Source organism: Pistacia vera, unplaced genomic scaffold, assembly GCF_008641045.1.
Source record: "Pistacia vera cultivar Batoury unplaced genomic scaffold, PisVer_v2 Contig443, whole genome shotgun sequence".
Taxonomy (NCBI): domain Eukaryota; kingdom Viridiplantae; phylum Streptophyta; class Magnoliopsida; order Sapindales; family Anacardiaceae; genus Pistacia; species Pistacia vera.
The window spans coordinates 1,340-72,824 of NW_022196272.1; the positions used below are offsets into that span (position 1 = coordinate 1,340).

Below are 71,485 nucleotides of genomic sequence, written 5' to 3' on the forward strand. Positions count from 1 at the left end.
TTACGGTGGGTGGGAGCATTGGAAATCTCATGTTGGACCTGAAACTAGAATCTCCGGCGCACGTGTACTGCCTTCTGCATCTTATAATTTTCTATGCTTAATCACTTAATTTGTTCCATCATTTGATGTCTTTGATGCAAACTTTGATATTCATATTCCATATGGGCGTCACTTGGGGTGGAAGGTGAGCAGGAAAGAAAACCACTGAAAATGGGAAGTCTTTCTGATTTAGAATTATATAGTATTGAGTAAACGACATATTCCCACCCTAAGGTTTGACGAAATTCTAGTTGGTATCCCAAGTTACATTTATTTCAAATTCTAACCCTTAAAATACATTGTTAGCAATTTTTAGGGTTTAGAAGATGTAATTACCATAATACCCTTAACCCTAAATTAATATATTATGTTTTAACCCCTAAATTAGTAGAATTATAACTTACCATTTTATTTTCAAATTATGTCAAAAACACTCTCAGTCACTACACACCCTCGTTAGAAACATCGAACCCCGTGGTCACCTTCGTCGTCTTCCTCGTAGTCCGTTGTCCAAAACTCTCTGGTTCTCGACTCATTGGCCCCTCCAATCGTCGGCATCGTTAGGCTTACGATTTCGGTATTCTTCGCTGGATTCCGATCGATTTCGGCGTCGAAAATCCAATTGGACATCACCACTGCAACCACCGTCTCCAAATCTATAAAACTCTTATGTCCCTAACAACCGTTACGTTGTTGTTCGTCGGTTGAGAGTTCGTGTTCATCGGCCATTTTTTGGTGAAGTGGTGGACGACAAACGGTGAGCTGCCGTGGTTGGGAAGGTTAGGGGTTTTGTAGGGGAGGATGCGATGAGTCAAGTGATGGTGGTGGTTGGGGTTTTCACAGTTCAAAACGGCCAGAAATCGGTAAAAACCAGTCACATGTCGCGATTGTCGTGGTCGGCGATCAGCTAGTAATGAGGGGTTGTGAATGGTATGGTTTTGTAGAGGGGAGGATGAGAGTTCAAATAGTAGTGATAAGGGTGATTTTAGGTGGAAGAATAGCCGAAAAAAGGGCAAAAAACATCAGGGATGTCGTCTGCTAACGTGTGCTAAATGACTGTTAGAGGTGATAGTCTGCTGACGTGTACTATCTATATAAAATGATCAATTTACCTCTTCATCCTTATATCAAATATTTTTTCTATCACTTTTAAGGGTAAGAATTGGAATAAATATAATTTAGGGTAACAATTTGAGATTTGGTCAACGGTTAGGTGGGAATATGTCGTTTACTCTATAAGTCTATAGTATTAAGCAATTTGCAGGGTTCATTTAAAGATATGGATATTGTGAAAGATTTGCAAGGACCGTAGGTTATGGTTATGATGATGGGGATGTCATTTCATTTCTGCAGCATCACTTCAATTTAATTTACACTTCCTTTTTATGCGCCTCCTACTCCTAACTACCGCCACCGCCACCGCCACCCCCCCACCCCTATATGGTATTTCCAAATTTATAATTCCATATTTAATGTAATTATAATTCCATATTTAATGTAAATACTTACTAATTTATTAATTTTCGTCTTTTCAGATCAGTCACCTCTATAAATACCAATTCATATTTAGTCAGCAAATCAATGCTGCAGTATTTCAACTGTACAAGAGCAACCTCTTTTTTTTCAATAATAAAACAATTAAATAGACCTAATCATCTTGTTCGCAAAGGAGTTAAGAGTTGTTCCATGAAAATTATTGGTGTATTTTTTAAAAAGTTTTGAGTTGTTGATAAGAGTATCCACTAGTTCATTAAAATTTTTTTTCTCTTAGTAATTTTAGAGTTTCAAAGAATCAATTGAGATATGTATAAATTAATTTGAATATTTTCAATCATAACAAAAATAATTATGGTAGAATTTGTTTTTATTGGGTGGTAAGAATTTAGTGGGTTTTCATTCTTAAAAAGAGCAATACAATGATTAATGAATTAATAAATTATGAGTAATATTATATTAACAATTCGTTATAAATTGATTAACTACGAGTTATCACAGTAAAATTACGAGAAAAAGTTTTATGACATAATATTACTCATTAATTATAAATATTTAGGACTAAAAGTACAACAAAGAGCATGCATTCCATCATTAATTACTGAATAAATACACTATGAACGTTGGCCTAACTTGAACTTCTAAGACTTACTGTCATCGACTCATCCGATCGCCCATCACTGACATTAATTAATATAAGGTACGAAAAAAAAGGAGAAAATTTAAGTTCCTTTTCATGGTAAATCTTTTATTAAACTTCATCATCCCCCATCAAAACCTTTTTGGCATAAGCTGATTAATTAATTCCTGACTAAAAAAAAAATCCCCCACTGCCATTGATGCTCCATTCCTGCCTTTTAAAGTTATTATTATTATTATTATTATTATATATTTACCATTTAACAAATAATTCANCTTTGTTAGCATTTTAAATTTTAATAGATGAGGATTTTTAAAAAATTGAAAAAATAATTTTTTAAGTAAAATTAAGTAATGTTTATTAAAATTTTAATAGATACTGTTAACAAATTTATAAATAAAAAATCAAATATACTTAAATCATATAAACATATGGATTATATCATTAATAATATAAATACAATCTATTATTAACATGTATTTTGAGATTTGTATACTTCAAAATTATATTAAATTAAAGAGTAATACTACACCAATAATTTTTTTATACAAACTTTTTTCACAAACTTATGTGACAAAAGATGATTGGGGAAGAGTTTATTTTAAATTTAAAACCATCCAATTATCTTTTGTTATGTAAATTTGTGAGAAAAAGTTTGTATTAAAAAATTGTAGATATAATATTGATAATGTTGTTAAATTAAATAGTGAACGGCGTTTTCCCACCCAAGGTTTGGCGAATTTATAAGTTCTCACCCCTAGTTTCATAAATTGCATATTTTTTACCCTTAAATTAGCATATAACTATTTAATTTAACAGTTAAAAAGGTAAAATTATCATTTCAAAATAACCATTCACTTCTCAAATTCACCCCACCAATGATTTCAGGCCATTCCGGCTTGTTTTCGACACAATCAACCCCTCCTGACAACACAATTACAATCTTGTCAACCCCCACATCAAAACCCCTAACCTCCCCGCTTGATTGAACCCCCTAATCGCCTGTTGTTGTTTTTAGTGTCAATCAACGTTTCATCCAAATTCTAGCAAGTCCTAGCACTAAAACCACCCCCAAGACCACCAATAGTATTGCCGGCTTCCCCCCACCAAAACCCCCAACATCGCCGACTGCAGTTGCCCGCCAATAGCCATCGCCTCTCCCTTAGGTTTTCACATTTTTTGCTACTTTCCAACCAAATTTTGGCACTTCGCCGAGATGCAATCAAGTGGAAAAGTTAGGGGTTTTGGTGATGAGGATAAGGGGATGCTGATGGTGCTGTTGGGGAGATCCAATGGTGCCGGAATCATGCCAGATTCTTGGCTTGGCCGGGATCCTCTAGGGGTTATTTGAGAGAAATTTGAGATGTAGGGGTTACTTTTAGAAAAAATAACAGCATTGATGTAAGGGTGGGAATTTGCAATTTATGAAACTAGGGGTGGGAATTAGATATTTAGGTTCGCCAAACCTTGGGTGGGAAAATGTTGTTTACTCTAAATTAAATAACAAAAATTTACTTAAAATTTTCTAAAATAATAAAAATCTTTCTTTATTTTTAATAAACTTACATCTTTTAGGATCTCCAAAATAGAATTAATACTATCATAAGTTCTATAATACTTTAAAATTTTACATCAGATTATTTTTTTAAAATCATAATACAATTTTTATTATTGTAGGGAAATTAAATTAAATAGTACAGTATCACACTAGAAATAAAACAAAATAAAAATTGGAGGGTACAGCCCACAGCAGGAGAGGCGCAGATAAATCAGAGCGTTAAGTACTCCCTTTGCAGTCTCATCTGTTTTACTTGAGAGTTGTGGTGGTAGTGCTGTTCCGATTTTTTACTTCAGTTGAATTCAAGTTCCCCTATGAAAGTTCAGACTTTACCCAGTAAAGCCGCATTTGCAGCTATGAAAAAAGTGTTCCATTCGTCTCCGGGCCAGCTTTTTAACAGCTCTCAGGTTCCTTCTCTCGCTTTCTGTCCCATATGCACACACGCAAATACACACACAAGTTGAAAAGTGAGTGTTAAAATGATATCTATTTAGCTTATAGCAGTAGATACTACTTTTGGAGAAAAACCTTGCCTTTTGAATTCTGTAGTTGGCTTATAAGTGATATACCATTTGTAAGATTATAAGTTTACCCTTGGTTTGCAGCCAATTTTATAAATGTGTAGAAATGTTTCATTTTATCGAGTTGGATAATTTGAAAAAGGATATGGCATACTTTATCTCTTTAGTGGTCGAATAAAGCCTAAACTATTCTATCTAGATTATGTACACGCTCAACATTTAAGGTACTATTACTGCAATTTTTCCTCGATTTGTTCTGTGTTTCTCTTATTGTTAGTACATGAGTTCACATGATTTTTAGTAAAATTGATCATTGTCTGTCAGGGTGTTTGCAACGTTGGAATGACGGGTGAAGAGTTGATGTTGAAATTGCTGGACAGAAAATGGACATTGAAAAGCCCTGATTCTAAAATTCACCAAATTGTGCTTTCTGCTATACCAGGAAAGCATGGAGATGGGCTATTTGGTAACATTTCCTTTTTAAACAATTCTAGTCCATGTCTTGGTGATCACATGATCAAGAAAGATAAGGATCAATGCTTCTATGTCATTAGAGATGATTTGTTGCATCCTCTGGTAAATGGTAATAAAGCACGAAAATTGGATGGATTGCTTCCTATCCTTGAAGATCATTCTGTGACTGACGTGGTGAGAATTGTGTTTGTTTTGGATGTTAGCTGAAAAAGGCATGTTAGAAATGTCTGTTTTTTTGCTGGTATCTTAGGTTCTATTTATAATTAAGTTGTTAATCACATATGTGGAATCGTCATTCCTCTCAGTGTCCTTACAATTTTAGGGACTTTGAAGACCAAATAACTTTCAACTGAACTGAGACCTTTTCTAGGTTACCTGCGGAGGTTGTCAAAGCGCTCATGCAACAGCTGTGGGTATGCAACTTCTTACACTAGTTACGTTGGGATGTTTCTCTTAATGTTTATTTTGCTAGAAATTCTTTGTTTGGTGAAGTTTCCAAGGTGGGTCTTGCTTCAAATTTCTGATTTGTGTATTTGCAGCTGTTTCATGTGCGGAGAGAGGATTGAAATGTCATTTGCTGCTGCGAGGGGAGCAGCCCGAGGTTCTGACTGGCTATAACCTGATTTCTACAATCTATGGAAATGTCACATATGTGCCAAGATCCCTCTATGCCCAAAGGACCGAAATGCTAAAGTCTCATGCTCATTTGATTGCAGGCAATAATGGTCATGTTGTCTGGTGTAATGACATGTTTGAGGCGTCTTTAACAGGGCAGACACCCTGGGCTTCAGACTTTGTGCAAACTGGTGCTCATAGAGATGCTGACAACTGCTCAAGAAAGGTTGTAATTGTCAATGAAGGAGCAGGAGATTGTGTAGCATTACTAGGTAAGTCAAGCATCACCTTTTTGGTGTTGTCATTACTGCATATCTTATTAGGGCCTCTTTCTGACTTCTGCTAGTGAGCTAGCATATAATCAGATCTTGAACATAGGCTATCATGGACACTTTTACCACCTAAGGCTGATATGACATCTTCCTGTCAGCATTTCTTTCTGAGAACTTGGTGTTACTCTCAGGTCTCATTTCCTAGATTTATCATGCTTGAGGAGGTCTTTTCAATGAGTCACATAAGGTCTGGTCTTAAGCAATTTGGAAATAACCATAAATTGCCTTAATTGTTAATTTTCTACATTGATTTTATTGATTGTTGTCGTTTTTTTATGGAAAGGAAGAGGGATCCTCTGTAAAATGTTGTTTTAAGATGTTAAAGATTTATTTTACATTTTTTTGGCTGTTTTTAAGTTTTGAGTTTTTCTATTGCTGATTACTAATTGGTTGATTGCTAAAATGGGTTGATTCATATGGTTTCTTTCTTTTCTTGTAGGTGTCTTCCGCCTAGTTCAGTACTTATCCCAGGATCATTTACTTGGAAAGAAGAGGGCTGTCAAATTTATTGTGGATGCCGGTACTGGTACAACAGCTGTTGGTTTAGGACTTGGAGCCATATTTTTAGGGTGTGTTCCAGTCTTTGTTATACACTTCTAGTTGAAATAAACCGCCTCAGAGTTTCTGATGATAACATTATTATATTCTGGGACTAAGTTTTTGTCAAGGCATACTCTGCTAGCACATTGAGCAAAGCTATTGTTTTCTCTCAGGCTTCCGTGGGAGGTAACTGCAGTAATGCTTGCTGATACAATTGATGGGTACAGGCAACATGAGGAACGTCTGATTTCTGAGTTTCAGAAGATATTTGGTTTTCTACTCGACGACAACAGTTTAAATAAGGTAGATGGTGGAATCGTGCATTGGGCAGAACGTTGTCAGCCAAGAAAGTGCGTGATTTCTTCTCCTTCTGGTGTATTTAATGGTCTTCTTTGGACCTTACATGTATATTTTTCCTGTGCTCCCTATTTGTGATAGATAACTATTTTTTCAGTTACATGGTCATTTTATAAAACATGAATTTTTTTTTTGTGTGTTTGATTAGCGGTGATTCACCTGACGTGTATAATATAGTTTATTCTGAATCTTGATCAATATCCATATATCCCGTGACTGAGCTTTTCTAACATATGAAGATCATATCAATCTTTGTTTTGTGAACATCAAGTCAGGCTAATCTTCGAGATTGTGGCAATGTGTTGGAAGGAGAAGTAGACGGCATGCAAACAATTTGCACAGTCACTGTATTTTCAGGTTAGATCTGTATACACTTTAGCGGCTCTTGGAGATGCAAAACACTCCTTAGTGAAAAAAGAAGAAGGAGGATACAAATGTTGTGAGCTTCATCTCGGTGGCACGCTTGCATGTTTGGATTCAGCCCGAGGTATAAAATCTACTTCAATGTCTTAAGATGGATGTTCCATTAAAGTAAACAATGATTTTGTTTATTATATATATAAGGCGTTATTTGGTGCAAATCACTGGAAGTTGTGTGTTTTATATGCTTCTCCTTTTTGACAGGGAGTTTCCTGCTTCTCGTGTGATGAAATGGAATAGGATAGGCCGAATGCTGATGCTAGTCACAATTTCGTTGCATGGATTTAAGCATATGTTTTTAGAAGCCCGGACGGAGGACAACCGTTTTGTGACTGGGTCATGGGTCACGGTTGGGATCAGATGACAGCAACGATAATTTTTTTCTAAAAATTATAGTAATCCTCAAATTAATATATTAAAAAAATTGCTCTAAAAAAGTTTAAATAGCACTATAAGTTTTTATTTATGTTCAAATACCCCCAAGGAAATTACCAAAATAATCCCTAAACTTTTTGATTATCTCCAAAACACACCTATAAAATTACCTATGAACCCTTATAAGTTTGAAATTCAAAAAAATCCCCTAAGACGGAAAGGGACCTGAGGAAGCTCTGGGTCTCGGTGGACCAGTTTGACGGTCGGTCCGGTCCGGTTTTTTATAAAAGAGTATTTAGAGGTTGGCGGCTATGTTCTAAATTCTCTTTGGAGGGGACACTAGGACAATGTGATATTTATGTATTGTATTGGACTAGTCTGTGTCATAATAGTTATCCGGATGGCGTTGAGTCGAGAGGACCTATTAAGTATGCACATTCAGTATGTCTTATGTTTTTCAATATAAATTACAATCATTAACTAGGTGATGGCAAGGGGCTGGGCCTCGGGAACCGAGGTAACCCTTGGCCAAGGCTACGCCGATCATGACACAGGCCAAGCCCAGCCGAGCCGCCTAGGGTTGATAGGCAAAGCCCAAGAGCGCTCGGTGCCGACGGGCTTTTCATAACCGCCGGCCCGGCCAAGCCCGCCTTTTTAATAATGATATTTTTAAATATAATAAATTTTAATTTTTTTAAATTTTAATTTTAGAGAAATGGTTTTTAAATATTATTGAAGCTAGTTCACAAATAATTTAAGCAAAAGTGAGCAATTAAAACTCAATAATAGTTGATTAGATACTAACTTTTCATATGTGCATAATTGTTATGGTGAAAATCCACTTTATATATGTGTGTGAACCAAACCCATCTAAGCTCAGGTAAGACAATTTTAACGATGTTAAACCTTTAATATGGGATGAAAATTGAGGTTAGTGGTTTGGGACAACGGAATTATAATATATAGATATATAGTAAATTTGGTAATTAAAGATATAGTATAGGGTAAATTAGTTAAAATTAATACTAATTTTACTGGCAGGGCGAGGGCTGGGCTAAAGATTACGATACCCATGTAAGTCGTGTCCCCGAGGCTAAGGTCGCGGCCTTAAATAAAGCCCAGGCCCAAAGCCAAAGCCGCCAACCTCGGTAAAGCCGGACCCTTTCGAGGACCGGCAGGGGGGCCGGTATCCGAAAAGTCGAGATGCCCATTGCCTCTCTACTTGATTTACCCTGAAATGGAGCATGACGCGAAATAAGTAGGTGTTTCCCAAGTTATAAGATCAAAAGACACACCAACTATTGATGAATGGTAGTTTAATCATTCACAGTTGGTTGAAGCCAAAGTATTCTCAACCTCAAAGCAATTAACAATGGTCCTGCAAAGGGTGAGCCAGAAATCCCCCCACTTTTAACATGGCCGTAGTAACTAAACTCCACGTGGATACTTCATGGATGACACATTGCATCTCATGTGTTGTAGTGATCGTCTTCATGCGACAGAGCAGTATTTGACAGACAGACCCATTGGCTTTGAGTTGGTCGCTGCACCTTAACAATTGCTGTCCATTTTTATGGAAACCTTCTTGTTTTGTTGTTTCAGTTTTGGTGCTGACGTTGAAAGGGAACTCTGCTCACCTTTGCCCTTTACGTGAAATTCATGGTGGCAGTGCTTTACATGGATCACTGCCTTCAACAAAAGGAAAGTTTCCAGATGCTGCATAAATTGGCGTAGAATTTATCCACCACTAGAGACTTATAATTTTGACGCCACGTTCATATGAAAAACTTCGACATCAACCCAGAGTCTACCCCTTGTATTAGTAGGATAGACAGCGATTTTCTGATACTGCGAATAAAGAGGATCTTACTACCGTCATGAGATGGTTCTCGCCATCTGTCGGAGATCGAGGGACGTCAGCTTTTAATAAAAAGACCAAACGATGGGGTTGCTAACCATCTGCGATTGCTTAAAGGTTTGGTGTTGAGGTCCAATGTGGTCAGGAGAAGTGAAACTGCTCAGGAGGAATCGTAATCTGGAAGAGCGATAATATTATTAAAACTATCGGTTTCTAGAGATTGGGGTGCTTGTGTTTCGTATATATGTTAAGAGTTGAACATTCTTGATCAAAGGTGTTAATAAATATATTTCGGATAGGTTAAGCAAAATATAATGCCCCCTTAAAGCTACCTAGAATCTAAAGACAGAAATAAGCAAAATAACAACAGCTAACCCCGTCATGCAGAAAACGGTTCACATGTATCTATGGGTGGAGATTCGCACGTGACAAAGAAACGAACAAGAACAAGCTCCGATCCTGCGCACCGCTGCCGTAGTTAAAAATTAGCTTACTTCTCAGTTAGCACAATATAGTATTAATAACGCAATATTGCCTCCCAGCAGCTAAACTTAATTAGGTGGCGCTATCACCCTTTTAGGCCACAGCCAGCTATTCCTACGGTAACAAGGGGGAGCATAAGAAGGATGGCCCAGGGACCCACTTTCTCCGAAGCCAAATGTTGACTTATCTTAGAGCAGCAACAGATACCGCATATTGTGTAGATGTAACCCTGTATTTCCAGTTAATATAAAGAGGACGCGATGCTGTCCTTAATAATCCAGTGCGTATCCATTGAAAATAGGAGATTATGAAAAGTTGTAGCCCAACAAATGGAGAGTCTTTGAAGTTTGCTTGGGAGTAGTTTATTTGAAATAGTAAAGGGTTGGTGCGGGGATGGAAAGGAGGGATACATCTCTAATCACTTACTTGTTGTTTGTCATCTGTACCTAAAAAGGAAAAGAGGTGTAGCTAGGGGGTGGGGGTTGTGCATAAACAAGAGGAGAAAGAGTAGTCCAGTGGCCCTGCATGAATTTATGGTGGAAGAATGGGGAAACCAACAGGCTAGTAGTAGCCTTGACTGGATAAAATCTTTAGCATCATTTCAAGTTGTCTCAGTATAATATATATCAAAACATTTGCTCTTAAGTTACAAGTATTAATGATGTGGTAACTGTGGCACAGAACGCTTAATATACCAAACATTTGCATGTATTGAGATGATATGAAGCTAAAGCGCAGAGAAGAAGACTTTCTCGCCTTTTCTACTTGTGAATCGAACTTCACAAGGGAACCTGGATCCGCTATAAAAAACGAACTGTTGATTCTGATACAATATTAATGAAGGATAATAAACTAAATTGAACCCACTTGGGCATCTACCTCTTGTTACGGCATTTCCATTTCCTCATCGTAGTAAATAAAAATTTCAACCCAGACTAGAGTGTGTTAATGCAAAATGTCCATCACCACGAAAGCAGGAACCACTGATTAAATAAGAAGAGAAGAGACAGAAAAGTGAGGTGGATGGGGAGACAATGTATGCAAAGTACCGAAATGTCAAAAACTTCAAAAAAAAACGATTACGGTTGGGGTGGGAGGCATTGCAATAGCTCAAGTCGGACCTGAGAATAGAATCTCCGGGCCCCGTGTACTAGCTTTCGGCATTTAGAATTTGTCTCTTGCTTAATCACTTAATGGTTCCAATCATTTGATGGTCTTGTTGATGCAAACGTGTTCTTCAATCTTCCATATGGGCGTCACTTGGGAGGTGGGAAACAGGTGAGGACAGGACAAGAAAACCATGAAAATGGGAAGGTCTTCGATTTCGAAATTTACGATTAGTATTGAGTAAACGAGAATATCCCACCTGAAGGTTTGACGAATAATTCTAGTTGGTATCCCAAGTACATTATTTCAAATTCTACCCTTAAAAAATAACATTGCGTAGAAGATTGTTAGGGTTAGAAGATGTATTACAGTAATAACCCTTAACCCCTAAATTAATTATATTATTCGTTGTGTAACACCTAAATTCAGTAGAATTATAACTACATTTGTTAATTTTCAATTATGTCAACAGACACTATCAGTCAGCTACACACCGTCGGGTAGCACAAAACATCGAACACCGGTGGTCACCGTGTGTTTCTCGTGAAGTCAGTCTTGTCCCAAAACTCTTGGTTCGAAGACCTGCATTGATGGCCCCTCGCAATCGTCGGCACTCGATTAGGCTTACGATTTCGGTTTCTTCGCTGGAATGTCCGACGATGTTGCACGGCGTTCGAAAATCAACTTGGACAGTACCGACATGCAATACCTGACGCATGTATCTCAAAGCTAGTAAAACAATTTAGTACCGTAAAACAACCGTTACCGTTGTTTTGTTCGTTTTCGTTTGAAGATCGTCGTGATCAGTCGGCCATTTTGGTTTGAAGTGTGTTGGACGACACACACCGGTAGAGCGTTTGCCGTGAGTTGGGAGGTTAGTGGGTTGTTGTAGGGAACGAGGATGCAGAAGCTGAGCAAGTGATGGGTGGTGGTTGGGCGGTCCCGCAAAGTCAAAGCAAATGGTGCGGAAAGGGTTAAAAACAGGTAGCACATGTCGCGATGTCTAGTGGTCGAGCGTCAGCTAGTAAGAGGGGTTTGGAATGGTATGGTTTTGATCTGAGGGGAGATGTGAGAGTTTCAAACTTGAGATGATAAGGGTGTTTTAGGTGAGAATAGGCCGGAACAAAGGCAAAAGACTCAGGGATGTGTTGAAACGCGTAGTTGTTGTTGCTAAATGACGTTGTTGGTGAAGTATGCGTGACTGTACTACTGTATAGAAAATGAATCAATTTACACTGTACAAGCTTATATCAAATATTTTTCTATCACGTTTAAGGGTAAGACTTGGCGGAATAAATATAATTAGGGTAACAATTTGGATTTGAGGTCAACAGGTGAGGTGGGAATATGGCGTTACTTAAGTCTATAGTATTAGCAATTGCAGGGTCATTTTAAAGATATGGAATTGTGGAAAGATTCGGATAGACCGTGAGTTACGGATGAGTTATGATGATCGGGTGATGTCAATTCATGTCTGCAGCAGCAATACTTCAATGTAATTTACACTTCCTTGTAGCGCTCTCCAACTCTAACTACCGCCATCCGCCACCGCACCACCCACCACGATATGGTTTTCAAATCATATTCTATTAATGTAATTATAATCCTAGATAGATGTAAATAACTTACGTAATTTATTGAATGTTTCGGTCTTTAGATCAGTTCACTCTACTGAATACCAATTCCTATTTATGTCAGCAAATCAGGCTGCAGATATTTCAACTGACAAGAGCAAACTCTTTTTTCTAATAAAAAAAGTTAATAGACACAATATCTTGTGTCGCAAAGGAGGTAAGAGATTGTTCATGAAAATTCATTGGTGTATTTTTTAAAAAGTTTTTTGAGTTGTGATCAAGAGTACCAGTTATAAAAATTTTTTTCTATAGTAATTTAGAGTTTGCAAAGAACTGCAATTAGAGAATGTATATAATTAATTTGAAATCTTTCAATACATAACAAAAATTAATCGGATGGTGAATTTGTTTTTATTGGCGAGTGTAAGGTAAGATTATAGTGGGTTTTCATTCTTGTTAAAACTAAGAGCATGACACAATGTTATACTGAATAAAAATTATGGTATATGTATCATTAACAATTCGTGTTATAAATGCAATTAAACTAGCGGTTATCACAGTAAAATTACGAGAGGAAAAAAGTTTAGTATGAATAATATACTCATTAATTATAAAAAAAAAGATATTTAGACTAAAGTACAAAAAAGAGCAGTGGTATTCCTTCAAGTGAATTTACTGAATCAATACCAACTATGACGCGTGGCATAACTTGAATACTAAGACGTACTGTCATCGAGGGGGAAAAACTCATCGATGCCCCACAGACATTAATTAATATAAGGTCACGCCTAGAAAAAAAGGCGAAATATATGCCTTTTCAGGGTAAGCATTTTATGTAACTTCATCATCCCGCATCAACAAACCTTGTTTGGCATAAGCTGATATTAATTACCTGACTAACAAAAAACATCCCCGTACGCCATTGATGCTCCATTCCTGCCTTTTAAGTGTTTACGTTTATTATATTATTATTATATATTCACATTTAACAAAATAATTCAACTCTGCCATGCATATTTGTCTCACAGTCATTACCTGAATTTCGACATATATGGATATCATATTATATATTTAATATGCCCACCAGGCCACCACCAAAGTACATTAAATTGGGATGAAATAATTTCTTGGAATCCAGCTAGTGTCTAAGTTAATAACGTGAGGTTGGTAATCTTTATATGAGAATTCCCAATCCACCATACTCTGCTTCTACTTTAGAGAGGGTTATGATTTTTTCTGAAAAGATTTTACCAATTGAAGAAAGAGAAAAAGAAGAAGTAATTATTGAGGTAGAACACGTTAGCAGCGCAGAAGACAGAAGGAAAATACAACTCTTCTACTACTGCTAGAAGCCAAGGCTAGCTTGCCGTAGCCACGTTTGCATGCAGCAGAACTGAGCGAAAATTGAAGGAAAAAAGAAAAAAAAAAAAGATTTGTGGTTTTTAATAACATAATAATAGAGTACAGATACAAAAAAATAAAATAAAAGAATACGATACAATACGAGTAGCAATTACAACATGAAAATTGAAAGTACCGGCACCAGGCAATTTATTACTGTACTTTCGATATCGATGCCATAACACTTGAACATTCACCTAGTCTTGTCCCATCTCACTCCTTTCCCTTTAATCAAATCACACAGTGTACGCTCACATCAATCTCTCCCCCCATAATCCCAGAGGGTGTATCATGTAATCTCGACAAAAAAAATTAGATGGCAAGGCATTTTTGAGTAACTTTGGCTTGCAAAGTAGTAGAGAAAAGGGAAGAAGACATTTGTGCTTTTATACATGACGTGGAGGGAAAGGACAGTAGAGAGGAGAGGAGAGAGGAGAGAGAGAGAGTAGGACGTAGTAGATAGACTTGCTATTTACTTGGGAAGATAAAGAGTATCCTATCAGGCAAAGAAAGGGCATATTTTAACCTTATAAACTGGCTGTTAATTCACCGGAAAAACTGGTTTCTGACTGCGGAAAACTCTACAAAACCTCATGGGAGAAACCGGTATCGTCCGGTTTCCAGCGGAACTCTGACCACGAGCTGCAAGAGTTCAGCGAGAAACCTCACGACCAACCAAACCCATTTCCGGTTTTAGACCACCCACGGTAATAACATACACTACATCTTTTCCGTATTCTTCACACGAGTCAAGTTTGTGCCGTTACTGTGATGCTTCTGGTGCGTGGTGTAGGTGGTTTAGGGTACCTCAGTGTCTACACACAGGCGGATACGTTTGGTTCCCCCTCGTTCCTGCACTTCTCCTCCGTCTGCGGCGCCACGCGACGTGGTGTTGAGTTCGGTGGTGGGAGTGATGGTGAGTGGAGTCGAGTGTGTGAGAGGATGGCAAGTTTTGGAGTAAAAGGTGTTCAGATGGAGCAGAGTGGTGAAGGGATCGTGACCGTTATTTTTTTGATCTGAGACATCGCAGAGATGGCTTTGAGGGAGAATACGAGAACAACACATGCAACTACAAAGCATGTTGGGGACCAATTGTGGGTTTGGTGTTCGCAGAATAATGAAGGTGAGAGTCTGAGTTCTTGTTTGTGTCTTCCAACCGCGCGGGCCTCATTGCTGGCGACCCGTTTGGGCGCAGTTCAGCGCTTCATCTGTCCTGTTATGCCGTTCCTGAGGGAATATAAGGGACTATCGTGGTGTTTTTAATTTAGATTCGGTGTTCTTCTCGTCTAAGAGAAGTTTTTACGGCTTTTGGTAAGTCTTGAATCTTTGGGTTTTCCATTTGGTTGCGAGGGTTTTAGAGAGGTTTTAGTTTTTTTATTTATTTTTTTTTAAAAGAACTTTTGAGTTTCTTCGAGTTTGAAGTGAAAGAAAGTTTTCATAAGATCGGAAGCGTTGATTTGTTTACTGTTTTTGAAGTGTTTTGTTTTGATGGGACTTTTGCGGTGAACCGTTTGTTTAAGAACCCGATGGGTCGTTGTTCTCATTTCATTTGCCCTTTTCAATGAACTATTTGACCGTAATTAAACTAACCAGTGACCTTTTCTTAATTTACATGTTTCTCAGGCCCCGTGAAGGAGTTAAGAGAGACACCGTTAAGAAACACCAGAACGATTTATAGAGTTTGATGATAAGAGATGCACGAAGGGCTCCAAAGAAAGAATGGGAAGGAAATTTCGGTAAGCTTGTAGTTATTGAATTCGTCGGCCGGGGTGGCATAACAAGAAGTTCGTGTCAAATGCCTACAAACAAGCGTCATCACCAACGACTAGCACCCAGCAACAAAACATTACTGTCACACTAACCCCAACACTTGTATGGCAAGAATAAATCGATTAACTTTTCAACTCACTCATCTTTCTCCTTTCCTCATTCTCTGTTCTCAAAGCTCAACCTTGAGAAAGAAATCCCATCAAGTTCAGTAAAAGGAAAACCTCATGTGAACAGGGTTAGTAGTAGTACTACTCATTGAGGCCTCGGGGCTTTTGTCTTTGGCGGGTGCAGTAGCCAAGCAATTGATGTGGAATCAGGAGAGTAAGGAATGCTAGAAAAGCCAAAGCAGTCATTCAATGGCCATCATTAAACAGCAACAGTTTATAAGTAGGAGTCGTTAAGCCATGGAGGGAACGACAGGGAGTTGGATTCTCGTTTCCTTATAAAAGAAGATGCCATGGTAGAATCGAATTGTCAAGTTCCCGAACCACTGTTATGATAAAGAACAACCACAAGTACAGGTGGCTCCACACTTCTATGCAATTATATGCATTTTTTGTAAACTGATTTCCGGTCTGTTTTTTTTATTTTATTTCCCAAGTTTTGATCTATTGATTTCGTATAATTTTTTTTTTTTTTTTGACATGTGGCAGTCAGAAGCTGTTATGAATGTTGGAAACCACTGCATTCACTGCAAGAACAGATGTGTGAAGGGGGATGACCAGCCTTTGTCTCCTATGACTTCGTCTATCTCCCATTGATTTCAAGTAATTCTCTACCTTGCCCTACCTTCTTTCTCTACTTTGTTTGCCTGATAAAGTAATGGAATCTTAAAGAAAGTGATTGTTGAAAACTGATTTTTTTTTTTTTTTTTTCTTTTGGTCATAGGTTTGTTTTTTTAATAAAATTTAGTAACAAAGATGCACATTTTGATTGTTAAATAGTAACAAGTGTAACGTGGGATATGGGGTGTGAACATGACGTCTCTGAAGCAACGTTGAGGCTATATAAAGCCTTCTCTTCAAAATTGGGGGTCTTCAACTCAAGGAAAATTTGTGAAAGTCACTATGCTAGAGTGCAGGTTTTATTCTCTTAGTAACTTCGTCTTTTGAATCATAAATGGTGAGTAGCTATAAGCTAATAGTCAGAAGTAAAAATAATATGTTTTTTTTTTTTTGTGTGTAAAAATGAAAAAACCTTTAATGAAGGGATTGGAAGCTTTGAAAGAACACTTTAAGAACTCGAAGTTCCCGAGCGAGATGGACCATTATCTACCTGTGGTGTTTTCACCACCTCGAGACGGGAGGCAACTGACGGAGCCACTCCCCATTGTTGGCCAAAATAAGCAGCAGCAGTTGATGATGATTGATGATTCACTCACCAATCCAGATGCCACATGTGATGATCATGATCATGATCATGATGATGATGATGATGATGATGATGATAACGACTTAGATGGTGGTGATACACTTGATAATAATACCAATGACTCTACTGATTATGCTGACCAAAACGATCTCCTGATTAGCGGCAGCTGCAGCAGCACAAACGGTGGCGATGATGACAGAGATAATGCCAGTGTTCTTGTGGCATAAAAGAAGGGAGGTTCTGTGTCTATATCTCTCATTATATATAATTTATATAAATATAGATATATCTACATAGCCATTAATTATATATGACTTGTTCACTGCAACCAACGTTTGTGCTGCAATATTTACCCAATGGCCGCTTGTTGAGCTCCGAGCCCCTTCTTTATGTAGCCTGCCATTGTTTACTCTTCAGGTTTAGCTAGCTGACCACTACTATCACCTCTTCCGTTTACTTCTCTCTCAGAAATTAATCAAGTTTTAGCGTAATCCTTTTTTCTTTGTTCCATAAATTGTAGCGTGGTTTACACTTTACTACTGTGGCTAGTTTCCGAAAGAGCAAAAAAGAAAATTGTCAGTGTTGTAATGGTGGCTGAGAATATCAATTTTATTGTACGTTTTTGGGTTATGAGTTAATTATTCATCGGAAACATTGAAGAATCTTTTATTTTTTTTCTCTATGGTTTATATGATATGAGTTATGTTATTATGAATGAGTGATGAGAGTGGCCAACGGATAAAACGAAGTCAAACATGTACCGGCGTTGTATGGTGGGTATATGGCCGATGCCACCCAATTCGCCAACTTGCTAGTCTCTGTACATCTCTGATTTCTTTCCACTATTGTCGATTCCATTGCTGTCATTTTCACTCGAGTCTCTTTGCTCTCTGGCGCACTTTAATTCTATCTTTTACTTTTTGGCTAAAGTGGACTGTTCTTCCTGCAACCACCACGTTACATCTCCAACTTCTTCAAAAGCTAAAGTTGATCCACCTGCTCAAACAAATGGTGGGTTTTGTTTGTATAATCTCAAATCTGAACTTGAAATCACAAAAATGGGGATTTGCAATGTTTTCACCGGAGAATGATTGTATAAATCTTGTATACTTTGGTAGTTATACAGGAAGAAATTGTTTAATTATGGGTGTTCAAGGATGTTGACCAGTATAAGGTTTTATGTATGTACAGCTAGGGTTTCAGACTCACGGTACAGTAAGCATATTGTTTTGGTTTAATTATGGGTTATGCACAGTTTTGGGAGCTTGTTACCTCAGCTTTTACTCTTTATAGCCCAACCTAGCTAGCTATAACTTAACGCCGGATTTCTTCATTGTCAACGAGTCAAATAATTAAAGATTGGAAGAGATCAGTTTAGTTTGATGATGAAGATTGACTAGAACAGTTGCAGTAACATTAGGTCAATGGAGATGAGATCTTCAATGAGAATAAAATATATGAGTAAACGGTTTGCCTTAATGACATTTCTCACAAAAAAAAGTTTCGAAATGTTACTTTTCTATCCAAGGCCACCCAAAGTGAATTTTATCACTATTGTTTGAAACTTTGGTCTCTTTTTTATAAAATCATTTATTTTGGTATCTATTTTCTTGCTGATTATTAGTTATCGTAAAACTAGAGTTCTTGTTCTTAGTTAATTTCTAACTAATTGTGAATATTCAATCAATTACTACCATTCGATTTACCAGTTTTCATACTATAAAAAACCTACCTTTTTATCCTGACTTTTGATAACTCGTCCAATGTCGATTGAGAAAGTAAAATATATTTTGAATATTAACAGAATATTTATATAATATTTCAAAACTTTTTGGGTTGAGAAAGTCATTAAAACAAACCTTGGTGGGAAAAAATCGTTTACTCAAAAATATATCTATCATATTTTTAAGTTTGGCTGGGTGCCTCGGTTGTCTACGTGAATTGTAGTAGCAGAGGGGGAAGAGAGAGAGACCACGTGAAATGCTGACAAATCTGATGCCACGTAGGACAAAAAATATGATGTGGCAGTATAGGTTTGACCTTGATCCGTACTATTTTGCACCAGGTTCTGCAGTGCCTAGCTCATAAAGCCTAAAAGCTCAACCTTTTTGTCACACCCCATGTCCACATTGATTTAAATTAATTTTTGATATTTGTATATTTTTTTTTTCTTATGTCATTCATTTGTCTCTACAGTTGGCTCTTGACATTTCCCTGTTATGTGCACTATCTTTATCATCATCCAATTTAATGCTTCCTTCTGTAGCTTCTCTTTTTCTGTCACACTCTCTGCTCTCTCTCTCCTTTGTGCCCTTCTCTTGATGTTATGGGGTTTTGACACCTGGACCGCCTGATGCTGTCCACGTTACCTCCCTGTTTTTGGGTTTTTTCCGTATATTTCCACAGTTCAACCTCGTATTGTTGGTGTCAATAGGTAATTATATTGCTGACAGTGGACCAATCCGTCACCATGCAAGACAGAACTCTAGTCCTCTTATAGGTTATAACCATATTCAATTTAAGTTTTACAGGACCACTGGTCCAGCTCCAGCCCTCCCTCTGCTCTAAAAATAATATGGGCTTAAATTAAAATGCCCATTACTATTAATTAATGTATAATCGTTGTATTATTATCATCGGATACTCTTCTAGATTCTGGAACATGGGCCACTTCTTCAACCTTGACTGTTTGAAACTTGCAAAGCACAAGGTGGTGGCTCTGGCTTATGCCCATTAATCACTTGTTTAAGAACTAATCGTACAAACAAACACACACGAGTTTAATTAAGATGACAAAATATTATAATTACCAATTAAATAACCGACATCTACCAGAATAAGGACCTTAACTGTCAAATTAACGTAACTTTTTTTGCTTTACATTAACTTTAACAGGATTTGTGTTGTCGTTTCCCCAGGTGTGATTTTTTGTCTTGTAATTGTTAAGTAGTGTTTAATTAGGAAGTGGGGGGTTTTGTTTTGACCGGGAACAGGGAAAGACCGGTAAGTATGGTCAAAGATATGGCGGGAGCATGGAAACTGTGGCCTGCGTGCTTTGGCTCAGGGTCCTTTTTAGCTAATCAAGGCCACACGGTTGGCCACTTGGACCCATCTTATTAATCTAATCACCAACTTGCTTTGGAACCAAATGTATTATATTGTGATTACAATTTTACTTACTTGGATACGAGAGAACTTTGGAAAAACCAGTTGTACGGCTGCTTGTCTTCTTTTGGGTAATCGAACCAAAAATTCGATTTATATACTTCTTTGAACCGAAACTGAATCGATTTTTCGGATAACTAAAAAACCGGTTTGATTCGTTTTCTACATTTTTTTTTAACACCCCTATTACTTATGTTTAATTTTTTACTTCCTCATTTTCTTACTTAACTAAATATTTCTAATTTATTGTTTTGAAATGTAAATATGAAGGCGTTTTGCATTACTTAGATTCACCGGTAAATGGGCCAAAAACTAGTCCAATCTCCAAAACTACATATTGGCTTTATATGGGTTTCACTCCATTTCGGCTGGATTTTCATATTTCTTTTGGGTCGGTTGGGATGGGTCATGGATATAGACTGTTAATGATCCTTTTTACTATAAACAGGTGTTAAAGTGGAAGCCTGAAAACAGTGTCGTTTTGGGTAAGTAGAACGACGTTGTTTCACACACGAGATCAATTGAATCCAGACCATAGATTAGTCTTCAAATCCAACGGCCTCAATCCAGCCATCAGGTCAACCCTATATAAACTCAACTGCTTTATTCGAAATAGAGATAGAGGCACTATGATCTTCGATATCCTATTGAGAGTTAGGTTTTGCAAAGGGTTCATACTCAAGTTTGTGTAATCAGTAAAGTTTAGAGTGGTTAGAGGTTTAATCATTCTAGTGTGGGTGTTGTTCTCACAGTTTCCAGGTGAGTTACTCTAAGGGCTGATTACGGGATATATTGTATCAGGGTGGGTGTTTCTTTGTTGTCTTGGATTTGCTGTGTTGTAATCGTGAATCTTGAGATAATAGTCTATGCAGCGAGCTCATCTCTTTTCTGAGCTCAACGTGGATGTAGCTTATCCTATAAGGATAAGTGAACCATGGTAAAACCCCGTGTTCTTGTTGTTCTTGATTTGATTTTGTGTATATGTTCGATATATTGTAGAATCCTTTTAGTTTGCATAACAATGGTATCAGAGCTGCCTTTGGAGTTTAGATTAGATGATTGAAGTCTCGGTGTCCCGATAGAAGACGATTCGTGAAAACTAGGGTTTCGGGAAATTTGGGGATTTTCTAAAATTGAGTTCTCTGAGTCTTCCAATAGATCTAAGGTTTCGAGATTTGAGTGAAATTGTCAATCTTGACAAATCTTGGGAAAAATCTAGGGTTCCAGAAGTCGTATAAAGGTTAGGGCAAAAAGACCTAGGGTTTACAATTTGGGGCTTTCTAAAAATTAACCCTAAAAATGACCACTGCAACCACCACACGGTTGGAGATCAACCAATACGATGGAAAGATTGATTTTGGAAGCTGGAAGAAGAAGATGAAAGCCCTCCTTTCACACAACAAGGTCGCAATCGCATTGGAAAAGGACTCCAAGAAGTGGGCATATGACAAATTAAGGAAGAAGGAAGAGATTGACGAAGAGGCCTACAAACTAATTGTGATGAACCTCTCGGACAGTGTGCTTCAAAATGTAGATGAATTCGAAACTCCTCTTGGACTATGGGGTAAGCTAGAATCTTTATATGCTTTACAGTCTGCACCGAATCTTGCTTTTTTAAAGGGAGCTTTATTTTCGTATAAAATGGATAATTCAAAATCAATTGAGGAAAATTTGGATGAGTTTTTAAGAATGACTTTGATCTTGAAAGGCACAGACTAAGAGTTAACAGAAACCAGCCTTGCCATGATACTGTTAAACTCACTACTGGAAGACTACCAAGTAGTCAAGAATGCCCTATAGTACTCGGGTACTGTACCTAGTGTAGATCTAGTTATTGCTGGTCTTAAGGCTAGGGAATGTAAAGGGTAGAATAGAAACTGGCCAATCTAGTAAAGGAAACCAGCATAGTCAGGGGGGTAAGAATAAGAAGAAATGGAAAGGAAACAGTAAGGCTAAGACTAAAACTAGGAAGTGTTTTTACTGTAACAAAACAGGTCATTTAAAGAAAAACTGTTTTGACTGAAAGAAGAAACAGAAATTAGGAAACATTGAGAACAATTTGGCTACCACAAATAACCTAATATATGAACCAGAAGTCCTTACAGTGTCAACATCTGACACTACTAAGGAATGGGTGTTAGATTCAGGCTGCAATTTCCATATGAGCCCAAATAGGAGTTGGTTTTAAGACTTTGAAACTTCTGATCATGAGACAGTATTCATGGGAAACAACCAAGCCTGTAGGGTTAAGGGAATAGACAGCATAACCCTTAGGTTACGTGGGGGAAAACTGATTAGACTAACCAAAGTGAGGTACATTCCTGATCTTAAGAGAAACCTCATATCCTTAGGTACTCTTGATGAAGCAGGATGCTGCTATAGGGCTGACAATGGGTGGTTAAATGTCTATAAAAATGAAAAGCTAATCTTAACAAGAGAAAAGAAAAATGGCCTCTATATTCTCTGTGGAAGCTTCTATTTTGAATGTAATAATATTGCACTTGTTTCTTCAAATTTATTTGTGACTGAAAAGTGGCATTTGAGGATGGGTCATATGAGTCAAAGAGGATGGATGTTCTAAATAGACAAGGGCAGTTTGGGAAAGACACTATCAATACCTTAGAGTTTTGCGAGAACTGTGTCCTAGGTAAACAACATAGAAACAACTTCTCTAAAGGAACTCACTTAGCTACTAATTGCCTTGACTACTTACATTCTGACTTATGAGGACGTGAAAGAGTAAAAACACATGGAGGAAACAATTATTTCCTCTCTATTGTAGATGTAGGAAAGTATGGGTCTACTTGCTAAAGTCAAAGGATCAAGCTTTAGCTAGGTTTAAAGATTGGAAGGTGCTAGTTGAAAACCAAGTTGGTAGAAGGGTTAAGGCTTTGAGAACTGACAATGGGCTTGAGTTCTGTAACCTGGAGTTTGATAGATTCTATAATGAACAGGGGGTCTTGAGGCATAGAACAGTGAGAAACACACCTCAGCAAAATGGGGTAGTTGAGAGAATGAATAGAACCCTGTTAGACAAGGTTAGGTGCCTATTGATAACTTCAAATCTTCCAAAAACCTTCTGGGGAGAGGCCCTCACTATAGCAGCTTACCTAGTAAATAAGAGTCCTTCCACAGCCATAGGATTAGTCTGTCCTGAAGAAAGGTGGTCTGGGAGAAAACCAGAGTTAGGCCACCTCAGAGTGTTTGGATGTACAACCTATGCTCACACACAAAGAGGCAAACTAGAACCTAGATCCACTAGGTGTGTGTTCCTAGGATACCAAGGGCACAAAAAGGGTACAGGCTGTGGGATAGAAAGTCTCCAGGGGTTCGAATCATAGTGAGCAGGGATGTAGTGTTCAATGAGTGAGTCTTCCTTTGCAAAAAGACTAACCTTGATGCAGGCACATACAAGAATACAGGAACTGAAACTGTTCAACCTAATGCTACTCAAATTGAGGTGGAGCCTACAGCTCAGCAACCTGATCCACCTCAAATGCAAGCACAGCAGTAACCTGGAGGGGAATCAGAACCTGGTGTAACTGATCAAGTTATAGATGATGAAGCTAAAAAGTTCTTGGAATCACAACAGGATGAACTGATGAACTATCAGCTAGCCAGAGGCAGAACAAGGAGAGACGTAAGACCACTTTCAAGATATTCATATGCTGAATTGATTTATATTACTCTTCTTGCAAGTACAGAAGTTCTAAGGTCTGAACCTGAGACTTATCGAGAGGCTATGGAGTCCAGAGATAGGGATAAATGGAGAGAAGCCATGGAGGAGGAAATGCAAACCTTAAAGGTAAATGCCACATGGTCTCTGGTTCCAAAACCGAGAGACCAAAAGCTAACTTAATGTAAGTAGCACTTCAAACTTAAAAATGGTATTTCTATAGCTGATCCCCCTAGGTATAAAGCTAGACTTGTGGCAAAGGGGTATACCCAAAGGAAGGGTATAGACTTCAATGAAGTCTTTTCCCTTGTGGTTAAATACAAAACAATCAGAATGATGTTGTCAGTTGTAGCTCATCATGACCAGGAACTTGAGTAGGTGGATGTCACCACTGCCTTTCTACATGGAAACCTAGAGGAACATATTTATATGAGCTGGCCAATGGATTTTGTTGACCCTAAGGCCCCAGCCCATGCATGTCTCCTTAAAAAGTCATTATATGGCTTAAAACAGTCTCCTAGACAGTGGTACAAGAGGTTTGACACATTCATAGTGAGTATAGGGTTTACTAGAAGCCAATATGATATTTGCTTATACTTTAAAATGAATAATGGCATGCCTATTTACTTACTCCTATATGTTGATGATATGTTGTTGATAAGTAAGTCTAAGTCCCAAATTAGTGATTTAAAGAAGAAACTCAGTTTTGAGTTCAATATGAAAAACCTAGGGTGTGACAAGAAAATACTAGGCATGGAGATAAATAGGAATAGAAGAAAAAGTGAACTAAGGCTGCACCAACAATCATATTTACTGAAGCTAGTCATAAAGTTTGGCATGGCAGGTGCTAAACTGGTCTCAATGCCCTTGGCAAGTCATTGTGTACTTAGTAAATCCCAATGCCCCAAAACTGAGGCAGATGTGTTGAAAATGGAGTGTGTCCCGTATGCTAATGTTGTGGGATCCTTGTGTATGCAATGATAAGTATTAGGTCAGATTTAGCATTTGCCATTTCTGTGTTAAGTAGGTATATGTCTAACCTTGGTATGGAGCATTGGACAACCTTGAAATGGATGTTAAAATACATAAATAATTCTGTATGTGTTGGTCTTGAATATTGTAAAAGGAATTCTGCACTTGATCTGGTTGGGTTTGTAGATGTTGATTTTGCAGGGGACAAAGATACCAGAAAATCAACTACAGCCTACTTCTTCACATTGGGTGGAAATTGTATAAGTTGGAAGTCTCAACTGCAGCCAATTATGGCCCTTTCCTCAACTGAATCCGAGTATATTGTAGTGACTGATGTGTTTAAGGAAGCGCTATGGCTAAAGGGAATTCTGACAGAAGCCAACTTAATCAGTGGGAAGGTGACAGTTTACTCAGATAGTCAAAGTGCTATACACTTGAGTAAGAATCCAGTGTACCACAAAGGAACTAAACATGTGGATGTCCGCTACCACTTTGTGAGAGATCTAATTACTAAAGGGGTTATTGAGTTAAGGAAGGTTGCTACAGAGGAGAACCCAGCAGACATGGGCACCAAGATAGATAGTCATTCCAGCAAAATTTAAGCATTGCTTGAATTTGTTGTTTGTAAAATAATCTGGAGTGACAAGAGCCATGAGGGAATGGGACTGAGCAAGCTACACAAAGGAATTGTTTTCTACAGCTTCCAGGGTGGAGATTGTTGAAGTGGAAGCCTAAAAACAGTGTCGTTTTGGGTAAGTAGAACGACGTCGTTTCATACCTGAGATCAATTATATCCAGACCGCAGATTAGTCTTCAAATCCAATGGCCTCAATCCAGCCATCAGGTCAACCCTATATAAACTCAGCTGCTTTATTCGAAATAGAGATAGAGGCACTGTGATCTTCGATATCCTATTGAGAGTTAGGTTTTGCAAAGGGTTCATACTCAAGTTTGTGTAATCAATAAAGTTTAGAGTGGTTAGAGGTTTAATCATTCTGGTGTGGGTGTTGTTCTCACAGATTAGAGTTTCCAGGTGAGTTACTCTAAGGGCTGATTACGACATATATTGTATTAGGGTGGGTGTTTCTTTGTTGTCTTGGATTTGCTGTGTTGTAATCGTGAATCTTGAGATAATAGTGCGTGCAGCGAGCTCATCTCTTTCCTGAGCTTAACGTGGATGTAGCTTATCCTATAAAGATAAGTGAACCACAGTAAAACCCCGTGTTCTTGTTGTTCTTGATTTGATTGTGTGCGTATGTTTGATATATTGTAGAATCCTTTTAGTTTGCATAACAACAGGTTTATTCAGATCCAAATTATTACATGAAACAATAGAGCTCTTGTTTAAGCAAAGCACCTACTTTCCTGGACGGATTTTATGAGCCTGTCATGGAGTGGAAAAGACGAGTCTGATTTTTAACATAAAACCCAAGTGACAATAGATGATTCTACTGAACTAGAGTTCATCCTTGCGAGGACGTCTTGAGTTGTCTGAGTTCAACTTGACTGGATAGGAGGCTTCCAGAGTTATACCACACAGCCCTTCTTCGGCATTGATCTCTCGTTGCATTCTTAAATAACCCTTTTCTCCCCAGTCAGTTCCCCATGAATTCTTCACTATCCAATAATTTGTTCCATCTTGAGTTTCTCCATATCCTACAATAGCCACTCCATGATTCAGCTCTGTCCCACAGTCTCCATTGAATACTCCCTGCAATTAAATCACTCATGTTGTACATATATGATCAAAATGCTTGTACAATTAAAGAAATAATTGAAGACTAGAAAATGTGATTTGGGATTTATCTCTTGCTAACAGGAGCCTGAAAACTGTTACCTCGGAGTAGAATTGAAAATCCTTGCCACCAGCATCTATTGCAACTGCTACAGGTTGGTTTGCTACAGCTTTCATCAAGGAATTCTCATCACTTTCTGGTACCATTTCATAGCCATCAATAATCACTTCCGGGGCATTCTTCTGCAAGACGATAAGCGGTTTACGTATTAAGGTAGAGCCTCTGTTACTGACATTGTAATCTTATCTATTTTACAAGTTACTTACCTTAGGTAACTCACAGGATCCATCTCTGGCCGTATAAGGATAACTTTCCTCATTTGTTAATCCATCACTTTTTGCAATGAAGTCTAATGCTTGCTCCATTAATCCTCCGTCACAGCCATGGTTGTCTTTGTCGCAGTCAACCAGCTCTTGCTCAGACAACGACAATAACTGACCTGTTTTTATCTTGTTAATGCCCTCCACTGCAACTACAGTTGAAAATGCCCAACAGCTTCCTATAAAATTAACAATTTGCAGTAAATTTTAGGCAAAGGTTATGGATAATGGTGGAAACAAACTTGTAATTCAGGATGCGTTTCCCCTTGAGGAAGAGGGGGATTGCAAAGCTACAACAACTAAATGATACCATAAAATTGCCCGAAATGATTTAACAACATGAACTACACCTCGTTTTCAATTTATCATGACGTGGTGTTTTTTTGGCACATCAATAATTTTACCAGGCATATAGAATTTGCTGTTTTGAATAACTGTAATTGTCATCTTTGTGCAATCTGAAGCATTTCAGAGATGGAAACCGAGGAAGGAACAAAACATTATTGACAGTAATATTTCCTGGTTATGTATTTTAAATTGTAATCAAAGACTAAGAAAAGTCGTTCTTACCACATCTGCCTTGGTTCTTGACACCGGTGACTGCTCCATTCTTCCTCCAATCAACAGATGGAGGAAGATCGCTGGTCTTGGCATGCATGAACCCTGTGTTTCTCCGGGGACCATGTAACGTTCTGTGGTGGCTTACCTTTGAACTACGGGTGCTCAAAAACTCATGATTGGTCATATCGGCATACCTGTTGAGCTTCAACTTGTAAGGCTTATCCATTTGGTTCACCTTGTGAATATGCTTCAGATTCTGCTTGAACACATTGAAGCGCATTTGTTTTTCCTTCAAGTCGCGCGACAATGTGTGGTGGCCCCTCCATCTCTCATACAAGTCCCAGAGGCTCTCTTCGGAAGCCAAGTCACTCTCAGGGTAATCAAAACTTTCGGCCAAAGCAAAAACCAGAACCAGTGACAAACCCACCAGTAAGAATTTTTTGGTATCCATCATGTGATGTTGAGTATTGCGAATGTATAAACTAGATATACGGGAAATAAAGCTGTTTGATTTTTATCTAGTAATATAATCATGTCCTTATATAGAAGTATGGTGGAGACTGTAATCATAGCGTTTTAGAGCTTTAAACAGAAACCAAGGGGAAAAGCAAATGCCCTTTTCAAAGGTTATATCTATCTATCTATATTTAGAGATCGAATTTGTACAGTTTGTGTAATCTCTATAAAGCTAACATGATAACCATGTTGAGCTTGTTTTAACTTATTTGCAGAAGCTGACGAAATGATTTTGCTACCAGCCGACTTGAAACACGATTTCTTGCTAGTCCTTAGAAGTGCTCTAACTGCAAATCCTTTTGTTCAAAAAGTAGATAAACAGGTGTCAGCGGTAGACGAGTGTTTTGTTGAACCTGCATACCAAGGGTACAGCTCGACCAGATTAGACCGGAAGGTCAGTACTTGGTACTGAACCATGTCCAGAGAGACCATCATATCAATGTCAAATTCTGAATTTTACATTATATTTGGATCAAAACATCATAAACTTGATTTCATTGACTACACTACCTTCACAAATCCTAGCTCTCTGTAAATGTATCGCGTATAAATTTGGAACTGCCAACATGATCAGTTTGGAGTTATTACACAAATGGCGGTGTCATAGGACCACTTCATTATAGTAGTTATAATATCAGTAACCCTCTTGTGAACAGTGTTCAGATTTACCTTTTTCTTTCTGTCTCTCTTACAATAGGAATTCACCTGAAATTTAATGGATGGAGTTGTCCAAGTTCATCCCCGCTGTCATTGGCCAACCATACACAATACTTTGATGGTGTGCAAACATCAAACACAAGTCATGAGTAAAAGCTTTCTATGAAAGGAAATGCTTGCATATTTGTCCATAGGTCAAATCGGATATGAAAAAGCTGGACTAACTGCAGGAGATTTCAACTGGTGGAATAACAGATAGCTGAGATTTCAACTTAAAGAATTTTCAACAAATGCAAGCAATTTGCCTGTCAAGGAACGTGCCAAATTACAGGAACTGTGGCTTGCTGGACCGCTTAAGATACATACAGTAAAGAGATGCTCAAGATGAATACTTTAACACAAGCTGGCATTCTTTCAAAACCTAATCAAATTCCTTAAGCACCTTTATGTGCCAATTACATTTGCAAGTACAGCGAATGATTTCAGATACTGGCTTACAATGAATAGCTTAAGAGCCCAACAAAACAAAAGTACCAAGATGTTTATGGTCCTCAAAGCAATAAACTAACTCAGTTTAAATTATTTACAATTCACTGGCCTTCTCAACATCTAATCAAATTCCCTTAAGCAGATTCACCATATCCAGTTACATTTGTAAAGCCGTTGACATAAATAAAAATCAATGAAGCAACAAAGGAAAACATGTCTAATAATGTAAATAAACCCTTTCTCAGACTTAGCAGAGTTTTATGCACTATCTCAGCAACAAACGGCTTTGAATGTTGCACAGATAGCTTGAGGGGAAAAGTAAACCAATACCAAACGCTGTTGATATAGTAGTATACTAAATATATCTTTATGCAATTGACTTTCATCATCAATTCCATATATTTTTTTTCTTTCTTTTCAATTTCAGAAATCCCCTGATCAATCTTACAAGTTCAACAGATTTTGAACCTGGGAGTGGGGAATGCTGCTAACCCTACAATCTTGATAGACAGTACAACTAAAAGGTTGCTGGGAAATGGTGAACCACAGTTAGCTTACAAAACAACGTATCAAGTCTCATCCAAACAAATTGTATTTTATTTGGAAGCAGAGGTGGTATGCGTTGCAGCCGACATGAACATAAACAATGTATACAAAATGCATTTGGGGGAACTCCATGTTTTCTGCTGAGTCATTTGAAAAACAAAACCCAGAGGCTCAGAACATATCATAGCGCACCGAAAACAGAAGTTCACAGATTAATTCTACGAAATTCACATAAAAATATTTTTCCAAGACAATGCCGCACCTCATTTAACAAATCATAGATAAAACTAGATGCAGTAAGAGTGTAAACTCATTGGGAAAATAAAAAGCTAATTAAACCACAAATTTCATCAGCTTTGATAACAATTATGGCATGAACTTACAGTACACATCATGCTTATGAGAAAATTCATCAATTGATAACAAAAAGAGCAACAATACAAACGGAATTACAGCGCATCCTTGTATTTGTTTTCTTTAAGTAGTTCTTCTCTCACTCTGCTGATCTCCGCTTCCTTTTCCAGCCTCTCTTTCTGAAACATCAAGACAAAAAAAATCAGTCAAACACGTAAATGTACACTGAAAACTCTAGGGTTTTTATCGAATTGGGAAAATGCAATGACATGAATCAAATGGGAAAATAACTTTGAAGGGAGATCTTATAAACTAACAGTAACAAGTCAAAGTACAAGTACAAGAAATTAATAATATTGATTGAGAAAAGAAAAGACGGCAGCCAAACCTTTTCGTCCTGATGGAGGGCGATCCAGACGTGGACTTTATCCATGGACTGCCAGAAGATGAAGGCTCCAAGTGTCATTGCAAAGTATGTCGCCACTTTCACCATCTCTGATTTTGAATTTGTTGATTATCGAGTTATCAATCTATCAGATTATCACACCTTTGCGAGGGATCGAGAAAATCAGGCTATTAAAGGTCGACGAAGAGTTATATGGTGCAGTGGATGTGCATTGACTATCATGAACCCTGCTTCCCACCCGTACACGAAGATCGTGCATAAATGGGTCTGCAGAGTACAAAACGAAGATTGGGCTTATTTGCCACAGTCCGGCCCATTTAGATAAATAAATTTTTCTCAGGAAAATTAACTTTCAGCACAAAGATGTGTTGGGAGTTTATGTAAAGGTGTCATTATCATAGATTCCGATTTGGTTTCCTTGTTCTTGGATTGAAGCTGAATACAAATCTTTGTTTAAAATGTTGATGTACCCTTTGGTGATTCGTGTCCCGTCCAACACTATTTTTCCGGCGACAAACAATAATTTAGCAACGCCGTTACCTACTAAACAAATAGAAAAGGGACACAACACGAACACTTCTGTCTCACATTGATGTTTGATGATGCCGACTTGTGGACTTGGCCCGCCGTGTAATTGGTTGACTGGTTCTTATCATAATCCCAAATTGCTGGTAGAAGCTTAGCTTGTAGGATCTCTGAAGCCTGGCTTTTTGTACCATGCTACTTAAAATCATAGATTCTCCATTGTTAACATGACTGATAGTGATAGATTACAGTTATGTTGAAATTTAACACAAAAGACAAGCACTTCTTAGACTCTTATCTAATTCCCAATTATCCAATCGGCTAAAGGGAAAAACCCCAAATCAATAGATTGAATCAAAAACTCACAGTGTGACAAGACCAGAGGATTACCTAAAGATGCCGGCTTAACTCGTGGCATTTTTTTTACTGTCCATATGGCATAAGAAGTTTGTGCAAGACAATAAGGATGGCACCTGTGCTACACCTCTAGTAATTTTTTCAATACATGCATAGTAACTCCGTAATATATATGCGTTATTTGATGTATAAATTAAGTTAATTTGTCTTTGTTTTCAACAAACTGAGAGGTAGAGAAGGTAACTCACAGAAGTGGAGGGGTGGAAGATCATTATTACTTGAAGATAGTAGGGATATGGGGACCGAAAGCAAAGGTGGGCTCTTTCGTTATGCTGATAGGACGGACAAATTGTTGCTGTTGTTTGGAATTCTGGGCAGCATGGGAGATGGGATGATGTCTCCACTTTCCATGTATGTGCTTAGCGGTGTTATCAACGAGCTTGGATCCTCTGATATCTCTGCCTCCAATGAGATCGTGGACAAGGTACTCAAATATTACATCAAATAGTGCATCTATTCTAATATAAAGAATATAAGTTTTATGGTAAAAAGTCAACTGAATTAGTGGCTAGTTCTACTAAATTTACATACCAAAATATATGGTTAACAAGCTGCCATTCATCCTGTATACAGTACACGCTCAGGCTGCTCTATGTTGCAATCTTAGTGGGAGTATCTGCTTTCATTGGTATGTATCTTTCTGATACTTTTCTTGTTATTTGGGTTCAGTTCATATCCAATTGGTCCTTTTCCAATTTCATAGCCCGTTGGCTCGTTAGAGAAACGGTGCTTAGACCTAGAGAAAACCAAAGGTGTCGTGTTTGCAAGACAAATGTGGTCCCTCAAATACAAAAGTTGTCATGCTGCACTCTGGCTTTCAAGTTGTTTGAGGTCTTAAAACTAGGCTGCCAAAACTTGCATGTAAAATAGTTTCGCCAAATATACATCAAGCACATGTCTCCTCTCATTCTTGGAATTTTATCAGAAAGGCTTTCGTTTTGCAGAAGGAGTCTGTTGGACAAGAACTGCAGAGAGACAGGCATCTCGTATGAGGGTGGAATACCTGAAATCAGTCCTCAGGCAAGAAGTCAGTTACTTTGACAACCAGACTGCTTCTTCCACTACCTTCCAAGTCGTCTCCATCATCTCCTCAGACGCTCATACAATCCAAGACACCATTGCCGAGAAAGTTATTAACTGTCGTCTCACGCTTTTTTGTTTTCTTTTCCCTCCTTGTTCTTATACTGACGGCATCTATTTTTCTGTTTGTAGATACCTAATACCCTAGCTCACCTCACATCATTCATCTTTTGCCTCGGAGTTGCATTTATACTCTCTTGGCGACTGGCACTGGCCGCCTTACCATTTTCACTCTTGTTTATCGTTCCAGGAGTTGTGTTTGGGACGGTACTTAAGAAATTAGGAGGGAAAGGCAAGGATGCTTATGACATCGCTGGTGGGATTGCAGAACAAGCAATATCATCAATTCGAACTGTCTATTCATATGTTGGGGAGAATCAAACACTAAACAGGTTTAGCCATGCTCTGCAGGAAAGAATGGAGCTTGGTATAAAACAAGGCTTCACTAAAGGATTGTTGATGGGGAGCATGGGAATGATTTATGCAGCTTGGGCTTTCCAGTCTTGGGTCGGAAGCGTCCTTGTTACTGAGAGAGGAGAAAAAGGTGGTGCTGTTTTTATTGCTGCGGTCTGTACGACAATAGGAGGAGTGTAAGTTGCTTGCATTCATGCCAGGAATTGTATGTAAGTACTACCTTGTATATAGTTATTTTCTAAAAACTGACAGGTTTCGTTTGTCCAGGGCAATTATGGGTGCGCTGCCCAATCTCTCTTTCATCTCCCAGGCAACCATTGCTGCCACGCGGATTTTTGAGATGATTGATCGAATTCCAGATATAAATTCTGAAGACGAAAAGGGGAAAATTCGAGCATATGTGAGAGGAGAGATAGAATTTAAAGAGGTTGACTTCAGTTACCCAACAAGACCTAATACCCCAATTCTTAAAGGATTCAATCTAAAAGTGCAAGCAGGTAAGACTGTGGGTCTTGTTGGAGGCAGTGGTTCTGGCAAGTCCACAGTAATATCTTTGCTTGAGAGATTCTATGATCCTGTCAACGGGAACATTCTCCTTGATGGACACCAAATAAAGAGGCTTCAGCTTAAATGGTTAAGATCCCATATGGGACTGGTTAATCAAGAGCCTATTCTTTTTGCAACATCAATAATGGAAAACATTCTGTTTGGGAAGGAAGGAGCTTCAATGGAAGAAGTTGTGAAGGCAGCTAAGGCTGCAAATGCCCATGACTTCATTGTTAAGTTAACAGATGGATATGAAACCAAGGTAAGCCAATGTTGTATGTTCTTAATCAAACAAATCAAATTGATTTTCTATTGCTACAATTGACTTGGTATACTTCAATCAGGTAGGGCAACTCGGAGTTCAGTTGTCAGGAGGTCAAAAACAAAGGATTGCGATTGCAAGGGCCTTAATAAGAGATCCAAAAATTCTCTTACTTGATGAAGCCACAAGTGCTCTGGATGCACAGTCTGAGAAAATAGTACAGGAAGCCTTGGACCAGGCTTCTCAAGGAAGGACAACAATTATTATAGCTCACCGTCTCACCACAATTCGTAAGGCTAATTTGATAACTGTACTTCAATCAGGAAGAGTGATCGAATCTGGTTCTCATGATGAGCTGATGCAAATGAACAATGGAGAAGGTGGGGCCTATAGCAAAATGGTGAAATTGCAGGGATCAGCAACGAGTAATCAAACAGAAGGTAGAAACCATATTAGCTTGATGAGAGCCCAGACTCCTCAGACACCACTCAGTGTGAGATCAAGTTATCAAAACAGCCCGGTCTATCCATTTAGCCCAGTATTTTCAATCGACATGGCACACTCCTTCCAAATGCATGGCTATGAAAACCAAAATGAAAAAAACATAAAGAATAATCCTGATTCTCCTTCTACCAAACTGCGTTTGCTGCAAATGAGTGTAACTGAATGGAAAAGAACTGTACTTGGGTGTGTAGGTGCTGCTGGTTCTGGAGCAATTAATCCAGTATATGCTTACTGCTTAGGATCAGTTGTCTCGGTTTACTTTCTTAAAGACAATTCCAGGATCAAATCAGAAACCAGAATGTATTGCTTCATCTTCTTAGGACTAACAGTTTTAAATTTCATCTCTCATCTCCTTCAACATTACAATTTTGCGATCATGGGAGAGCATTTAGTCAAAAAAGTGCGAGAGAAAATGCTTGGAAAAATACTCACCTTTGAAATTGGGTGGTTTGATCAGGACGAGAACACAAGCGCAGCAATTTGTGCACGACTAGCTAATGAAGCTAACATGGTTCAATCCTTCATTGCAGATCGGATGTCATTACTGATTCAGGTCTTCTTCAGTGCTTCGCTGGCTTTTACACTGGGATTGCTGGTTACATGGAGGATAGCCATTATTATGATTGCCATTCAGCCTTTAGTCATCGGGAGCTTTTACTCTAAAAGTGTTCTGATGAAAAGTATGTCAGAAAAAGCTCGGAAAGCACAAAATGAGGGAAGCCAACTAGCAAGTGAAGCTACCATTAACCACAGGACTATTACAGCCTTTTCCTCTCAGAACAGGATATTGGGTCTTTTCATAGAAACAATGAAAGGCCCAAAGAAGGAGAGCATCAAACAATCATGGTTTTCAGGAATTGGCTTGTTCACCTCCCAATTTCTCACAACAGCTTCTATAGCATTGGTTTACTGGTATGGAGGGAGGATAATGAATCAAGGATTGGTCACACCAACACACCTTTTTCAAGCATTCTTCATCCTGATGAGCACCGGCAAGAACATTGCAGATGCAGGGAGCATGACTTCTGATTTAGCAAAAGGAGGCAATGCCATCAAAACAATTTTTACAATTCTAGACAGGAGAAGTGAGATAGAACCTGAAGAGCCTAGAGGTAAGGAAGCTATAAAGGATACATCCGGACACATAGAACTAAAAAATATATTCTTCTGTTATCCATCAAGACCTGACCAAATGATCTTCTGCGGCCTAAGTTTGAAAATTGAAGGAGGAAAAACAGTGGCACTTGTCGGACAAAGTGGGTCGGGAAAATCTACTATTATTGGGTTAATTGAAAGATTTTACGACCCGCAAAGTGGAGTAGTTTTGATAGATGAATGTGACATCAAGAACTACAACTTGAGAAGTTTGAGGTTACGTATTGCGTTAGTAAGTCAGGAGCCGACACTTTTTGCAGGAACTATCCGCGAGAATATTACTTACGGTAAAGAGGATGCTACAGAAGCTGAAATAAGGAAGGCTGCAACTCTAGCCAATGCTCACGAATTTATAAGGTAGTCTCCTCTCTGACAGAGTTATAAATGTACAACAGAAACACTACTTTTCTTTGTGGTGACACATATTTATTTGAATTTTGATGTGCAGTTCCATGAAAGATGGTTATGAAACGTACTGTGGAGAAAGAGGAGTTCAGCTGTCTGGAGGGCAGAAGCAGAGGATTGCCCTTGCTCGAGCAGTATTGAAGGATCCGATGATTTTACTTTTGGATGAGGCGACGAGTGCACTTGACAATGTGTCAGAGAATCTTGTCCAGGAAGCATTGGAGAAGATGATGGTTGGGAGAACATGTGTAATTGTAGCTCACAGATTGTCCACAATACAGAAGGCAGACACCATAGCTGTGATAAAGAATGGGAAGGTTGTGGAACAAGGGTCGCACTCCAATCTACTAGCCACAGGGACTGGAGCCTACTACTCTCTAATTAAGCTACAAGGTAGTAACTCTCCTTACAGGTGAAACACTGCGATAGTCAGCTGAAATTTTATTTGAATGTGTAATAGTTTCTTCATTTTTGTTGAGTATGCAACATTTCCTTAAAGAATTAAGCTGGATTTGACATGAAATGTCAGAAACTTCATGGAAATTAACACTTGGAAGGAAAAAAATGTTGAGAAAGAATTGTGAGAATAAATTTTCCATAATGGGTCCATAGCAGCACGGGAAATCAGAAGAATAAAATTCATCTCTCCAAAGCAAAACTAAAGTGTGATTTCTTGGACAGCAATGCTTTGTATAAGCCCTAAAGAATCAAGCTCTAGTAAACAATGGCCCTGTAGGAACCTAAACAAACTAAGATACGAGAACAAATGCTTTCAGTATTCTATGATCCTTCTTTCTATTTTGTCTTTATTTCCTAACTTTGTAACATGTTAGAAGAGGTTTGACTTTGATAACTAGAATCAGTATCACTCGAAAAACCATACACCATCAGTAGTTAGCTATGTGCAACAAGCCCATCACCCATACAGTGACATAGTTATGTGGTGGGGTGCGGGCAATACGGGATGACACTTCCATATACATCTCAGTTTGGGCAGGCCTTGGCCTAATATTGCCAATCCGAAGCTCGTGGCCCAAATTAAAACCAATCTATCGGTCACCTCTTTGACTAGGGTGGAAAAAATTTGCCACGTCTTTCTATTATTCATTTCGAAGATTAAACTGAAACTAAAAATCTAAATCGTAATATGCTAGTTAAATTCCTCAGTAATATTGCAAGCTAAATTATGAGATCTCTGTTAATTGTATGACAAAACAAAAAAACTTTATGCATAACATATATTTTTAATATGTTTTATATATGTTTGAAACTTATTGTTGAATTTATTAATGAGTAGTCGCAATTTATCAGGTGAGATCTATTGTAAGCTGACCAATTATGAACTGTCACATTAGGATTGTGAGAAAAAAATTGTAAATGTAGTATTTTTGAAAAAGTAAATGTATTGTAAATGCAAAATTATAATTAGTAAGGCCATTGACGCATAAGCAATCATAATAGTTCGAATACAAAGTTCTCTTAGGAGAACAAGAGTTTATCTTCTTTTGCAAAAGATCTTATGATCTTCTCTTTTGTTTCTTAACTTCATTTCTTAGTTTTTTTGTGAATGAATTTTATTTTCAGTTGTATTGTGTCTCAATAAGCAATATTTAAAACATGATTATGTGGTTGCTTTTGTTATAGTTTGTTTAAGCTAACAAAATAATATATGATCTAAGCTGTCTATGATTGTTTATTTGCTTTTCAGTGTATGGATGTAAATATTATATACTCTAATTTATAAGCAATCCAAACTATAATAAATCAATCATCAAAGCTTGTGAATTCTTTAATGCTTCAAATATATTTGGAGTTTATGGTTGGATTTATTATTCAGTAGCGAAAACACATTCACATTTCTTTTAATACAACAAAAAACATTCTTAAATTTATAAATACATTTCTAATATTGAATTCAAATACTAAAATAATGAAAGGAAAATTGTTTGTTTAGTTATTTAATTGTAATAATATTTGTTAGACTGGGTATAACAAATATTATGTGTTGGGTGTAAATGGTATCAGAGCTCTGATACCATTTACACCCAACACATAATGGTTGAAAGTTCGGAATAAGTGGTTGGAAAAGGCTGAGGCGGTAATTCCTTATTGGTACGGCGAATCCCAGCCGGATCCAGATCCCAAACCTTATAAAGAGTCAGACTTTGCAACTGAGTTGAGACCTGATTTAGATTGACCATGGGTGGTCAGGATGTTTTGGATCAGTTCGCGGCTAATTTGTAGGAAAAATATCCTAGATTGCCTCCAAGATATGCACAGTTTGTGGCCAAAGAAACCCAAGGTGATTGGGAAAAGGCGGAAAAACTCTTTATGAAAGGTGTCAAGGAAGAAGACTTTGTTTCTAAAGTAGATGGAAAACGGAAGGTTGATATTCCGAAAATTTCTACCTCAGATGCTGAGCGAATCAGCAGGTATTATGAGGAAGAAATGAAGAAACAAAGGAAAGGAGAAGAAACTAGAGGATTAAAATCGACTCCAGGTCCAGGTCCTAAAAAGGCGGAGCTCGATGAGCTAATCTCGAGACTCAGGGAATCTGAGTTTAAAGATGATCCTCTTGTAGGAATTCGTAATCCTTTAAATTCTTTCGAAGGATTTCTTAAGGAAATCTCCAAACCCGAATACAAACAAACTTATCCCACAAAGATAAGGTCAGAGTTTGTACCTATGGGAATACCTAGAATGGTGGAGACACCGTCTGGCAGAAGTTTCCTAAATATCGATTATGTTACAAATGTAACGGATGCGATCGAGGAATGGGAAACTGTTAACTAGGTTCATATCCAAAACAAGAATTTTGGACTCAGTGATACTTACAAGTTTCTAAGATCCACACTGCAAGGCGCTGCAGGAAGCTTTTGGAGAAGTCTAGAAGCTGGTACGGGTCTGTTAGATACTGTAAGGGACTTGAAGAATGCAGAATCTATTTTTGCTCTCTTCAAGGATATGCTCTGTAGAGAATTTACTGGGATAACAATTACCCGTAGGAATCTCGCGGAGGTAGTTGCCTTAGAAGCTTTGACAAAGCTTAGGCTTTGTGACATGTATCTGTTTGAAAATTTCGTCTGTGAGTATAGATGATATTTTTATCAGTTGCCTGGTGGTACACAGGAAGTCATGAAGAATACTTTCTTTGCTAAGCTTCCCTAAGAATGGGATAAGGCAGCAAACGAGGCGTTTAAGCTTTTACTCGAAAAGAATCAGGTAGTTGATTCTTTAGGAGGAAGAATAGAAGCTGTTAGACAACTCGTGAGGACAAGATGTTTGAATGCCAAGCTGAATAAGGAAGCTAAAAGGCTTGAGTTCAATGAATCTTATTGTCAAAACTTTGATAGAGTGCTAGGACAATATGGCTGTGAGTCGAGGAGTTCGACTAAACATCAAGGTTGGAAAAACCATATGAAACGAAAAGGATCATTCGGTAAAAGGAACTTTAAGCCGAACCGTTTTCGTAATATGGTAAAACGACCTGTTACTAATAAACGGAATCTTCCAGATCACAGAAGGTTTATTAGGCGCACAGGGAAATGTAGACTTAACCCTAAGGAATGCGGAGCGTGTAAGTTTTGTGCTACCTGCCCATCTGGCAAGAATGCAAAAGATTGTAATTGTTGCTGGATTTATGGTGACAAAAATCATTTTGCGGATAAATGCCCTCATAAGGGTAAGAAGAAGGCAGCGGTAAGATTTTTGGAAATCAACGCGGAAAGCCAAACTTCTGAATTTGAGCCAGTTTGGGGATACAAAATTAATTCAGATGATGAAGTTTATGAATTAGTTTCGGATTACTCTGATGATTCAGATTCTTCAGAGGATGACTCAAAAGACATGACTTTTGAGTAACAATCTTCAAATCTTCAACGCATAGGTATATTCATGCAAAAGTCTAGGAGTCTTAATGAATATCCTAGGAATAGTGGTATTGGTGATGAGGATGATCTTATCCCAATTAGAAATGAAGATGAAAACCCTAACTCGGTAATTAGTTCATCATCTAATTACGAGGATCACTCGGGTAACTCAGAGACTTAGGTAATTCCGAGGTTAACACCTAGAGAAGTTTTTGAAAAACGCTCTAAGTGGTTATTCAAAGCTGAAGGCTTAGAAGATGTACACGAAAAGCCTGTTCGTGTAGCATTATCTCAGTTTCGAGAGGGTGAATTAATACTCTCAGACGATGAGTGGCTACAGAAGGTTAGAAGTCTTGCCAAACGGGCAAATGGCAAGTATAACTATGTACAACTTGGTGCTGTACAAATTCGTGTGCAGGGACTATTCCGTGGAGGAATGAATGTACCTGTTCAGGTTGCCTTACTGGACACACGATGACTTACGTTTGGTAAAGCTCTAGTTGGCAGTTTTCACGTTAATTTAGCTTTGGGAGATGCCTACAGGACTGTTAAACCAGGTTATATGGTTAGTCTTATGGATCCAAACCTTAAACAGATTATGGTTCTTCGAATTCATACTTTAGGATTAGAAGACTTGATGGCTTCTAGTGACGGAATAGCAATTCAATATAGGTTGATTTATCATTTGATAAATTCTGTTAATTCTATACGAATGAACTCTGGTGCAGATACGGAGGTTCATGGCCCGGGACAGGATTCTGTAATTCCAATTCGACCTACGGTAATCATTTGATATATTCCACTTCTGATGCATAAGAAATGGATGAGGCTTGTAATGTTTTCTTTCAAAGACTGTATCCTAGTCATCATATAAACCGGATCGCACGGGATATATCGCAGGAGGTTGACCCCTCTGGTGCATGTCCTGAAAGCACGGATAAATTCAAACCTAAGGAGAACATCTTGAAAATCGAAAACAAGAGCCAAGAAAACTCAAAACAAGAGCCAAGAAAACTCTTTAAGGATTGAAGAACTTGTGAAATCCTTTAAAGAGGAACTTTCTCCATGCTTTGATGATCAACCATTAAAGTTATGGGAAAGGAACGGTGTTTTTGCTTCACTTGAGTTAAAAAGGAAAGATGATAAAATTGTGACCAAATCTTTTCCTTATACTCCCGATGCAGAGGAGGAATTCAGTAAGCAAATACCGGAATTGTTGGAAAAGCAATTGATACGCGCCAGTAAAAGTCCACACTCTTCGCCATCATTCATGGTTATGAATAAAGTTGAGCAATTAAGAGGAAAAGCACGGATGGTTATCGATTATAGGCAGTTGAATGAGAAAACCATTGATGATGCTTATGAGATACCAAACAAATTGGCTTGTTTGAATAAAGCAAGATTTGGAAAAATCTTTTCCAAATTTGATCTAAAGTCAGGATTTTGGCAGATCAGAATGGCAGAGTCAAGCATTCTTTTGACGACTTTCACCTGTCCGAAAGGATTGTTTGAATGGATGGTTTTGCCTTTTGGACTTAAGCAAGCACCATCAATATTCCAAAGGAAAATGGATCAAGTTTTTGGGGACTTATCCAACTTTTGTATAGTCTATGTTGATGATGTTCTGGTTTTTAGTAAAACCAAGGAAGAACATGTAAATCATCTTAGACTGGTAAGCAAAAGGTTCCTTGATAATGGAATGATTCTATCTGAACGAAAGATAGAATGGTTTAAGAACAAGGTGAAGTTCTTAGGCATAGAGATAGGTGAAGGAGGTATTCAACTCCAAGAACATATCTCGAAGAAGTTGCTGGATTTTCCAGACGTGATGGAAGATAAACATATGTTACAGCAATTTCTTGGATTAGCCTATTACATGCGTGAGTATGTGCCCAATCTCGCTAGTGTAATTAATGGCTTAACGCTTAAGGTTAGTGACAAAGTGCCTTGGATTTGGACACTTGAAGACACTAATTGTGTTAAGCGGACAAAAGCCTTGACAAAGCGGTTAAAACCATTAAAACTCCCAGATGATGAGGATAAGCTCATTATCGAAAGTGATGCATCTCACTTGTATTAGGGAGGAGTGCTTAAGGCTAAAGGGACTGATAATATTGAACGGATTGTTCGATATGCGTCAGGAAAATTCTCTCCTGCTGAAATAAACTATCTGATCATGAAAAGGAAGTTTTAGCAGCGAAAGAATGTATTGACCGATTTCGATTGTTCGTAATCAGTCACGAATTTACTTTAAGGACAGATTCTAAATATTTAAAAACTTTTATAAAATTGTCTTTAAAGGATGACAAATCTAGATTAATCAGATGGCAAATTGGTGTTGCAGATATAAAATCAAGTTTGAATATATTTCTGGTGAATCTAACTTTGTTGCTGACTTTTATCTAGACATTCTCTTGAAGATTTGTAGGAAAAGACGGACAAGAAGGAAATTGGAAGTCACTTCTCATGCTCCAAGTGTAAAACATGAGGACACTGAGAAGGAATTGTCCTTTGAAGATTACTCGACTTCAAAGGTTACTGCTAAAAAGGAGAAAATTGCGGATAAGCAGGTAGCTTTCTTAAGCAGGTTACTGCGGTATAGCAGGATAAGAAGGAAAGTGTCGAGATTATGACTCTGATACTTCGGAAAGAGGAACCAAAATTTCAACGTTTGAAGGGTAAAACTTCTACGAAGGAAGCTACTTCTGAAACAGAAATGATTCCTAAGAAGGAAAAAACTCAGAAGAAAGCAATAGTTTGCTGGTCTTGTAAACAGGAAGGACATGAACAGGCTAATTGTCCCCTGCCAAAGACAAAACATTCTGAGGATCATCGTCAGGCGTTGTAAGCGTGGTGGTCCACACACTCCACAAAAGAAGCGGTTAATTGATGCAGATATTTGTGGAGGTTTAGTTTTCCAAAAGGCTTAGATTAATTTCAGCTAGTCAAACACTCTGGGAGAACTGGAAACCCAAATTAGGGTCGCAATGGTGACAAGACAAGGGGAAGTACAGCTGAGAGGTGTCTAGAGAAGCTAGCAAGAAGATTAGCATCGCTGGAAGCTGATGAACTGTTCTATGAGACGAAGAGTTCAAAGGAACTGACGTACTCTATGCAGCAGGAATTAAAAACTTGAGGTAAAGCTCAAACTCGAGAATTTGAATGATTTAATAGTGAAATTGGGAAAAACTGACTTGAAGATTTAGTTCAAGGATTATCAGTTATCCTAATGGAACTATGGAATTGTTCGTTCCATGGAAAATCTTTAGAAAAGGTTTTGTAGAGATCTTTTGACTAAAGGATGGATCGATACAATGCAAATTGACGTCAGGAAGCAATGGTGGACCCTACTATGCCATACGCGGTTAAGCAAACGCTCTGTGTATTAAATCGGAAGGTCGACACATCACTTGCATGATTACTTCCTCATTGCAAGAGAGCTATGATGTTCAACCTGTACAGATATGGGAATTTCTTGTAGGAGAACCATGGTACCGAATTATGTTAAATAGTGCGGTAAAAATGGGTTCTTATGCACTAGAAGAAATCAGAAGAAGAAGAGGAAGATTGGACAGGTTACACATTGCCAAAATGTTACTGGTAAAATCTAAACTGGAAGAACTCGTGAGAGTAAATGTACTGTCCATATTCAGAATGGATCGTGGTGGTTAAACCAGTAGTATGCATTGATCTAGGATACTTTTGTTCAAACAAATCAGGCCTAGTTGAAACTTGTTAGAAAGGTTTGATTTAGCCATCTACCAAATCAGGCCTTGATGGAAGGTACAATTGTCTTCTAAGGATGGTCTTAGCCCAGACTAAAGGTCTAAACGAACATGTGTCAACTTAAAACAACCATCACTTTTGATCCGGAAGGAGTTTTGGAGCTCGTAAGATATCAACGGAAAGCTTATCTCGAGCTCTACGTCGTGGCAGGGAAACTTTGTTGGGGTCATTTTTGGGGCCAATATACACTGTTTTGGCATGTTTCAGGGCTATTTTAAGTTTTTTATGCATTTTTTCTAACGTTTACAGTTGATTACGATCTAAGAACTGAGAACTGGATCTGAGGCTGTGCATAATTTGAGAGCTGAGAGCTCAATTTGATGAGCTTGATCTAAGCACACAAGGAGCTCGATCAAAAAGCACACGGAGTTTGATTTGAGAGCATAAGGAGCTCGATTAGAGGGCATAACCAGCTCGATCTGAGAGCGCACGATTTGAATGATCTGAGCATGCGATCTCAAGCTAATGAGTGAGATCTTATGAGCTCAATCCAGGACTCATTATCTGGATGATCTGGATGCTTGGAAGGGCGCGATTTGATGATCTAGGCTCTCGGAAGCGCGTCTGATGATCTAGATGCTTGAAAGCACACAATCTGATTGATCTAAGCACTCGGAAGCATGCAATCTAATCAATCTGAGCGCTCGAAATCGTTCCATCTAATGATCTAGACGCTTAAAAGTGCACAATTTGATTGATTTAAGCATTCAGAAGCACGCGCTCTAATGATCTAAACATTGAAAAGCATGTGATTTGATGATTTGGGTGCTCAGAAGTGCGTGATCTGATGATTTGGGTGCTCAAAAGCACACGATCTAATGATATAAGTGCTCAAAAGCGAGCAATCTGATTGATCTGAGTGCTTAGAAGCACATAATCTGATGATCTAGGCACTCAAAAGTGTGCGATCAAATGATTTAAACGCTTGAAAGCACGCGATTTGATGATTTGGGTGCTCGAAAGTGTACAATCTGATGATCTGGGTACTCGAAAGTATACAATCTGATGATTTGGGAGCTCGAAAGCGCGTGATATGTTGATCTAAGCTCTCAAAAGCGATCAATTTTATGATTTGGGTGCTCTAAAGCATGTGATCTGATGATGTAGACACTTGAAACATGCGATCTGATGATCTTCGTGCTCGAAAGTGCGTAATTTGATGATCTGGGTGTTTGGAAGTGCGTGATCTCAATGATCTTAAACATGTGATCTCAATGATCTTGAACGCGTGATCTCAAGCTGATGAGCGAGATCTTCTAAGCTTAATCTAAGCGCACGATCTGAACAATTTGAAGCGCGTGATCTGAACGATTTGAAGCCTGCGATCTGAACGATTTTAAGCGCGCGATCTGAACGATTTTAAGCGCGTGATCTGAAGCATGTGATCTGAATGATCTAAAGCCCATGATCTTAAGTTGATGAGCGAGATCTTCTGAGCTTAATCTGAGGCATGCCATCTGAACGACCTGAAGCGCGTGATCCCAAGCTGATGAGAGAGATCTTTTTAGCTCAATCTAAGGCGCACAATCTGAATGATCTAAAGCACACGATTTGGAACTAAAGAGCTTGATCTAAGATGCGTGATCTAAGAGCTTGATGAGCTCGATTAGAAAGCATAAGGAGCTTGATATGAGAGCATAACTTGATCAGAAAACATAAAGAGCTTGATCTGAGAGCATAGCTCGATCATAAATCATAAGGAGCTTGATCTGAGACAGGCTTTAGTATTTTGACGATAACTTGCTATAGAGCTCGAATTTGGATGATTCTTGGACCATCAGAAAGCTAACTTGATGGGCTACAATTCTTGTGCTTACTGCTTCGCCAGATTCACTTATCTTGCTCAGATTGCCACATTTGATAATGTGAAGCTGAATTTTGCTAAAGAAGTTGAGACTTGCTAGAAAAACATGGAGAGTTGATGTGAATCATGCCTTTCCTCTAACGTCAAATTATTAATGCTTGATTTTAACACTAACGACTTCGTATATGTAAAGTGTTATGAAATTACACGTGAGATGATTATGAGAGTTGATTGTGCTACGTCCACTATTATTTTATTATTCTTTGACTATTTTTCTGATATTGCCTGTAAGGCGTACAAAGATGGAGTAATGCTTTGTTTTTAGAGAAAAATAATGGTTGAAGCTCGAACGTATGCCCAACTCACATATATCCAGCTTCCTCTTCCATGAAGAAAGTTGCTCATTTATACCTTTGAGCTCAATGTAATGAGTGTTTTTGCAAGTTGTCTTGACACGTGTGGACCCATCCTTAATCTTGATCTTAAAATGGGATAGGATTTATATAGATGCTCTTAAGTCGGTTAGATTTTGACAGCTAATGTTATTTTTTCCTTTAGCTCTTGTTGAATTCTAATTAGAGGAGAAATCTGTTGAGTTTTGATAGGTGGTGCTGACATCAGTGTGTGTTTTGGCATAATAGAATGACAAATCGACTTGGTGGGTGTTAAAAAATACTAGAGGTGCATATCCATTTGCAGTTTTAGAGAGGTGACGACAGTTGAATTTCCGGTAGATAGAGAGACGGCGGCGAGGAAATTTTTCGGTGAATGAAGAAGGCAATGGCATAGAGATTTTAAGCTTGAGTCTATAGTATTAATGAAATTCATTGTCGGGGTTGTATTATCATATATGTATATATTAATATAATCTTGAGGGATAGGCTATCTAATTGCCATTTTGAAACTCTAGAATTGTTTTATTTTGACATGGTGGAAGATTGTTAGACACATGGTAGCATGCAATTGGTAATGACGTGGTATTTTTACATTTGGCTGCATATTATTGGTGATGATGTGGGATATATGGATGAGTTGTATTATTGATTACACGTGGCTTAATATAATTGGTGTTTGATATTTTTTATTATTAATAACACATATTGGGCATCCAAAGGTCTAATTGGTGTTTGTATTAATGACACATATTAATAACAATATGATACTAAATAGTGTTATACTTTATTAGGCATCTCAAAGGTTTACTTAAAATTTTGTTCATTCAAATAAGGAGATATATAAATACATGTATCTGAAAGGTCTAATGAAATCTTTCTCAATTAAATGCAAACATTTTAAGTCTTTATTTGTGATTGATATTAATAACACACATATCTATATTAGAAAGTTGGGCATATGAAAGGTGTAATTAAATCTTTATCAATTAAATGCAAACTTTTGCATTCACTTTTAAATCTATATATATTTATTTATGTGGCGATTGGTACCATAATGAAGAGATGAGAAAGGAACACAAATATTCCATTTGTTAATATTTGTTCAGCAATAGTTTTGTGAAGTTAGTTGTTCCCGCAAAGGAGAATCATTTTCATATGTTTCACAAATATCAAGTGATGTTGGATATTTAATTGTAGTTGTCGTTTTTTTTTTTTTTTTTTTGATAGTTTTGTAATATTGTTGCGTAATATTTAATTGTATTTCTTTGTTTAGTTTGGAATTTTTCATTTTTTAGTGGAATTGTCCTTTAATTATTGTCTCCATCTTTTCCATCTACATTTTCATCTGTTTCAAGAAAATCAAGTGATGATGATCTGCAAGGATTGATATCATTTGACCATTTCAGGATGAATAGGTGAGGATTTGTGCCATTAAAACAAATTTAATTTTACTGATGAGAAAGGAAAACAAATATTAATATGTAGTTTTAATTGTATTTGTTCTATCTCTTTTTGTTGATATTTTTTATGTTACATATATTTATTATGAAAAGCGGCTATTGCTGAATATAACCAATTTTATTTGTTTCACAAATATCAACTGATGTTTGATGTTGAGTGTTTCAGTGGAAGGGGATGACGGTCTGATTTCTCGAGGCGTGACGGCCACTCTTCCTCATTGATTCGTGACACGTGGTCGCGATTAATGGTCAGATGTGTTTTCCACCCAAACGTCGTTTGACTTCGGGAAACCAAAGCGCCACTTCTTCAACTATATAAACCTCAAGCCCTCTTCAGGCAAAGTCACAGTACTTTCACTCTCAGAGAGAGCAAGAGACTTTCACGAATTTCGACTCTTTGTCTTCCAGAGTGGTGGTTGTTTGATATTCGGAGCAAAAGAGTCCATCTGTCTCATTTCAAGAGGTAATAACGATTCCCTTCTCCTATTTTTGGTTTGATTTTGTCGGTAGCTCATCGGAGATGGAATATCCTTCGATGGGTCATATCCATTGATGGTGGCCCTTTAAGTATTCTGTTAGGGTTTAAGGGAGGAAATATTTATTTTTCTCCTCCACGTCATCGTACGAAATAGCGTACGGGGACTGAATGGTTCCCTGCTTGTCGCTTTTGTAGACCTCAAGATGATGGACCGCCCAATGACCAGAGCCGAGAAAGGAACCAGTTCGCCCGTGCAGGATGCTCCTGCGGACCCCACTCGAGAGATTTTCTCAGTACTTACTGATGAAGAGCTCAAAAGGGTGGTAGATCAGTACGCTATCAGCGTGGAGGTCTTTCACGATAGGACACACACAGCTCGGTATCTGCCACGAGGGTTGGCCACGATCTCTAAGGACATTTTCAAGGGTGGGGGGTTGATCCCTTTCCACCCCTTTGTCAGGTCGGTCCTCAATCATTTCGGGATCGCACTAATGCAGTTCACACCGAACGCATACATGATTATCGTTGCCATGTACATCGTGTGCCGTGAGAATGGGCTAGGCGAGCTAACCGCGATAGAACTTGGTTGCTTATATATTCTAAAAAAGAGCAAAGACAAGGATCCTTACTACTTGTCTAGGCGAACTACCATAGAAGTGGGGATACACAGTTACCCGAGTAACGTAGGACCGTATGAGACGAAGTTCTTTTTCTTTCGTCACGACGTCATTTGTCGCTTCCTGGAGCCGAGTAGGTTCTTTTTCCTTTCGAATTTATTGACTTGATTTGTCCTTCGCTAACGAGTTGTTCATTTTTCTGGCAGTTAACAAAACAACCAGCTTAGAGCTGCTCATGGACCCAGACAAAATCACGACCTTTGGTTTTCTATCTGAAGCAAATCGCGACGCGAGGCTGCTCGTGACAACCACAAATTTGTGGAGGTACGACTTCTTCAACCAAGATGCGGCCTTAGAGACCCCGCAGAGTAAGTTTTTTGACTTCTTTTATACTTTTCGCGTAACGAGCTGTTTTACTAACGGTGTTCTCATGCAGCGACCATGCCTCCTAGAGTGCCCAAGTCACCACGACCAAGATAATTTTCCTTCCCCCGAAGGGCTACCACCAGATCGGCTGGAATGGCTCCCAACGGTCCCTTCAGTGGGGGCACATCGGTAGCCGATCCGACCCGACCTAAGGGCACTGCTCGCCCTAAGCAAAAAATCACGACCCAGAGGCTTAAAAAAGGAGACAGATTCAGACCGAAGTGTCAGAGTCCGAACCGGAGGGTTTGGGCATCCAACCCGAGAGGTTGCAACCCTACCAAGCATTCTGCTCGGGAGGGCCAGCTAGGGGCACAACTGGTATCTCCATCGTCTCTGAGGGTCAGCAGGTAGGACAACAGGCGACCACGGTCCCCGAGAGGAGGTCGGGAAAAGAACTGGCAGGGGGGACTTTACCCGCTACGAGCACCGACACCCCGGTCCTAGAGTCAATGGGACAGCTACCAGACCATCTGCAGCTGGTGGTCTTTGCATTGCTCGAATGTGGGCTTGCGGAGGCTTTCGAGCAGTTCGTGGCTTCCAGTACCATGGACCTGATGACCACGTCCTTTCACCACCTGAGCCAGGTAAACGAGCTGCCCTTGGTGAGGACATTTGCTTATTTGATATAAATAACTTCATTCTCTTCGCTATGCTGGTCCTGCTCTCCATGCACTTGTCCCTGCAGAAGGTCCAACTGGGGGCTATCGAGGAATTGGTGGAGGTAAGGGAAGAGAATACACGACTTAAGCGAGAGTTAGAGGTCACGTGAGTAGATAGGGACTCATCCATTATTCAGGCGGAACAGCATTTGTCCGAAAGGGATGCTGCGCTTCACGCGGTGGACTTTCAGAAGTCCGAGCTGGAGAAGCATAGCGAGGAGGTGAAGGACCTCCAGACGACCGTGGCCAAACTCACTAGGGAGGCTGGCGAGAAAGACCAGGCATTGCAAATGACTTATGAGCAGGCCATGTGAGCAGAAAGGGATAAGGGCGAGCTGTGGGAGAATACTGAGAAGCAGCGGTCAGCACTTGAGGCCGAGCTCCACTTCACTTGAGGCTGTGTCACTTCGCTAACTGCAGAGATGCAGCAGAAAGAGGCAGAGATCAAGAATAGGGCTACAGAATTGACAATTTAGTCTATCTTTGCCCTTCTTTCGAGGAATCCTGAGATGGATCTGTCTAACCTCCCTGATGAGTATCGGAACGAGCTTGCTTCCATATTGGCATAGGCTGAAGTTGAGAAAATGGCTCGGGGACCTGACCTGGAAGAGGAACAGCCTAAGCCCGCTCCAGAGGAGCCCACACCCGATCAGGCAATCGGCGACCAGCCTGGGGATGAGGATCAGTGATCCGCTTCTCTTGTTTTCTCCCTTTAGGCTTATGCACTTTTCCCTTTCATGAATAAAGATATTGTTTTTCACAATCTTTCATGAGTATTTATGATTTCCGCATTCTTTACATATGAGATCGCATTCTAACTGTTTATAATAGTATTGGTACAAATTTATACGAACAGAATTGTATACATGGGAAAATGATTACAAATGAACAGAATTGTACACTTGCTATTACAGATTGCAAAAATTAAGACCGACCTTTACAAGGAAATAATTGAGTTCAGAGTTACTGATAATAAGGTCAGAGATGCTCAGCATTCCAAGCTCGGGGTACTTCAGAACCATTTAGCCTTTTTAAATGGTAAGTCCCCGGTCTTATTACTTTGGCGATGCGGTATGGGCCTTCCCAGTTCGATCCTAAAACTCCTGCACTTGGTTCTCTAGTACTGAGAAGAACTTCCTTCAAAACAAGGTCATCGACCTAGAAGTCTCTTCTTTCGACCTTAGAGTTGAAGAACCTTTTCGCGCGTTGCTGGTAGGCTGCTATTCTTAGCTAAGCCTTGCTATGATGTTCTTTAACTAGGTCCAAACTTACGCGCATAAGCGCTTCATTGTCAGCTTCGTTGTATAGGTCCCTCCAAAGTGAACCGGTTCCTACCTCCACAGGGATCATCGCTTCGCAGCCATATGCTAGCGAAAAAGGGGTTTCTGAGGTAGAGTTTGTCGGAGTTGTTCTGTATGCCCATAGGACTTCGGGAAGGTCATCGGCCCAATTCCCTTTGGCTACGCCAAGTTTTGCTTTCAAAGTGTGCTTGATGGTTTTGTTGACAGCTTTAACCTGACCATTTGCTTGTGGTCTTGTGACTGAGGCAAATTTTTTATGGATACCTAGCTTGTCGCAAAACTACTTGAACTCCTCGTTGTCGAACTGTTTACCATTGTCTGAGATAAGGGTATGAGGAATACTATAGTGGCACACAATGTTCTTGAAGACGAAATCCTTGAGCTTTTTGGTCGTGATCGTGGCTAACGGTTCTACTTCGACCCACTTGGTGAAGTAATCCACCGCGACCACGGCATACTTGACTCCCCCTTTACCAACTGGCATGGGACCGATGAGATCGATTCCCCACATGGAGAATGGCTAAGGGCTGGTCATGGTTATCAACTGGTGGGAAGGAGCTCGCGGTATGTTCACAAACCGCTGGCACTTGTCATACCTTTTGACAAAGTTGTAGGTGTCCTCTTGGATTATGGGTCAGTAGTACCCTTGACGAACAACTTTGCTGGCGAGAGATCGTGCGGCAGTGTGATTACCACAGATCCCTTCATGTATCTCCCTCATGATGTAATCTACCTGTTCGCTGGTTACACATCGGAGGAGAGGGGTGCTAAACCTTTGCCTATATAGTCGGTCTCCGATGAGCGTGTAACGAGCAGATCTTATTCGCAGGGTCTTTGCCTCGACCTTGTCGTTGGGCAAGATCCCATCTCTGAGATACCGAATGATAAGGGTCATCCAGGAAACTGATTCTGTTACATTCACGACCTGTTCGATCGGGCTAACATAGGAGGTCTCGATGAATTGAACAGGAATGCTTTCTGGTTCATCTGAACCTAACGACAAGGATATCCTTGCCAAGGCATCTGCCATAGAGTTGCTATCTCTAGGAATTTGTGTGATCGCGAAGTGCTTGAACGACTCAAGCGCGGCCTTAGCTTTCTTCAAATAGCTAATCATGTTTTCTTCCTTGGCTTGATACTCCCTCAAAATCTGGTTAACGACCAACATGGAGTCGTTGTGGATGTTGATCATGGTTAAACCCATTTCTCCGGCCAACCGCAATCCAACGAGCAGAGCTTCATACTCGACCTCATTATTGGTCGCCTTAAAACCGAACTGGAGAATGCCATGAATGCGAGTCCCTTCAAGACTCAAAAGGAGAAGACCTGCCCCGACCCTCTTTCTGTTCGATGATCCATCGACGTAGAGGCTCTAGGTCGATAGATTTTGGGTAGTTTCCTGAATGACTTCGTTGACTGTTGCTCCGACTCATTCGTCGGATGATATGAGAATTCTGATATGAAGTCGGCAACAGCCTACCCTTTGATGGTTGCTTTTGGTCTGTACTTCAGATTGAACTAACTTAATTCCATGGCCCATTTAAGCAACTTACCCAATGCCTCTAGTTTCTTAAGGACCTGCCTAACTGGGTAATTGGTCATTACATAGATCATATGGGCATGGAAGTAAGGTCGCAACTTTCTGGAAGCGATCAGCAGGGCATAAGCTAATCATTCCATTTTCGGATACCGCATCTCATCATCCAACAGACGCTTGCTCACATAATACATTGGCCATTGGACCCTGTTCTCTTCCCGAACTAAGGCTGCACTGATTGCGAACTGAGAGATTGACAGATACAGAAGGAGGATCTCTTGCAAGAGAGGTTTGGATAGAAGAGGTGGCTTCCCGAGGTGTTTTTTAATACTCTAGAATGCTTGTTCACACTCGATAGTCCACTCAAACTTCTTGTTGGCCTTTAGTACATTAAAGAACGGCAAGCAGCGATCTGTTGCCCTCGATATGAAGCGACTGAGTACTGCTATTCGCCTATTGAGGCTCATAACCTGCTTCTTGTTGGTCGAGCTTTTCATATCGAGGAAAGCTTGGATTTTCTTGGGGTTGATCTCTATTCCCCTTTGGTTAACCATGTATCCCAGGAATTTTCCTGAGGATACTTCGAATGAGCACTTGAGAGGGTTTAGCTTCATTCTATATTTCTAGAGGATATCGAACATCTCAGTGAGATACGCTATGTGATCTGAAGCGACATGCGACTTGACTAACATATCGTCCACATAGACCTCAATCGACTTCCCGATCTGTTCGGAGAACATCTGGTTAATCAGCCGCTGGTAAGTCACACCAGCGTTCTTGAGGCCGAATGGCATAACCTTGTAGCAATACAGCTCCCGATCTATAATAAAGGAGGTATGCTCTTCGTCTGACGCATATATCAGAATTTGATTGTATCCCAAGTACGCGTCCATACAACTCAGCAGCTTGTGCCCGAAGGTGACATCCACGAGCTAGTCGATCTTGGATAGGGGAAAACTATCTTTTGGGCATGCTTTGTTGAGGTCCGTGAAGTTGACACAGGTTCGCCATTTGCCGTTGGGCTTCTTTACTAGAACCAGGTTGACAACCCAGATTGGATAGAACGCTTCTCGGATGGATCCATTCCAAAAGAGATTATCTACCTCATGCTTCAAGGCAGCATATCACTCCGGATCCATCGCTCTTTTATTCTAGCAGACTGGCTTGGCTTGGCTTCACTGTCGATGTTCAAGGCATGGAAAATAATATTCGGGCTAATCCCGACCATATCTACATACGACCATGCGAACACATCAATATTTTCTCTAAGGAAGTTGGTCAGTTCGGTAGTGAGCTGGGGGTTGAGATTGCTCCCAATCCTCAACACTCTGCTCGGCTCGCTCTGGTCGACCAACACCTCAGATAATTCCTCAACTGGCCCACTGGAAGGGCATTCTTGAATACGAGGATCCATATTATCCTCGGCTGGGCCAGGCTGCGACTCAATTCGGTTGATCGCCATTGCCTGTCGGGGAATGCCGCGCGAGATGCCCTTCCCTTTGCACGCCATCTGCACTGCCCATACATAACAATTGCAAGATGTGCGCTGGGATCCGCTAACTTTCCATATCCCCATCGGGGTGGGGAACTTCATCTTGAGATAGTATATCGAAGTGACCGCCTTGAAGTTTCTCAATAGAGGTCGCCCCAGGATGCCGTTGAAAGCAGACGGGCAATCCACTACTAAGAATTTAGTTACTTTGGTCACCTCGTCAGAGTCACCTAGTGTGACTGGAAGCAAGATCGTTCCTTTGGGGATCAGGTGGTCCCTTGTAAATCCGTATAGAGGGATCGCGGCGGGCTTCAGGTTGGCCTCGTCCAAGTTCATTCTTTTGAAAGCTGTCTGGAATAGGATGTTTACAGCACTTCCGTTGTCCACCAACATTCTGTGGACGTCGAAGCGCCCTATCAGGGACGTGATCACAAGAGCGTCGTCGTGGGGATGATGTAACCGAACTGCGTCCTTTTCGGAGAAGGTAATTTCCTCCTCCTTGCGAACCTTTGGTGGTCATCGTGTCGTGCTCATCACACTGATGGGATCGTGATAGGCTGCGCAGGCATATCTTTCTTGGGCGCCTCGCGAGTTCCCCGCGAGGTGCAGTCCCCAAAGATCATTCCGACGCTACATATACCCTTGCGATCACAATGCTTCTTTCCTAGTTCCCCTTGATTTTTCTCCCGCATGGGAGTGAAGTCATCAATATACTCTTTGAAATGCCCCTGCTTGATGAGGTCTTCGATTGCCTCTTTGAGAGCTCGGCACTCATCGGTGTGATGCCCATTATCCCAATGAAAGCGACAATATTTTTTACTATTTTTGGCTGATGGGGGATTTTTCATGGGCCCAGGCTCTCCGAGCAGGCCAGCTTCTTCTGACTTGTCAAGAATAGCCAATACAGACGCACTCAAAGGCGTATATTGATTCCTGTTGCGATCGCGATGAGGAATTGAAGCATAAGACTTTTTGGGCTCGAACCGTGGCTTCTTTCCTTTTCGTTGATCATCATTAGCCCATATGCAATCAACTCTCCTACTTTCCCCCCGACTAGGCGCACTACCTGAAGTGCCAAGGTCGCAATGGTGAAGCACCGTCACGGAGTTTTTAATACGGAGGTACTTCTCCGCAAGGTTGTAGAAGCAGATGAGGGAAACATCATCCTCAGCCTATAGCTCTTTCCACAGGTCGGTCTGTGGGTGAATTCCCACTATAATGAGAGTCAGAATAGACTCTTCGGGAGTGTGAGCTACCTTATTAAGTTCTCTATGGAATCGGTCAATGTAGGACTGGAGGAATTCATCCCTTTCTTGCCTTATGTTGCTGAGGTAGCTTAAAGGCATTGAAAACTTTCGGTTCGCTTGGAAGTGTCTCAAGAACGTCATGCTCATCTGAGGTCACGAGCTGATCGACCCCGTCGGGAGCGACCTGAACCATCGTTTGGCATGAGAGGTTAGGGTTACTGCCAAACAACGATACTTTGCCAAGTCTGAAACCTGGTAAAGCTCCATCAGGTCGTTGAATTCGTATAAGTGATCTTGCGGATCAGAATTTCCATCGAACGCCCGCATATCGGGCATTCTAAATCTTGGCAGGAGAGGGGCGGCTAATACCGCTAGAGAGAAGGGAGATGCTGTTGCGACCTGCCCTTGCTCGTTTTGCTGAGCTTTTAGTTGATCTAGAGCTCGCTGTAGCTCCTCAATCTGAGGCAGTGGAGCTATCTGGGGATTGCTTTCCCCCATGCGAGTTCAAGCCTTGCGATTGCGATTGAGAAAAGTTTGGAGGTCGGATTCCTCTTCGCCTCGGCAGGCAGTTCCGGCCGCCTTTGACACACACTGGCTAAAGTCGTGTGATGGCGATGAATGGTGCAGGGAATTTTCACAACCTCCGTGGTGGTACGAACTGCCCCGCGAAATGTGGGAACCTCCCGCACGATGACGATCAGGATCGTTATTCTGGCGGTGATGAGAATCACCCCGCTTAGCACTTTTATGGGAGTGCTCATGCGACGTGGCATGGGACGGCTCGGGATGCAACCTTTCATAGAGCTTTAACGCCACGGGTATTCTACTCGGGACGTGGTCGGTGTTTGCCGGCCTTTTAGAGCCCTTAAGCCTGCTATTCGCCACTTGTTTACCCTTCTTTCAACGCGCTTCCGCGTGACCTGTAAGTGTTTGCGGTTGCACCACACTATTTGATTCGGGTGGCATGCCCCGGTCCAAACGGTCCAACCTTTGGTTAACGGTTTGGAGAGTATTGTTGAACCTCTCCAAGTAGCTCATGATGGCAGGGTCAAGTTGTGAGCTTGAAAGGATATCCCTCGCGGCATTTTGTGGAACTGAGGGCACCTCGGGAGAAATGTCTTGTACCTGGGGATCTCCTCAGCAACATGATTGGTTCGTTCAGGTTCGAGTCGGTGAGCCATTTGCTGTTGTAGGACCAGTTAGACAGAGATTCTCCTAATGAAGGACGAATACTAAATTAGGTCCCTTCTTCTAGCGCCAAACTGTTAATGCGTGATCTTGACACCAACTAAACACATATGTGAAATGCTGAGCTAGCCTAGAAGACACACGTGAATGGGGGATTAAGAATGTCAATGGTGTAAAGACAATGTTTAAAGTGGTTCGGATGCTTAAACAAGCGAATCCTACGTCCACTGATATTGTATTTATATTTGAAAGATCAGGCCGCGACTTAGCGAGCTGACTGTAGAGTGTTGAGAATACAAATGAGAGAGAGAGAATAAGCTATTACAGAGAGAAGATAGCTAATCAAGAGTAAAAAATGAGCCAATCCCCTAAACAGGAGAGAAGCTCTCTATTTATAGTGGGATACATTGAGGTAATGATTACTGAATCCGTAAAAAGGGGTCAGGTACCGTGCAAATCCTTCTTTGCGTCCCGTTATCCACCTACTCGTGTGATTTTCTCATTTCATGTAGTGATTGGACACGTGGACGGCCTCCAGCCTCTCAATAGTCTGGCGCGCACCCACTGCACTGGTAGGAGCATACTGCTCACGCCAACATGCGACGTGGCCGCGCCTGACTGGCTGTAAGATCTGCCTAGACTCTGACCATTTGTGCTAACTGGGCTCTGCATCAGCCTTACTTTTCCAAGCATAACAGTTATCATAAGTTGTCTAGTTGTACCTTTCTATGTATTCAAAACCAGATTCCTCATCAACAAATATCAATAATACTTTATGAATATACTTTTTTATATAAGTTCTTTTATACAAACTACGTGTTTTAAGGTGATTAAATGATTTTAAATTAAAAATAAATTAAAGTAATTTACTTGTCAAATATGAAGGTTACAACCGTTTTGGATCAATAGTTAAATATTAGCAAATAACATTTTCAAGTCATGTGCCATAAGGATGAAGGCATCAACATCACTTACCGCTTGAATAGTTTTAATTGAGATTGGGAGGTCAGATTTGCAGGGATCAGCCTGAAGCCAATCCACAAGTTCTTCTCCACACGTGTCACCATTTGTCCAATACTCATTTCTTTGATTGCCACCGTCACTCCTCGACGTGTAGCTCCAAAGCCTGCCTTGCACCACAAAGATCATCTCATCAATTGCGTCTCCCTCTCGGATAATACGACTGCGCCGAGGAAAGAAAACTGGCCTGACATGTTCACGCAGAGCATTCATTTTTTCTTCACTCAACCCTTTAAATTGTTCTACCAATTAATGCACATACAAGAATCAGAATAGAATGAGAATGAGAACGAGAACAAGACTGAGATTCAAAGTCATAGGTCCAAACTCACTTTTTCGAGTAGATCTTTACAGAGTTCGTAACTCATTTTTCTTCTGAGTTTCTCAGGAAGGCCATTGAAAATAATTTCTATATTAACGGCTTTAATTTCCCCCAATACATCATAGCGGTAAATCTGATTCTTAAAATGAGATTTAAGATCCTCAGGAAGATTTTCAAAAGGCTTCCATCGCTTTATCTCTCCCAACTTCTGTATCCGGGCCCATCCTTCATCTTCAGCTTGCAGAGATTGCTGTTTCATGTTATGTTTTTGGTTATTTTTAGCAAAATTATGAGTGATAAGACATAGGAAAAGGATTTACCAACCTGCAATTTTCCAACCAGAAAGAAGAACAACACCACTGCAGTGTAGATAATACAAAGTACCATTATGTTTCCCTCTGGTTGATGAACTGTTCGGACGTTCTGACCAAAACTACTGCAAAATATTGAATTCAAATGTATGTATACATATATCAGATTATAATTAAATCAAGTGTTGATGAGATCATTATATTCATTTAACACGGATGTTAAAGTCCTATAATATGTTTATTATTGGTCCGCTGATTATAAACATTAAAAAACAAGATTCCAGTAAAACTTTCTCGTATAAGAAACAACTATGAAGATTTGTCTTGACTGAGTTGTGAAGTACTTAAAAATACCCTTTTACTTAGTAGTTTATTGGTATTATTTGTGAGATATTAGGTTTAAGTTGTGTGATTTGGCTTAATTATTTCATAAATGTTTTTATGGAATCATGAGTATGTTTTATGTGTTTTCAGGTTATAAATGCTTAAAAATAATATTTAGATGAATAATTATGTTGGCGATGGAATTTGTGACAACTGGAAACAAGTGGTTTGAGATTCGGAGTTAAAACGAAGAAGTTACGACGTTTTGAAGATTAATTGCAAAATCTGGAAAATAGTTTCAAGTATTGAGCATGCCTTGGTATTTCAATGATATCTGGAGCTGTAGACCTCTTTTGGTGATGATTCTTGAAGCATTGGAAAGCTAACGGAAAGATCTATAATTCGTATGTTGAAGACTTTAGCAAATTCAGAAAGCTTCGTACAAGAAAAAGAGCATCTTTGTGTGTAGCGGCACAAGTTCTACCCATGCCGTGGCACAACGATAGATGAAATTGAAGATTGTGCACATGCCGTAGCACATTTAACTCATGCTGTGACATGACGACGATTTCTAAAAAAACCTGGGTTTATGTAATTATGAATTTTTTGGATTTAATAGTTCTAATCTGAATAGAATTGTTGTAAACACACTCCTAAAACCCTAGCATTATAAATATATGTTTTTAGCTATTATTTAAGGGGAGAGAAGAGGATAGAGAGGAGATGAGCGCTATTTGTAAATTAAAACAACACATCTTGGGGTTTTGGTTCATCATCTAGGGAAGTTTTCTTTTATCTTTAACTTGAACTTATGTTTACAATGGTTGTTTATTTTAATTTTATTATAAACTAAATAAAGTTTCTAGGGCTAAAATGTAACCAAAGGTTATGAATATGTGTTGATTGATTATTGTTAATATTTGTTAAGCATTCTTTTCTAAGTTTTATTATGGTTCTTAATGCTTCAATTCTTTTGGTACCAAGAGTTGATTGATCTAATGGACTAAGTTAAGATTGAGAGATGATATCTAGTTGGTCTAATGTAATAAAACCATAGATTAAACAAATGCTAAAGATAGGTTACTGCAATTTATGAGGCTTTTGGTAAATTCTATAGAACGTAATGATCTCTTAAAACTTAGATCCAATTTAAAGATATCTTGGGTTAGTAATAAAAGGTTAATCAGGTAATTGTTCGAAAGAAATTTATTAGAATTCTAGGGAGTTTGACATGTAGAAAAAGCTTAATAATTTTAACAATAATTATTAATACATAGGATTAAATTGGTGTGAAATCTATGTCCTAGGTTTAGTCAAATTGTTTTAAAACTAGCCTTTTATTTGATTTGTGATTCGTTTTCTTTTAGTTTTAATTGTTTTAATGTGTTAATTTATTCTTATAATTTTCGATTAATCAAATAGTAATAGGATAATTTATTTTGGTACTTGTTTGCTAGTAATTTTTTAGGGTTTGATATTCACATACTTATATTATATTACTTGTACGATTTTGTACGCTTGCGGAACCCCTGTCAAGTTGTTAAGCAAAACTATAGGTTTAAGAAAATGTGAAAGTCACATTTTGAGAATTTTTATCATAATATATACATATATATTCATACATCTGAAATCTAAGTGAAAACAAAGAACAATAATGGGTAGTTGCATAATTTCCATATTAGGAGATTATACTATCAATAATGGATAGGTCAGGGCTACCAAATGGAAACATATCACAAAAGTTAAGTAACCTAACACGATTAGTAAATGAATAAAGATAGTCTGACAAACGTATCTCACAAACTTTCTTTCACAAATCTAACGTGACTTTTATGAGTGGCCATTCCTCACGGAAGGAATAGCTTTTATGAACGGTCGTGTCTCACAGAAAGAATGTTGTTCTTCTCTAAGGAAGGATCATTCTTCCCTTATGCAACAGGTATGAAGGTACAACAGCTGTTCCTAGAAACAAACAGTCATTTCTTTATAAGAAACTCATAACTTATAAAAGAGTAATTGTTCTTAGAGACTAACGATCATTCTTTCATAGGAACTATTGTTCTATCTTATGGAACAACAACTCCTTCTTATGAGTTCCATAAGAAGGAGTTGTTGTTCCTAAGGAATGGTTATTCCATTAATAAGGAACAATCATTCCTTATAGGAACACTGTTCTTTATGAATGGAACAATAATTTCTTCATAAGGAACGACCGTTCCTCTCTAAGAAACAACCGTTCATGTTTAGTCAAAGTCATCAGTTACGTGGTAATGTCAACTCAATGACATGTTGGGTTTGTGGTGAAAATTTATGAGATTCGTTTGTCACCGTAGTATTAGCCCAAACATATTTTAATCATGTCCTGAGAAAATAAGTCAAATATGGTAAGACAATTCAATAAAGAATGATTCTGTGGTATCGTAGATTCTGACGAACATGCGTTATTATGCACAACCTGATATTCTGCAAGGCCCATCTGAAGAAAAACGTTATCTTCTCAGCATAACTCCTCTGCTGCAACATTCCAGATTGATGGGCTTCAAGAAATATTCCAAAATCATAGGGGGGTGTGTGGTATTTCTAGAGCAAAAACTTAAGAAGATGATTTCTTTTGGATTGTCATCACAATTGAAAATATAAATACTGCATGGTTTATGTTTTCTGCAGGCTTCCTTCCAGCATTTTGTCTCGGTGTATTGGCTCCGTTATACAACAAGCTGCAAATAACTAAAACCCAAAAAGATAATAGTTAATCTATATATAATCATTCTCTTCTACAGACGTCGTGATTTTTTTAAAATCAAAACATCTATCCCTGATGGTAGGAATACACCAAAATAAAAAAATTTCCTTTCTTGATGGAGGTAACTGGCTGAACTTTTGTCTTTAAAATATCTTTAGAGGAATGGATGTTCAGATTTAAACAAAAAAAAAAAAAAAAAAAAAAAAAATTTAGATGTCTGCGTCTGAGAATTTTCGTATGTAATTGTATGTCTAATCTATGAAATGAGACTCACATGACTGGCAGTTATGTAAAGGGAAAAGAAACTGAGCGTCCATCTAAAGAAGGCATCTCTACGGCGCCATGTTCTCCCCCATATATACATTAATTGAAAGAATCTTGACGCATGGTGCAATACTAGCACGAATTCTGCAATCCAAATACGCCAGCTCAACTTTCTTTGTAAAAGAAGAGAAATCATCATCACCTAGACAGTTTGGAGTCCACAACGGATATGAGATTAATTATATTTATGTAGGACAATATAAACAAAGATTAAATTTAATCATGTATAGCAAATATTTGCTATACATTAATGTAACAATTCAAACTTACACATATAGGGTGGACGAGATTGATGATAAATTTTAGTCACATGGCTTGGTTAGAGAATGTGATTGGGTTATATAAGAAACTTTAAAAAACTCAAAACTTTAGGAAACTCGAAAGAAAAATAATGTGCGAGAAACTCAAAGACATCAATATCATTTTATTGGATCGAAGTCCGTTTTTACGGTAAATATGTTATAGTATATATGACTAATGCTACATATACAGATGAATTCATCTTAGCTAGTATGTTTGAGTAATCCTACGTATACAAATTCATGCAGTCAGAAAATGATTAGACAAAGATTAAGAAGACTTTGCTGCGAAAGAGAGAGATTGCATGCCTTACCTGTGGAAGAGGAAGAATGTTCAATATGTTAAATAACCAGAAACACCTTTTTGTTATTACATCCCTTTCTAAATCTTCATACAGTTCGGCGAGCCGACGTCCATACGAGAGGACATATAAGAAATCAAAGATCGTAAGGAGAGCACAAATGATATATGGAGTCGTCCGTTCAAGTAAAATGCATTTTTTATCATCTCTAATCTCCAGAATGTATAAGAGGAAAGGATCCACCCATATGATGACACTGATTAATATTACAGCTGTTCTTTTCTCCGCATTGTGCTAAAAAGTTTTCAGTTGTTCCTTAATGATCCACCAAGAAGGTAGGTTTTCTTGGGACTCTTTCGATCTCCAGTTTGTTTCATTTCGACATTTGTCAACAGAAAATTGGCCATGTGCACCATCACCTATATTCAAAGTCAAGTCGGGCCGCCTGATCAATGAATAAAAAATGTGCCATAAAGTTAGAAGCAAAAAATATGTCGACGAATACTGAATAGTAACTACAAATTTTGCAGTGAGTCAAATGGTCCAGAAATCCGGACCACAATTAGCAAAAAAAATCACTTACATGATCAACAATAAAAACACAAAATCTGATGAGCAACAGAAGCAATTAAACTTTTGATTTTTTGGCAAATTTGACTGGGCAAGCCTCTTTAAAGTGCAGGATTCTTCATTGTTTATTATATAAAAATAGATATATGCGTGTGAATATGGCAAGAATAAAGCTGTTTTATTTTTCCTTTTTAAAGCAAACTTTACGCACTACAGAAGTACCGTAAGTCAGATTCTATATAAAATATATAAAAACCCCTATTTTTAGATGATATAATGTTTTATTATATGGTATGATATATTAACATAAATATATATCGCTTCGGAAATATTTAAAAAATATATTTAATTGGTTCAAATAAATTGGTGAATAATATATTTGGCTGGGAGGATCAATGGGTGAGTATATTATATAAATTATTAAATTATCCTCATTTTCAAATATTAATTTAATATTATTTTTTCAGTCATTTCTTTTAACCCCTGCATTTGAAATTTTGCTAAAACACATCAGCTATATAAAACTTTAATTTATGGTAAAATAACCCCCACCCACTCCAAACCACTGCCAGCCACCACCGCCGGCAGTCCACGGAATGGCGCAGACTGGTCGTATATGGCCGGTCGTGCACCAGCAAAGCCATTTCCGATCATTAATCACAAATCCATGACTATTTCATGGCCAAATCTATGGCCATTTCATGCCAGATCTGTGGCTGTGAAACGATTATAGAAACGCCAGATCTGACCGTTTCTGACTGTGATCCATGGCCGAAAAAAGCCTTATCGGTGCACGACCAGCCAAATCTCGTCAGTTGTGCACCATTATGGCGAATGACATCGACGGCTGGCGGTGGTGAGTAACAACTGACGGTGGTCTTGGGTGGTTGGGGGTATTCTGTTAACTTTTAAACTTTTTTATAGTTGGGGTATTTTAGCTAATTTGTCAAATGTAAGGGATTGGGTAATTGTTATTTGGTAGACATTTGAGGATAATTGTGTTTGAAATGATATTTAATTAAGTGCAAAATGGATATAAAAAAAAAAGATTGCCTAGTTATGTTTTAATCTCGATCGGGGGAGTTATCAGATTACTCCTAACATTACTAACAGTAAATACTATTTACAATAAAGGATTTTTATAATATTTCATTACTTGCAAACCAAATACCAAAATCTAGCCAAATAAATTAAGATTACTCATGTTATCTTATATATCTGGGATCCAAATACACCCTAAAGAGTTATATAACTAATAGCCGTAAGTTCCAAAGACTTTCCAAGGCAGGTGAAAAGGGTCCTAATTTATTTATTTTATCATTAGAGTTTGAGTCTGTCAGATATTGTTCAGAAAGTGCTGTCAATTTTGTAAACCTTAATAAATCTTATTTTTAAATTTGGTTATGGTATTAATTTAATTTGGGACTTTGCATAAAGTGTATTATCATGCACAAAGAAAGAGAATTTAACACATTAACATCAAATAATTGGCAAGAACACTTAACATTAAAATTTTAATTATCATGCACTTTCTCCAAAAGCTCTTTTATATAATATTGAACCATGCACTCAAAATTATTTTTATTTCAAATTCTGTAAAAGCAGTAACAACTCTTCGATATTTAATACTTTCATAATAGTGAATGAATTTAATATTAGTTCATTTTGACTCAAAAGCAGGGGATGTATTAAAAGTAATTCAATTTAGAACCACCTCGAATTTTGTACAGAAAAAAGAAGTGATTCCTTCCAATCATTTGATTCCTTCCTTTTGCCAAGTTTTCAGATTTGGCATATTATGCTTGATACTTTCCTCGCAGTTTCACGTTTAATTTTTTTTTTTTTTTTTTAGATAATTAAGGTATCCTCGAGACTACGAAACATTTTACAATCCCAACAAATCAAGATAATTATAAAAATATGATAGATGTCTTTCTTGCGAGACATATTATACTTTCAAGTCTCATTGTTCTCGATACTTTCCTAGCAGTTTCACCTTACTTTCAAGTCTCATTGTTCTTGATACTTTCCTTATAGTTTCACCTCACTTTCAAGTCTCATTGTTCTTGATACTTTCCTTGCAGTTTCACATTTAATTTGTTTTTTTTTTTTTTTTTAGGTAACTGAGGTATCCTTGGGACAACAAAATACTTACAAGCCCAATAAATCAAGGTAATTGCACGATTTAAATATAAGATTCTCTGGATATAGATAACCCTAATGGCTAAAGGGTTTGCCATCTAGACACAATGGGAGAGGTGTTTTATGTTTAATTTTGGCAATGTAAACTTAGTAAGTTAACATATATAACGCAAAAGTCTTTTAAGAGAAAAAGGGTTAATATCATTTACACCTCCTCAAACACAAACAACTAAGTTGAAAGAATAAAGAGTAATATGAAACTAAAAAACAGAAAACACATACAAATATAAATCAAGTAAAGAGAAAGAAGTATACGTGTAATTTACCTTGATTCACCCAATTAACAAGGCTACATTTAATAGAGTTAATATTATTGTAATACTACCTCACTTCTCTCGTTTATAATGATGTAATTTACCCTATGATTTGCTATCACTCATACAAGAGAAAAGAATGCATATGTGTGGCCCTTTATTGTTGAAGTGGTCGACAACTCCAACATAAGTTACCCCCATCAATTTGAAAATTTGCCACTTACATCACATACCAATAAATTAGGATTGTAATCGAGCCGAGCTAAGCCAAGTTTTTGGCTAATCGAGCTCGACTCCAATGCTACCAAAACAAGCTTGAGTTCGAGCCCAAGCCTATCAACCTAGGAAATGAAGATCGAGTTCGAACCTGGTTTATTTGGAGGGTACTTAAGCTCGAATTCAAGCTAGCTTGGTCAAAGCTTGTTTGACCAAAGCCAACAATTAACCACTTGAAGTAAAATTGCTAACCAGTTTCCCATTTCATTACACTATTTGGCAAACACAACAACTGTACATGACTATATACCTCAAAAAATAGTTACTGCTGTGAATCATTTACTACTTAGCATACTGGTTTTGTACGACATATTAAGTGAAGTGAACTAAAGTTTTAGTTTAGTTCACTTGACTTAATTAATCTTGAAGGTTGTGGCTATAGTTGGGCTATTTTCTGCCATAACCACTCTTTTTCCTACTTTTGCAAACAAATTCAATTTAGTTAGTTTCTCTTTTTTTCAAGTTCAACAAGCAAACCAAGTTGAGTTAGAACAGTGTACTAAATTGAAGGTATATATTTAGCATAAAATTCTAAGAAAAATACGTGCACCTTATCTTATTAAATATAGTACTTATGAATGATAATATCTAGAGGTGTTCAAAAAAATGCAAGAATATTTATTAACTGAGAGAGTTATGGCGCTAACGCTTGATAATGCAATTGTTAACACCTCGATAATTTATTTATTTGAAAATAGATTGGATCCTCATGGTAAAGACATTTTTTTTTAACCAGAGATGTGCTTGCCACATCATCAATTTGATTGTTAAAGCAGGTTTAAAAGCTATACATTCGAGGATTGAAATGGTGTGTGTGGCTATCGGATTTATTGTCGGTAGCAATTCAAGATGGACTGAATTCTGCAAAAATTGTCGCTAAAAGGATCCGCTAATTGAACCAAAGATGTTATGTATGGACATACTTGTCCGTTGGAACTCCATGTACCTAATGTTGGAAAAAAGTTATACCAACTGCAAGACAAATAACAGAGTTTGTCAACCGGAAGAACTATCTGGGGGAAGTCGTCAACGAATCTAATTGGATGGTTTGCAAACTTTTTTTTTCATTTCTTAAATTTTTTTACGATTTCACTAATATATTAAGTGGTATTTATTATCCTACTACTAATACAGCGTCAGATATTTTACTTTGAATTTCTATAACTTTTGTTACATATAGATATAATGAAGATTTGCGCAACATTGTTGTTCCAATGAAAAAAACACCGAAAATATTGGTTAGATATTCATTCTCATATAGATTAGGTCTTACTGTAGATCCTAGATTTAAATTAAGCGTATTTAATTGTACGGTTGCTAAGATAGGCCATAATTTACAATATAACTATAGTTCTTATTTGATAGACTTTAACAGAAAATTGGAAAACTTTTTTTCTTTGTATCAGCTAGGCACATTGGAGCGTCCAACGCCAACAGAGATGAGCAGCAGGACCCCGATGAAGACCAAGGATGGCAAGGAATGAGCATATGGAGGTTTGTGGAACACGGCAGCTTTGGTGGTAAAAGTAGCAGCTCGTACAACAACTTGGGCCAAATGAACTACATCAGTACCTACAAATGGACATGTCCTATATGACCACAAAGGAGAAATGTGAGATGAATGTGCTTCAATGGTGGAACCACAATAAAGTCAATTCCCTACAGTAGCTCAAATGGCATATGACATTTTATCTGTGTCAATTTCAACAATTGCATCCGAGTCAACATCCTCAATTAGTGGTTGCATTATTGAGGAGAGAAGATGTTCTTTAACCAGTGAGATGGTTGAAGTCATAACATGTTTATGGGATTGGACTCATGTAGATAGAAGAGATCAACAGCACCCTGAAGATCCCGAACTACTCAATCTCTTCAGAGACACAGATTTGGGGATGTAAATATTGTTGACGATGTATATTAATAATTTAATAAAATTAAATTTATTTAATTGTTTATTTGTGAAGTGTGATTATGTGAATATTATATTTATATTAAAATTAAATTATTATTATCTCCTTAAAGTTTAAATTAAAAACACCCTAAATTTATAACCAATTAATAATTAAGTCATTACTCATTAACATTTAATTATTTATTTACTAACTAATTAAAAAATTTACAAATTATGCCTAAAAAATTACACAAACCCCATATATAATTTTGATTAAATCGTTAAATAGATAAAAAATAAAAGGGGTAAATAAAATTGTTTGGGCCCATGGGACCTGTCGGTGCCTTGAAAGGGCCCAAACCCAGGCCTGGTTGGGTCTGGTCCCTGCCCACCTCTAGATTCTAATTCATTTTTTATTTATATATCAACTACTTGGATTAGACAACCAGACATTATTAAATAACCAGCAAAAGTGGTTATTTCCCAAGTTTGAATTCTATAAGCATTAAGAGAATATTGCTGAATTTGTTATACTTGATGGATATCTCAATTAAGAAGCATTATTAAATAACCGACAAAAACGGAAAAAAAGTCAAACACCACAAAAACCCGAACGAACCTGCGCATGGCTGCTGCCACAACCAATGACTGGCGGGGGATAAAAACAATTCTAATGAATTCCATCAACTGACGAGAGAGGAAGCTTAATCCCCAACATGCAGTTGCTGCTCTTTGTGAAAAAAAACAGGGAATTTTTTTTTTAGTTTACGTTAGACCAATATTGCCAATCCGAAGCTCGTAGCCCAAATTAAAACATCTATTGGTCTCCTCTTTGTCTAGAGTGGAAAAGAATTGCACGTCTTTCCATTATTCATTTTGAAGATTAATTAAAACTAATCGTAATATGCTAGTTAAATTCCTCTGTAATATTTCAACCTAAATTATGAGATCTCTGTTAAAGAAATTCTCTGCCAATTTGTTGGATATGGTGTATTATTCTCCGCCAATATCTAATTGGTTTAGAATTAGTTTATTCTAGAATTATGATATTAATAAAATTCTTTGTTTGAATAAGGACGTAATTCTTTAATTAAAACGAATTAGGGTAAATTATTGTGTTTGTCTTTATTTTATACTTTAATTATGGTGTGTTTGATTTTCAGTTTCAACATATTTGAGTATTTGATCTTTAGTAAATTCGATATTGGATCAAGAGCAATTTGGTCGGTTCTTTTCTTCTTGTATTAAAACTAGAAACTACATTCAGTGGTGGATGATCACAATCATTTTCTTTGCTACCGTTGATAATCAGAATGTAATAAATATCCTGTAAATATATGAATTTTATACAATATGATTGGTAGCAGATGTAACCGAAACAAATTCGACCTGCTTCTTGCTGACTTTATAAAGCATTTCCAACTTCCAAGACTCAACTAACATGTGATGACAGTTAAAGCATGCAGCAGTAAGCACTCCTCCATTACCAAAACTAGGCAATTCTCCCCCCACCAAAGATAAACCATGTTTAACTTCTGCTATTCATCACCATTAGAATTTAGATGCTTCCACCATCACATGACATGGTTGCTCATTATCATTTCTTGTGGATCTCGATTCAATGCAGCAAATCATGTGATTCCTCAAACTGACATATGCAAAAAACCAGAAATATCTTCTCTAAAACTGGAAACCCCTTTCGAATGCTTATAGTGTAGTTGATACGTACCGTTTCTTGGGGCAATTTAGCTCTTTAATTTAAGCTAGTGCGATTAGTCGACTGTGTTTCCGTATCTTCATGAGATATTAAGCATATATTTAAAGGGTGCTTAAATACACAGGAGAGATCTTGGATATCATAGAAAATGGTTCAGTTTCTCTTTCAGCTAAAAGCTTATTTGTCTTTTGTTATGTCTAATTATCTTTAGTGTATGCTTAAAGCTGCAAAAGAATCCACTTTTGGTTAAATAATATTTTGGAATAACATCGGCTTCCATTATTATACAGAAGCACGATTACATTAGATCTAATCTATTGGATTACACCTAAAGTTTGTCAATTATTTTTAATATTAAAATCTGTGATAATCTAGAGCATGGTTGTTAGTATCCTACGATACCCGATACGTATCATACGATACGATTCGATATAGGTCGCCAACGATACGTATCAGAGAGTGTATCCTAAACCATTCGATACGTTGATATGTATCCTACGATACGATACGTATCCTTAAAAATATCGATATAAATCGATACGACTTTATTAATTTGGGCCAAATGCCCCAAAAAAAATTCGCGTCGAAACCGGGTCACCCAACCTGATTCACCAAAACTTGTCCAAATTTACCTATTTTGCATGGAGAAAGTGAAAATAAATATGTATTGCCCATTTTATATGATAATAATAATATAAGTGGAGATATAGATATTGACATTGATCTTAGAATTTTGTAATTAATTTTGATTATGTAATACCGTAATTTAAAGTCAATAATACTACAAAATTCTTTAATTAATCTTGGGGGTTATATTAATTTTTAGAAAATTTTGATTATTTTATTAATTTTTTTGAAAAAGACGTATCTTACGATACGATACGATATGCGATACACGATTCAAAAAATTAGGTTTTTGATACACGATATGATACACGATTTGATAACCATGATCTAGAGGACTAATCTAAACCCTCAACTTTACACTGTTTTTAACCTTGATTAAAAAAACAACGTTAAAACCAATCAGAGCCATTTCTTTTCTCCAAGTTACGTGGAAGGGGAACAAGTCAAAAAGAGAAGATGAATGAATTAATGGTGAAGGAGAGAGCTTTCACCATACAATATTAATATGTATGCGTAACCCACAAAAAAGTGAACCATGGTTAGGTATTGTTGATACAGAAATCTGCATCAATCAGAGAATTCTGATTGACTCTATCAGACCCAGAATAGATATACACGTGATTACGGATAACCAGCAGCAAATGAATAATAAATACAATAAAGTAAATGGCGGAGAGATTTTTAAAGTGATTCGACACGTTAAAACTTGAGTCTACATCCACTGTTATCTAATTGTTTTTGAGAGCTTACAAAGAACAGCATAATTTTTAAGAAAATTTGTTTAAAACAATTGCCCAACCCCTCTTGAAAACAAGTTATGATGGGTTTATATAGAACCCATTTATATGATAGAGTTGAAATAAGATTCAAATACGTAAGATTAAGAAGTTGCATGATCTTCAACTACCTTAGTTGGAATCTAAGTCAATCTGAATATCTTCCTTCCAAATTGAGTCAATCTAAATATCTTCTCCCCTAATAGGTAATTATCCTATCCGGATTGACCGTACAACAGGTATACCTATATATAAATGAAATGGCTTTCTCGATCACTGTTCCCCTTGATACTGACGATATCATACACTGCCGTCAAACAATGAAGCATCCATTAACCTAAAATAAAAAAAAATAAAAAAAACTTAGCTTGATGCAAGTGGTATATTAATTAATATGTGGGTTTCAGGAGAAGAATTCACCTGATTAATAGATAACAATATGTTAGAGGAAAAAAATGTAAAATTCTGCTTAGATTTTGAAGTGACTTACTTGTTTTTTTTGTTTGTTTTTTTTTTTAACCAGGATGGCCACATATACTTATCAATAAGTTTGGCCAGAATAAAGTGCATCTAAAAAAATTGATTCCATCTCTGTTGAAAGAGATCGCACCACCAACATCAGGAAACCCCGGTGGATAAGTTTTTATGAACTAACTTTGATTTGTATATAATCAACTTGACTTCGTTCAGCAGCCTCAACTTTGATTGGTTATAAAAAGTATAACTTGTGTTCAAAACAATTGAGTTTTGAATATTCCATTCCAGTCTACCGTTTCTTCCTTTGATGGACCATTTGCCCACTAAATTTCTTGGTCTAATTATGAACTTGTTACTTGGAATCTTTTAATTTCACACCATTTTTCGATAACCTTATCTGACAAGTATTTGGTTGGTAAGAATATAAATTTAATTCAAATATTTACCCTCCAAATTTGTAACCTAACCTATGTTGGTTATATTTAGTATGATGATGATAAATTAGGTGATTTCATTGTAGAGTAAATGACTTTTTCCTATCCAAGGTTTGCCTTAATGACACTTTTCCACCCAAAGAGTTCTAAAATATCACTTTCCTATTCAAAATTTATATTATATTAATACCCAAAATACACGTCACTTTTTCAATCGGCGTTCGGCGAGTTATCAGGAGTCAGGGTAGAGTGGTTTTGTAGAGTGGAGACCAGTGGATCGAATGGTGGTGACCGATTGAATATTTGCCATCAAAATTAGTCAAAAATCAATTAAGAATAGGAAACTCTAGCTTTACGATGACTCACAATCAACGAGAAATTAAATATCGAAGTGAGAGATGTTTTATAAAGATGAGACTGAAGATTCAAATGGTGGTAACGGAGAGAATTTTTATCGTCATAATCGGTTTTGGATAGTAATATAATATAAACTTTGAATGGAAAAATGGTATTTTAAAATTTGTTCAGACCTTGAGTGGGAAAAGTTGTTTACGTCTTGATTATACTTGGCTTCCACAAGGCTAAATAAGTAGGTGACCATAATTAAAACCTTTATTAACAAGACATCCAGCTTTGTCATGTGCTCCTGGCAATGTTGATGC

The 71,485-nt window shown here is 38.1% G+C and overlaps 5 protein-coding genes across 5 annotated transcripts; 2 read left to right on the forward strand and 3 right to left on the reverse strand.

The window, feature by feature from the left end:
* Positions 1-3,938: 3,938 nt before the first annotated feature.
* Positions 3,939-6,648, forward strand: LOC116144376 (D-cysteine desulfhydrase 2, mitochondrial-like). Its single transcript, XM_031429822.1, has 6 exons — positions 3,939-4,138; positions 4,577-4,900; positions 5,097-5,139; positions 5,266-5,613; positions 6,113-6,242; positions 6,387-6,648. The coding sequence occupies exons 1-6, from the start codon at positions 4,046-4,048 to the stop codon at positions 6,646-6,648; spliced, it is 1,200 nt and encodes a 399-aa protein (XP_031285682.1). The 5' UTR covers positions 3,939-4,045.
* Positions 6,649-26,110: 19,462 nt separating this feature from the next.
* On the reverse strand, positions 26,111-28,183 carry LOC116144378 (vignain-like). Its single transcript, XM_031429824.1, has 4 exons — positions 27,429-28,183; positions 26,805-27,037; positions 26,580-26,720; positions 26,111-26,453 (listed from the first exon to the last, which is right to left on the reverse strand). Exons 1-4 carry the CDS (start codon positions 27,871-27,873, stop codon positions 26,199-26,201), a joined length of 1,074 nt encoding a protein of 357 aa, XP_031285684.1. The 5' UTR covers positions 27,874-28,183; the 3' UTR covers positions 26,111-26,198.
* Positions 28,184-29,915: 1,732 nt separating this feature from the next.
* LOC116144374 lies at positions 29,916-30,610 on the reverse strand. The gene is made up of 2 exons (XM_031429819.1): positions 30,370-30,610; positions 29,916-30,160 (listed from the first exon to the last, which is right to left on the reverse strand). The coding sequence occupies exons 1-2, from the start codon at positions 30,472-30,474 to the stop codon at positions 30,077-30,079; spliced, it is 189 nt and encodes a 62-aa protein (XP_031285679.1). The 5' UTR covers positions 30,475-30,610; the 3' UTR covers positions 29,916-30,076.
* Positions 30,611-31,564: 954 nt separating this feature from the next.
* On the forward strand, positions 31,565-36,125 carry LOC116144375 (putative multidrug resistance protein). Its single transcript, XM_031429821.1, has 7 exons — positions 31,565-31,753; positions 31,903-31,957; positions 32,274-32,458; positions 32,542-32,999; positions 33,091-33,631; positions 33,714-35,647; positions 35,739-36,125. Exons 1-7 carry the CDS (start codon positions 31,565-31,567, stop codon positions 36,109-36,111), a joined length of 3,735 nt encoding a protein of 1,244 aa, XP_031285681.1. The 3' UTR covers positions 36,112-36,125.
* Positions 36,126-56,863: 20,738 nt separating this feature from the next.
* Positions 56,864-60,414, reverse strand: LOC116144377 (cyclic nucleotide-gated ion channel 1-like). The gene is made up of 4 exons (XM_031429823.1): positions 60,387-60,414; positions 57,621-57,732; positions 57,307-57,546; positions 56,864-57,220 (listed from the first exon to the last, which is right to left on the reverse strand). Exons 2-4 carry the CDS (start codon positions 57,681-57,683, stop codon positions 56,864-56,866), a joined length of 660 nt encoding a protein of 219 aa, XP_031285683.1. The 5' UTR covers positions 57,684-57,732; positions 60,387-60,414.
* Positions 60,415-71,485: the final 11,071 nt, after the last annotated feature.

What these genes read in the sequence shown, in the direction of transcription:
- LOC116144376 (XM_031429822.1), top strand. Translation starts at nt 4,046, where the DNA reads ATGAAAGTTCAGACTTTACCCAGTAAAGCCGCATTTGCAGCTATGAAA. An exon ending in AGCTTTTTAACAGCTCTCAG is followed by an intron (nt 4,139 to 4,576) that starts GTTCCTTCTCTC and finishes ATTGTCTGTCAG; the next exon opens with GGTGTTTGCAACGTTGGAAT. An exon ending in CGCTCATGCAACAGCTGTGG is followed by an intron (nt 5,140 to 5,265) that starts GTATGCAACTTC and finishes GTGTATTTGCAG; the next exon opens with CTGTTTCATGTGCGGAGAGA.
- LOC116144378 (XM_031429824.1), bottom strand. Translation starts at nt 27,873, where the DNA reads ATGATGGATACCAAAAAATTCTTACTGGTGGGTTTGTCACTGGTTCTG. An exon ending in CAAGAACCAAGGCAGATGTG is followed by an intron (nt 27,038 to 27,428) that starts GTAAGAACGACT and finishes TTAATTTTATAG; the next exon opens with GAAGCTGTTGGGCATTTTCA. An exon ending in ATTTTCAATTCTACTCCGAG is followed by an intron (nt 26,454 to 26,579) that starts GTAACAGTTTTC and finishes ATTTAATTGCAG; the next exon opens with GGAGTATTCAATGGAGACTG.
- LOC116144374 (XM_031429819.1), bottom strand. Translation starts at nt 30,474, where the DNA reads ATGGTGAAAGTGGCGACATACTTTGCAATGACACTTGGAGCCTTCATC. An exon ending in CCCTCCATCAGGACGAAAAG is followed by an intron (nt 30,161 to 30,369) that starts GTTTGGCTGCCG and finishes TTGATGTTTCAG; the next exon opens with AAAGAGAGGCTGGAAAAGGA.
- LOC116144375 (XM_031429821.1), top strand. Translation starts at nt 31,565, where the DNA reads ATGGGGACCGAAAGCAAAGGTGGGCTCTTTCGTTATGCTGATAGGACG. An exon ending in CAGATGGATATGAAACCAAG is followed by an intron (nt 33,632 to 33,713) that starts GTAAGCCAATGT and finishes TACTTCAATCAG; the next exon opens with GTAGGGCAACTCGGAGTTCA. An exon ending in AATGCTCACGAATTTATAAG is followed by an intron (nt 35,648 to 35,738) that starts GTAGTCTCCTCT and finishes TTTGATGTGCAG; the next exon opens with TTCCATGAAAGATGGTTATG.
- LOC116144377 (XM_031429823.1), bottom strand. Translation starts at nt 57,683, where the DNA reads ATGGTACTTTGTATTATCTACACTGCAGTGGTGTTGTTCTTCTTTCTG. An exon ending in TTCTGGTTGGAAAATTGCAG is followed by an intron (nt 57,547 to 57,620) that starts GTTGGTAAATCC and finishes AACATGAAACAG; the next exon opens with CAATCTCTGCAAGCTGAAGA. An exon ending in GTAAAGATCTACTCGAAAAA is followed by an intron (nt 57,221 to 57,306) that starts GTGAGTTTGGAC and finishes GTGCATTAATTG; the next exon opens with GTAGAACAATTTAAAGGGTT.